At 37.5% G+C, this 72,089-nt stretch overlaps 1 protein-coding gene across 1 annotated transcript; it reads right to left on the bottom strand.

Annotated features, from left to right (window-relative positions):
- Positions 1–23,699: 23,699 nt before the first annotated feature.
- On the bottom strand, positions 23,700–64,149 carry tead1a (TEA domain family member 1a). The gene is made up of 12 exons (XM_041037732.1): positions 64,054–64,149; positions 49,703–50,221; positions 41,954–42,018; positions 40,727–40,789; positions 38,588–38,719; positions 38,317–38,366; positions 35,294–35,355; positions 33,908–34,035; positions 32,643–32,816; positions 29,135–29,275; positions 28,688–28,840; positions 23,700–28,518 (listed from the first exon to the last, which is right to left on the bottom strand). The coding sequence occupies exons 2-12, from the start codon at positions 49,905–49,907 to the stop codon at positions 28,405–28,407; spliced, it is 1,287 nt and encodes a 428-aa protein (XP_040893666.1). The 5' UTR covers positions 49,908–50,221; positions 64,054–64,149; the 3' UTR covers positions 23,700–28,404.
- Between the last annotated feature and the right edge of the window lie 7,940 nt (positions 64,150–72,089).

Genomic DNA, 72,089 nt, shown 5'->3' with positions numbered 1-72,089 from the left:
TTTTGGCCAAAAAAAGTCAAAAAATTTTTTGACCTCAAAATGTCATAAAAAACGTCATAGTATAGTAAGGCGTCAAAATCGGCCAAAAAAAGTAATAAAATTTTTTTGACCTCAAAATGTCATAAAAAACGTCATAGTATAGTATGCCGTTTTTTTCGGCCAAAAAAAGTCAACATTTTTTTTTTACCTCAAAATGTCATAAAAAACGTCATAGTATAGTAAGGCGTCAAAATCGGACAAAAAAAGTCAAATTTTTTTTGACCTCAAAATGTCATAAAAAACGTCATAGTATAGTAAGGCGTCAAAATCGGACAAAAAAAGTCAAAAATTTTTTTGACCTCAAAATGTCATAAAAAACGTCATAGTATAGTAAGGCGTCAAAATCGGACAAAAAAAGTCAAAAAATTTTTTGACCTCAAAATGTCATAAAAAACCTCATAGTATAGTAAGGCGTCAAAATCGGACAAAAAAAGTCAAAAATTTTTTTGACCTTAAAATGTCATAAAAAACGTCATAGTATAGTAAGGCGTCAAAATCGGCCAAAAAAAGTCAAAAATTTTTTTGACCTCAAAATGTCATAAAAAACGTCATAGTATAGTAAGGCGTTTTTTTCGTACAAAAAAAGTCAAAAAAATTTTTGACCTCAAAATGTCATAAAAAACGTCATAGTATAGTATGCCGTTTTTTTCGGCCAAAAAAAGTCAACATTTTTTTTTTACCTCAAAATGTCATAAAAAACGTCATAGTATAGTAAGGCGTCAAAATCGGACAAAAAAAGTCAAATTTTTTTTGACCTCAAAATGTCATAAAAAACGTCATAGTATAGTAAGGCGTCAAAATCGGACAAAAAAAGTCAAAAATTTTTTTGACCTCAAAATGTCATAAAAAACGTCATAGTATAGTAAGGCGTCAAAATCGGACAAAAAAAGTCAAAAAATTTTTTGACCTCAAAATGTCATAAAAAACCTCATAGTATAGTAAGGCGTCAAAATCGGACAAAAAAAGTCAAAAATTTTTTTGACCTTAAAATGTCATAAAAAACGTCATAGTATAGTAAGGCGTCAAAATCGGCCAAAAAAAGTCAAAAATTTTTTTGACCTCAAAATGTCATAAAAAACGTCATAGTATAGTAAGGCGTTTTTTTCGTACAAAAAAAGTCAAAAAAATTTTTGACCTCAAAATGTCATAAAAAACGTCATAGTATAGTAAGGCGTTTTTTTCGGACAAAAAAAGTCAAAATTTTTTTTGACCTCAAAATGTCATAAAAAACGTCATAGTATAGTAAGGCGTCAAAATCGGACAAAAAAAGTCAAAATTTTTTTTGACCTCAAAAAGTCATAAAAAACGTCATAGTATAGTATGCTTTTTTTTTTGGCCAAAAAAGGTTAAAATTTTTTTTGACCTCAAAATGTCATAAAAAACGTCATAGTATAGTAAGGCGTTTTTTTCGGACAAAAAAAGTCAAAAAATTTTTTGACCTCAAAATGTCATAAAAAACGTCATAGTATAGTAAGGCGTCAAAATCGGACAAAAAAAGTCAAAAATTTTTTTGACCTCAAAAAGTCATAAAAAACGTCATAGTATAGTAAGGCGTTTTTTTTGGCCAAAAAAAGTTAAAATTTTTTTTGACCTCAAAATGTCATAAAAAACGTCATAGTATAGTAAGGCGTCAAAATCGGACAAAAAAAGTCAAAATTTTTTTTGACCTCAAAATGTCATAAAAAACGTCATAGTATAGTATGCTTTTTGTTTGGCCAAAAAAAGTCAAAAAATTTTTTGACCTCAAAATGTCATAAAAAACGTCATAGTATAGTAAGGCGTTTTTTTCGGCCAAAAAAAGTCAACTTTTTTTTTTTACCTCAAAATGTCATAAAAAACGTCATAGTATAGTAAGGCGTCAAAATCGGACAAAAAAAGTCCAAATTTTTTTTGACCTCAAAATGTCATAAAAAACGTCATAGTATAGTAAGGCGTCAAAATCGGACAAAAAAAGTCCAAATTTTTTTTGACCTCAAAAAGTCATAAAAAACGTCATAGTATAGTATGCCGTTTTTTTCGGCCAAAAAAAGTCAAATTTTTTTTTGACCTCAAAATGTCATAAAAAACGTCATAGTATGGTAAGGCGTCAAAATCGGACAAAAAAAGTCAAAAAATTTTTTGACCTCAAAATGTCATAAAAAACGTCATAGTATAGTAAGGCGTCAAAATCGGCCAAAAAAAGTCAAAAATTTTTTTGACCTCAAAATGTCATAAAAAACGTCATAGTATAGTAAGGCGTTTTTTTTCGTACAAAAAAAGTCAAAAAATTTTTTGACCTCAAAATGTCATAAAAAACGTCATAGTATAGTAAGGCGTTTTTTTCGGACAAAAAAAGTCAAAATTTTTTTTGACCTCAAAATGTCATAAAAAACGTCATAGTATAGTATGCCGTTTTTTTCGGCCAAAAAAAGTCAAATTTTTTTTTGACCTCAAAATGTCATAAAAAACGTCATAGTATAGTAAGGCGTCAAAATCGGACAAAAAAAGTCAAAAATTTTTTTGACCTCAAAATGTCATAAAAAACGTCATAGTATAGTAAGGCGTTTTTTTTCGGACAAAAAAAGTCAAAATTTTTTTTGACCTCAAAATGTCATAAAAAACGTCATAGTATAGTAAGGCGTCAAAATCGGACAAAAAAAGTCAAAATTTTTTTTGACCTCAAAATGTCATAAAAAACGTCATAGTATAGTATGCTTTTTGTTTGGCCAAAAAAAGTCAAAAAATTTTTTGACCTCAAAATGTCATAAAAAACGTCATAGTATAGTAAGGCGTTTTTTTCGGCCAAAAAAAGTCAACATTTTTTTTTTACCTCAAAATGTCATAAAAAACGTCATAGTATAGTAAGGCGTCAAAATCGGACAAAAAAAGTCCAAATTTTTTTTGACCTCAAAATGTCATAAAAAACGTCATAGTATAGTAAGGCGTCAAAATCGGACAAAAAAAGTCAAAAATTTTTTTGACCTCAAAATGTCATAAAAAACGTCATAGTATAGTAAGGCGTCAAAATCGGACAAAAAAAGTCAAAAAATTTTTTGACCTCAAAATGTCATAAAAAACCTCATAGTATAGTAAGGCGTCAAAATCGGACAAAAAAAGTCAAAAATTTTTTTGACCTCAAAATGTCATAAAAAACGTCATAGTATAGTAAGGCGTTTTTTTCGGACAAAAAAAGTCAAAAAAATTTTTGACCTCAAAATGTCATAAAAAACGTCATAGTATAGTAAGGCGTCAAAATCGGACAAAAAAAGTTAAAATTTTTTTTGATCTCAAAATGTCATAAAAAACGTCATAGTATAGTATGCTTTTTTTTTGGCCAAAAAAAGTCAAAAATTTTTTTGACCTCAAAATGTCATAAAAAACGTCATAGTATAGTAAGGCGTTTTTTTCGGCCAAAAAAAGTCAACATTTTTTTTTTACCTCAAAATGTCATAAAAAACGTCATAGTATAGTAAGGCGTCAAAATTGGACCAAAAAAGTCAAAAAATTTTTTGACCTCAGAAAGTCATAAAAAACGTCATAGTATAGTATGCCGTTTTTTCGGCCAAAAAAAGTCTAATTTTTTTTTGACCTCAAAATGTCATAAAAAACGTCATAGTATAGTAAGGCGTCAAAATCGGCCAAAAAAAGTCACAATTTTTTTTGACCTCAAAAAGTCATAAAAAACGTCATAGTATAGTATGCCGTTTTTTTCGGCCAAAAAAAGTCAAATTTTTTTTTGACCTCAAAATGTCATAAAAAACGTCATAGTATAGTAAGGCGTCAAAATCGGACAAAAAAAGTCAAAATTTTTTTTGACCTCAAAATGTCATAAAAAACGTCATAGTATAGTAAGGCGTCAAAATCGGACAAAAAAAGTCAAAAATTTTTTTGACCTCAAAATGTCATAAAAAACGTCATAGTATAGTAAGGCGTCAAAATCGGACAAAAAAAGTCAAAAAATTTTTTGACCTCAAAATGTCATAAAAAACGTCATAGTATAGTAAGGCGTCAAAATCGGACAAAAAAAGTCAAAAATTTTTTTGACCTCAAAATGTCATAAAAAACGTCATAGTATAGTAAGGCGTTTTTTTTGGCCAAAAAAAGTCAAAAAATTTTTTGACCTCAAAATGTCATAAAAAACGTCATAGTATAGTAAGGCGTTTTTTTTGGCCAAAAAAAGTCAAAAAATTTTTTGACCTCAAAATGTCATAAAAAACGTCATAGTATAGTAAGGCGTCAAAATCGGCCAAAAAAAGTAATAAAATTTTTTTGACCTCAAAATGTCATAAAAAACGTCATAGTATAGTATGCCGTTTTTTTCGGCCAAAAAAAGTCAACATTTTTTTTTTACCTCAAAATGTCATAAAAAACGTCATAGTATAGTAAGGCGTCAAAATCGGACAAAAAAAGTCAAATTTTTTTTGACCTCAAAATGTCATAAAAAACGTCATAGTATAGTAAGGCGTCAAAATCGGACAAAAAAAGTCAAAAATTTTTTTGACCTCAAAATGTCATAAAAAACGTCATAGTATAGTAAGGCGTCAAAATCGGACAAAAAAAGTCAAAAAATTTTTTGACCTCAAAATGTCATAAAAAACCTCATAGTATAGTAAGGCGTCAAAATCGGACAAAAAAAGTCAAAAATTTTTTTGACCTCAAAATGTCATAAAAAACGTCATAGTATAGTAAGGCGTTTTTTTCGGACAAAAAAAGTCAAAAAAATTTTTGACCTCAAAATGTCATAAAAAACGTCATAGTATAGTAAGGCGTCAAAATCGGACAAAAAAAGTTAAAATTTTTTTTGATCTCAAAATGTCATAAAAAACGTCATAGTATAGTATGCTTTTTTTTTGGCCAAAAAAAGTCAAAAATTTTTTTGACCTCAAAATGTCATAAAAAACGTCATAGTATAGTAAGGCGTTTTTTTCGGCCAAAAAAAGTCAACATTTTTTTTTTACCTCAAAATGTCATAAAAAACGTCATAGTATAGTAAGGCGTCAAAATTGGACCAAAAAAGTCAAAAAAATTTTTGACCTCAGAAAGTCATAAAAAACGTCATAGTATAGTATGCCGTTTTTTCGGCCAAAAAAAGTCTAATTTTTTTTTGACCTCAAAATGTCATAAAAAACGTCATAGTATAGTAAGGCGTCAAAATCGGACAAAAAAAGTCACAATTTTTTTTGACCTCAAAAAGTCATAAAAAACGTCATAGTATAGTATGCCGTTTTTTTCGGCCAAAAAAAGTCAAATTTTTTTTTGACCTCAAAATGTCATAAAAAACGTCATAGTATGGTAAGGCGTCAAAATCGGACAAAAAAAGTTAAAATTTTTTTTGATCTCAAAATGTCATAAAAAACGTCATAGTATAGTATGCTTTTTTTTTGGCCAAAAAAAGTCAAAAATTTTTTTGACCTCAAAATGTCATAAAAAACGTCATAGTATAGTAAGGCGTTTTTTTCGGCCAAAAAAAGTCAACATTTTTTTTTTACCTCAAAATGTCATAAAAAACGTCATATTATAGTAAGGCGTCAAAATTGGACCAAAAAAGTCAAAAAATTTTTTGACCTCAGAAAGTCATAAAAAACGTCATAGTATAGTATGCCGTTTTTTCGGCCAAAAAAAGTCTAATTTTTTTTTGACCTCAAAATGTCATAAAAAACGTCATAGTATAGTAAGGCGTCAAAATCGGACAAAAAAAGTCAAAAATTTTTTTGACCTCAAAATGTCATAAAAAACGTCATAGTATAGTAAGGCGTCAAAATCGGACAAAAAAAGTCAAAAAATTTTTTGACCTCAAAATGTCATAAAAAACGTCATAGTATAGTAAGGCGTCAAAATCGGACAAAAAAAGTCAAAAATTTTTTTGACCTCAAAATGTCATAAAAAACGTCATAGTATAGTAAGGCGTTTTTTTTGGCCAAAAAAAGTCAAAAATTTTTTTGACCTCAAAATGTCATAAAAAACGTCATAGTATAGTATGCCGTTTTTTTTTGGCCAAAAAAAGTCAAAAAATTTTTTGACCTCAAAATGTCATAAAAAACGTCATAGTATAGTAAGGCGTCAAAATCGGACAAAAAAAGTAATAAAATTTTTTTGACCTCAAAATGTCATAAAAAACGTCATAGTATAGTATGCCGTTTTTTTCGGCCAAAAAAAGTCAAAATTTTTTTGGACCTCAAAATGTCATAAAAAACGTCATAGTATAGTAAGGCGTCAAAATCAGCCAAAAAAAGTCACAATTTTTTTTTACCTCAAAAAGTCATAAAAAACGTCATAGTATAGTATGCCGTTTTTTTCGGCCAAAAAAAGTCAAATTTTTTTTTGACCTCAAAATGTCATAAAAAACGTCATAGTATAGTAAGGCATCAAAATCGGACAAAAAAAGTCCAAATTTTTTTTTTACCTCAAAATGTCATAAAAAACGTCATAGTATAGTAAGGCGTCAAAATCGGACAAAAAAAGTCAAAATTTTTTTTGACCTCAAAAAGTCATAAAAAACGTCATAGTATAGTATGCCGTTTTTTTCGGCCAAAAAAAGTCAAATTTTTTTTTTACCTCAAAATGTCATAAAAAACGTCATAGTATGGTAAGGCGTCAAAATCGGACAAAAAAAGTCAAAAATTTTTTTGACCTCAAAATGTCATAAAAAACGTCATAGTATAGTAAGGCGTCAAAATCGGCCAAAAAAAGTCAAAAAATTTTTTGACCTCAAAATGTCATAAAAAACGTCATAGTATAGTAAGGCGTTTTTTTCGTACAAAAAAAGTCAAAAAATTTTTTGACCTCAAAATGTCATAAAAAACGTCATAGTATAGTAAGGCGTTTTTTTTCGGACAAAAAAAGTCAAAATTTTTTTTAACCTCAAAATGTCATAAAAAACGTCATAGTATAGTAAGGCGTTTTTTTCGGCCAAAAAAAGTCAAATTTTTTTTTGACCTCAAAATGTCATAAAACACGTCATAGTATAGTAAGGCGTCAAAATCGGACAAAAAAAGTCAAAATTTTTTTTGACCTCAAAAAGTCATAAAAAACGTCATAGTATAGTATGCTTTTTTTTTTGGCCAAAAAAAGTTAAAATTTTTTTTGACCTCAAAATGTCATAAAAAACGTCATAGTATAGTATGCCGTTTTTTTCGGCCAAAAAAAGTCAAATTTTTTTTTGACCTCAAAATGTCATAAAAAACGTCATAGTATAGTAAGGCGTCAAAATCGGACAAAAAAAGTCAACATTTTTTTTTTACCTCAAAATGTCATAAAAAACGTCATAGTATAGTAAGGCGTCAAAATCGGACAAAAAAAGTCAAAATTTTTTTTGACCTCAAAATGTCATAAAAAACGTCATAGTATAGTAAGGCGTCAAAATCGGACAAAAAAAGTCAAAATTTTTTTTTGACTTCAAAATGTCATAAAAAACGTCATAGTATAGTAAGGCGTCAAAATCGGACAAAAAAAGTCAAAATTTTTTTTGACCTCAAAATGTCATAAAAAACGTCATAGTATAGTAAGGCGTCAAAATCGGACAAAAAAAGTCAAATTTTTTTTTGACCTCAAAATGTCATAAAAAACGTCATAGTATAGTAAGGCGTCAAAATCGGACAAAAAAAGTCAAAAATTTTTTTGACCTCAAAATGTCATAACAAACGTCATAGTATAGTAAGGCGTCAAAATCGGCCAAAAAAAGTCACAATTTTTTTTGACCTCAAAAAGTCATAAAAAACGTCATAGTATAGTATGCCGTTTTTTTCGGCCAAAAAAAGTCTAAATTTTTTTTGACCTCAAAATGTCATAAAAAACGTCATAGTATAGTAAGGCGTCAAAATCGGACAAAAAAAGTCAAAAATTTATTTTGACCTCAAAATGTCATAAAAAACGTCATAGTATGGTAAGGCGTCAAAATCGGACAAAAAAAGTCAAAAATTTTTTTGACCTCAAAATGTCATAAAAAACGTCATAGTATAGTAAGGCGTTTTTTTCGGACAAAAAAAGTCAAAATTTTTTTTGACCTCAAAATGTCATAAAAAACGTCATAGTATAGTAAGGCGTCAAAATCGGACAAAAAAAGTCAAAATTTTTTTTGACCTCAAAATGTCATAAAAAACGTCATAGTATAGTATGCTTTTTGTTTGGCCAAAAAAAGTCAAAAAATTTTTTTACCTCAAAATGTCATAAAAAACGTCATAGTATAGTAAGGCGTCAAAATCGGACAAAAAAAGTCCAAATTTTTTTTGACCTCAAAATGTCATAAAAAACGTCATAGTATAGTAAGGCGTCAAAATCGGACAAAAAAAGTCAAAAATTTTTTTGACCTCAAAATGTCATAAAAAACGTCATAGTATAGTAAGGCGTCAAAATCGGACAAAAAAAGTCAAAAAATTTTTTGACCTCAAAATGTCATAAAAAACCTCATAGTATAGTAAGGCGTCAAAATCGGACAAAAAAAGTCAAAAATTTTTTTGACCTCAAAATGTCATAAAAAACGTCATAGTATAGTAAGGCGTTTTTTTCGGACAAAAAAAGTCAAAAAAATTTTTGACCTCAAAATGTCATAAAAAACGTCATAGTATAGTAAGGCGTCAAAATCGGACAAAAAAAGTTAAAATTTTTTTTGATCTCAAAATGTCATAAAAAACGTCATAGTATAGTATGCTTTTTTTTTGGCCAAAAAAAGTCAAAAATTTTTTTGACCTCAAAATGTCATAAAAAACGTCATAGTATAGTAAGGCGTTTTTTTCGGCCAAAAAAAGTCAACATTTTTTTTTTACCTCAAAATGTCATAAAAAACGTCATAGTATAGTAAGGCGTCAAAATTGGACCAAAAAAGTCAAAAAATTTTTTGACCTCAGAAAGTCATAAAAAACGTCATAGTATAGTATGCCGTTTTTTCGGCCAAAAAAAGTCTAATTTTTTTTTGACCTCAAAATGTCATAAAAAACGTCATAGTATAGTAAGGCGTCAAAATCGGCCAAAAAAAGTCACAATTTTTTTTGACCTCAAAAAGTCATAAAAAACGTCATAGTATAGTATGCCGTTTTTTTCGGCCAAAAAAAGTCAAATTTTTTTTTGACCTCAAAATGTCATAAAAAACGTCATAGTATAGTAAGGCGTCAAAATCGGACAAAAAAAGTCAAAATTTTTTTTGACCTCAAAATGTCATAAAAAACGTCATAGTATAGTAAGGCGTCAAAATCGGACAAAAAAAGTCAAAAATTTTTTTGACCTCAAAATGTCATAAAAAACGTCATAGTATAGTAAGGCGTCAAAATCGGACAAAAAAAGTCAAAAAATTTTTTGACCTCAAAATGTCATAAAAAACGTCATAGTATAGTAAGGCGTCAAAATCGGACAAAAAAAGTCAAAAATTTTTTTGACCTCAAAATGTCATAAAAAACGTCATAGTATAGTAAGGCGTTTTTTTTGGCCAAAAAAAGTCAAAAAATTTTTTGACCTCAAAATGTCATAAAAAACGTCATAGTATAGTAAGGCGTTTTTTTTGGCCAAAAAAAGTCAAAAAATTTTTTGACCTCAAAATGTCATAAAAAACGTCATAGTATAGTAAGGCGTCAAAATCGGCCAAAAAAAGTAATAAAATTTTTTTGACCTCAAAATGTCATAAAAAACGTCATAGTATAGTATGCCGTTTTTTTCGGCCAAAAAAAGTCAACATTTTTTTTTTACCTCAAAATGTCATAAAAAACGTCATAGTATAGTAAGGCGTCAAAATCGGACAAAAAAAGTCAAATTTTTTTTGACCTCAAAATGTCATAAAAAACGTCATAGTATAGTAAGGCGTCAAAATCGGACAAAAAAAGTCAAAAATTTTTTTGACCTCAAAATGTCATAAAAAACGTCATAGTATAGTAAGGCGTCAAAATCGGACAAAAAAAGTCAAAAAATTTTTTGACCTCAAAATGTCATAAAAAACCTCATAGTATAGTAAGGCGTCAAAATCGGACAAAAAAAGTCAAAAATTTTTTTGACCTCAAAATGTCATAAAAAACGTCATAGTATAGTAAGGCGTTTTTTTCGGACAAAAAAAGTCAAAAAAATTTTTGACCTCAAAATGTCATAAAAAACGTCATAGTATAGTAAGGCGTCAAAATCGGACAAAAAAAGTTAAAATTTTTTTTGATCTCAAAATGTCATAAAAAACGTCATAGTATAGTATGCTTTTTTTTTGGCCAAAAAAAGTCAAAAATTTTTTTGACCTCAAAATGTCATAAAAAACGTCATAGTATAGTAAGGCGTTTTTTTCGGCCAAAAAAAGTCAACATTTTTTTTTTACCTCAAAATGTCATAAAAAACGTCATAGTATAGTAAGGCGTCAAAATTGGACCAAAAAAGTCAAAAAAATTTTTGACCTCAGAAAGTCATAAAAAACGTCATAGTATAGTATGCCGTTTTTTCGGCCAAAAAAAGTCTAATTTTTTTTTGACCTCAAAATGTCATAAAAAACGTCATAGTATAGTAAGGCGTCAAAATCGGACAAAAAAAGTCACAATTTTTTTTGACCTCAAAAAGTCATAAAAAACGTCATAGTATAGTATGCCGTTTTTTTCGGCCAAAAAAAGTCAAATTTTTTTTTGACCTCAAAATGTCATAAAAAACGTCATAGTATGGTAAGGCGTCAAAATCGGACAAAAAAAGTTAAAATTTTTTTTGATCTCAAAATGTCATAAAAAACGTCATAGTATAGTATGCTTTTTTTTTGGCCAAAAAAAGTCAAAAATTTTTTTGACCTCAAAATGTCATAAAAAACGTCATAGTATAGTAAGGCGTTTTTTTCGGCCAAAAAAAGTCAACATTTTTTTTTTACCTCAAAATGTCATAAAAAACGTCATATTATAGTAAGGCGTCAAAATTGGACCAAAAAAGTCAAAAAATTTTTTGACCTCAGAAAGTCATAAAAAACGTCATAGTATAGTATGCCGTTTTTTCGGCCAAAAAAAGTCTAATTTTTTTTTGACCTCAAAATGTCATAAAAAACGTCATAGTATAGTAAGGCGTCAAAATCGGACAAAAAAAGTCAAAAATTTTTTTGACCTCAAAATGTCATAAAAAACGTCATAGTATAGTAAGGCGTCAAAATCGGACAAAAAAAGTCAAAAAATTTTTTGACCTCAAAATGTCATAAAAAACGTCATAGTATAGTAAGGCGTCAAAATCGGACAAAAAAAGTCAAAAATTTTTTTGACCTCAAAATGTCATAAAAAACGTCATAGTATAGTAAGGCGTTTTTTTTGGCCAAAAAAAGTCAAAAATTTTTTTGACCTCAAAATGTCATAAAAAACGTCATAGTATAGTATGCCGTTTTTTTTGGCCAAAAAAAGTCAAAAAATTTTTTGACCTCAAAATGTCATAAAAAACGTCATAGTATAGTAAGGCGTCAAAATCGGACAAAAAAAGTAATAAAATTTTTTTGACCTCAAAATGTCATAAAAAACGTCATAGTATAGTATGCCGTTTTTTTCGGCCAAAAAAAGTCAAAATTTTTTTGGACCTCAAAATGTCATAAAAAACGTCATAGTATAGTAAGGCGTCAAAATCAGCCAAAAAAAGTCACAATTTTTTTTTACCTCAAAAAGTCATAAAAAACGTCATAGTATAGTATGCCGTTTTTTTCGGCCAAAAAAAGTCAAATTTTTTTTTGACCTCAAAATGTCATAAAAAACGTCATAGTATAGTAAGGCATCAAAATCGGACAAAAAAAGTCCAAATTTTTTTTTTACCTCAAAATGTCATAAAAAACGTCATAGTATAGTAAGGCGTCAAAATCGGACAAAAAAAGTCAAAATTTTTTTTGACCTCAAAAAGTCATAAAAAACGTCATAGTATAGTATGCCGTTTTTTTCGGCCAAAAAAAGTCAAATTTTTTTTTTACCTCAAAATGTCATAAAAAACGTCATAGTATGGTAAGGCGTCAAAATCGGACAAAAAAAGTCAAAAATTTTTTTGACCTCAAAATGTCATAAAAAACGTCATAGTATAGTAAGGCGTCAAAATCGGCCAAAAAAAGTCAAAAAATTTTTTGACCTCAAAATGTCATAAAAAACGTCATAGTATAGTAAGGCGTTTTTTTCGTACAAAAAAAGTCAAAAAATTTTTTGACCTCAAAATGTCATAAAAAACGTCATAGTATAGTAAGGCGTTTTTTTCGGACAAAAAAAGTCAAAATTTTTTTTAACCTCAAAATGTCATAAAAAACGTCATAGTATAGTAAGGCGTTTTTTTCGGCCAAAAAAAGTCAAATTTTTTTTTGACCTCAAAATGTCATAAAACACGTCATAGTATAGTAAGGCGTCAAAATCGGACAAAAAAAGTCAAAATTTTTTTTGACCTCAAAAAGTCATAAAAAACGTCATAGTATAGTATGCTTTTTTTTTTGGCCAAAAAAAGTTAAAATTTTTTTTGACCTCAAAATGTCATAAAAAACGTCATAGTATAGTATGCCGTTTTTTTCGGCCAAAAAAAGTCAAATTTTTTTTTGACCTCAAAATGTCATAAAAAACGTCATAGTATAGTAAGGCGTCAAAATCGGACAAAAAAAGTCAACATTTTTTTTTTACCTCAAAATGTCATAAAAAACGTCATAGTATAGTAAGGCGTCAAAATCGGACAAAAAAAGTCAAAATTTTTTTTGACCTCAAAATGTCATAAAAAACGTCATAGTATAGTAAGGCGTCAAAATCGGACAAAAAAAGTCAAAATTTTTTTTTGACTTCAAAATGTCATAAAAAACGTCATAGTATAGTAAGGCGTCAAAATCGGACAAAAAAAGTCAAAATTTTTTTTGACCTCAAAATGTCATAAAAAACGTCATAGTATAGTAAGGCGTCAAAATCGGACAAAAAAAGTCAAATTTTTTTTTGACCTCAAAATGTCATAAAAAACGTCATAGTATAGTAAGGCGTCAAAATCGGACAAAAAAAGTCAAAAATTTTTTTGACCTCAAAATGTCATAACAAACGTCATAGTATAGTAAGGCGTCAAAATCGGCCAAAAAAAGTCACAATTTTTTTTGACCTCAAAAAGTCATAAAAAACGTCATAGTATAGTATGCCGTTTTTTTCGGCCAAAAAAAGTCTAAATTTTTTTTGACCTCAAAATGTCATAAAAAACGTCATAGTATAGTAAGGCGTCAAAATCGGACAAAAAAAGTCAAAAATTTATTTTGACCTCAAAATGTCATAAAAAACGTCATAGTATAGTAAGGCGTTTTTTTTGGCCAAAAAAAGTCAAAAATTTTTTTGACCTCAAAATGTCATAAAAAACGTCATAGTATAGTAAGGCGTCAAAATCGGACAAAAAAAGTCAAAATTTTTTTTGACCTCAAAATGTCATAAAAAACGTCATAGTATAGTATGCTTTTTGTTTGGCCAAAAAAAGTCAAAAAATTTTTTGACCTCAAAATGTCATAAAAAACGTCATAGTATAGTAAGGCGTTTTTTTCGGCCAAAAAAAGTCAACATTTTTTTTTTACCTCAAAATGTCATAAAAAACGTCATAGTATAGTAAGGCGTCAAAATCGGACAAAAAAAGTCCAAATTTTTTTTGACCTCAAAATGTCATAAAAAACGTCATAGTATAGTAAGGCGTCAAAATCGGACAAAAAAAGTCAAAAATTTTTTTGACCTCAAAATGTCATAAAAAACGTCATAGTATAGTAAGGCGTCAAAATCGGACAAAAAAAGTCAAAAAATTTTTTGACCTCAAAATGTCATAAAAAACCTCATAGTATAGTAAGGCGTCAAAATCGGACAAAAAAAGTCAAAAATTTTTTTGACCTCAAAATGTCATAAAAAACGTCATAGTATAGTAAGGCGTTTTTTTCGGACAAAAAAAGTCAAAAAAATTTTTGACCTCAAAATGTCATAAAAAACGTCATAGTATAGTAAGGCGTCAAAATCGGACAAAAAAAGTTAAAATTTTTTTTGATCTCAAAATGTCATAAAAAACGTCATAGTATAGTATGCTTTTTTTTTGGCCAAAAAAAGTCAAAAATTTTTTTGACCTCAAAATGTCATAAAAAACGTTATAGTATAGTAAGGCGTTTTTTTCGGCCAAAAAAAGTCAACATTTTTTTTTTACCTCAAAATGTCATAAAAAACGTCATAGTATAGTAAGGCGTCAAAATTGGACCAAAAAAGTCAAAAAATTTTTTGACCTCAGAAAGTCATAAAAAACGTCATAGTATAGTATGCCGTTTTTTTCGGCCAAAAAAAGTCTAATTTTTTTTTGACCTCAAAATGTCATAAAAAACGTCATAGTATAGTAAGGCGTCAAAATCGGCCAAAAAAAGTCACAATTTTTTTTGACCTCAAAAAGTCATAAAAAACGTCATAGTATAGTATGCCGTTTTTTTCGGCCAAAAAAAGTCAAATTTTTTTTTGACCTCAAAATGTCATAAAAAACGTCATAGTATAGTAAGGCGTCAAAATCGGACAAAAAAAGTCAAAATTTTTTTTGACCTCAAAATGTCATAAAAAACGTCATAGTATAGTAAGGCGTCAAAATCGGACAAAAAAAGTCAAAAATTTTTTTGACCTCAAAATGTCATAAAAAACGTCATAGTATAGTAAGGCGTCAAAATCGGACAAAAAAAGTCAAAAAATTTTTTGACCTCAAAATGTCATAAAAAACGTCATAGTATAGTAAGGCGTCAAAATCGGACAAAAAAAGTCAAAAATTTTTTTGACCTCAAAATGTCATAAAAAACGTCATAGTATAGTAAGGCGTTTTTTTTGGCCAAAAAAAGTCAAAAATTTTTTTGACCTCAAAATGTCATAAAAAACGTCATAGTATAGTAAGGCGTTTTTTTTTGGCCAAAAAAAGTCAAAAAATTTTTTGACCTCAAAATGTCATAAAAAACGTCATAGTATAGTAAGGCGTCAAAATCGGCCAAAAAAAGTAATAAAATTTTTTTGACCTCAAAATGTCATAAAAAACGTCATAGTATAGTAAGGCGTTTTTTTCGGACAAAAAAAGTCAAAATTTTTTTGGACCTCAAAATGTCATAAAAAACGTCATAGTATAGTATGCCGTTTTTTTCGGCCAAAAAAAGTCAAATTTTTTTTTGACCTCAAAATGTCATAAAAAACGTCATAGTATAGTAAGGCGTCAAAATCGGACAAAAAAAGTCAAAAAATTTTTTGACCTCAAAATGTCATAAAAAACGTCATAGTATAGTAAGGCGTTTTTTTCGGACAAAAAAAGTCAAAATTTTTTTTGACCTCAAAATGTCATAAAAAACGTCATAGTATAGTATGCTTTTTTTTTGGCCAAAAAAAGTCAAAAAATTTTTTGACCTCAAAATGTCATAAAAAACGTCATAGTATAGTAAGGCGTTTTTTTCGGCCAAAAAAAGTCAACATTTTTTTTTTACCTCAAAATGTCATAAAAAACGTCATAGTATAGTAAGGCGTCAAAATCGGACAAAAAAAGTCAAATTTTTTTTGACCTCAAAATGTCATAAAAAACGTCATAGTATAGTAAGGCGTCAAAATCGGACAAAAAAAGTCAAAAATTTTTTTGACCTCAAAATGTCATAAAAAACGTCATAGTATAGTAAGGCGTTTTTTTCGGCCAAAAAAAGTCAACATTTTTTTTTTACCTCAAAATGTCATAAAAAACGTCATAGTATAGTAAGGCGTCAAAATCGGACAAAAAAAGTCAAATTTTTTTTGACCTCAAAATGTCATAAAAAACGTCATAGTATAGTAAGGCGTCAAAATCGGACAAAAAAAGTCAAAAATTTTTTTGACCTCAAAATGTCATAAAAAACGTCATAGTATAGTAAGGCGTCAAAATCGGACAAAAAAAGTCAAAAAATTTTTTGACCTCAAAATGTCATAAAAAACCTCATAGTATAGTAAGGCGTCAAAATCGGACAAAAAAAGTCAAAAATTTTTTTGACCTCAAAATGTCATAAAAAACGTCATAGTATAGTAAGGCGTTTTTTTCGGACAAAAAAAGTCAAAAAAATTTTTGACCTCAAAATGTCATAAAAAACGTCATAGTATAGTAAGGCGTCAAAATCGGACAAAAAAAGTTAAAATTTTTTTTGATCTCAAAATGTCATAAAAAACGTCATAGTATAGTATGCTTTTTTTTTGGCCAAAAAAAAGTCAAAAATTTTTTTGACCTCAAAATGTCATAAAAAACGTCATAGTATAGTAAGGCGTTTTTTTCGGCCAAAAAAAGTCAACATTTTTTTTTTACCTCAAAATGTCATAAAAAACGTCATAGTATAGTAAGGCGTCAAAATTGGACCAAAAAAGTCAAAAAAATTTTTGACCTCAGAAAGTCATAAAAAACGTCATAGTATAGTATGCCGTTTTTTCGGCCAAAAAAAGTCTAATTTTTTTTTGACCTCAAAATGTCATAAAAAACGTCATAGTATAGTAAGGCGTCAAAATCGGACAAAAAAAGTCACAATTTTTTTTGACCTCAAAAAGTCATAAAAAACGTCATAGTATAGTATGCCGTTTTTTTCGGCCAAAAAAAGTCAAATTTTTTTTTGACCTCAAAATGTCATAAAAAACGTCATAGTATAGTAAGGCGTCAAAATCGGACAAAAAAAGTCAAAATTTTTTTTGACCTCAAAATGTCATAAAAAACGTCATAGTATAGTAAGGCGTCAAAATCGGACAAAAAAAGTCAAAAAAATTTTTGACCTCAAAATGTCATAAAAAACGTCATAGTATAGTAAGGCGTTTTTTTTTGGCCAAAAAAAGTCAAAAATTTTTTTGACCTCAAAATGTCATAAAAAACGTCATAGTATAGTAAGGCGTTTTTTTTTGGCCAAAAAAAGTCAAAAAATTTTTTGACCTCAAAATGTCATAAAAAATGTCATAGTATAGTAAGGCGTCAAAATCGGACAAAAAAAGTAATAAAATTTTTTTGACCTCAAAATGTCATAAAAAACGTCATAGTATAGTATGCCGTTTTTTTTCGGCCAAAAAAAGTCAAATTTTTTTTTGACCTCAAAATGTCATAAAAAACGTCATAGTATAGTAAGGCGTCAAAATCGGACAAAAAAAGTCAAAAATTTTTTTGACCTCAAAATGTCATAAAAAACGTCATAGTATAGTATGCCGTTTTTTTCGGCCAAAAAAAGTCAAATTTTTTTTTTGACCTCAAAATGTCATAAAAAACGTCATAGTATAGTAAGGCGTCAAAATCGGACAAAAAAAGTCAAAAAATTTTTTGACCTCAAAATGTCATAAAAAACGTCATAGTATAGTAAGGCGTTTTTTTCGGACAAAAAAAGTCAAAATTTTTTTTGACCTCAAAATGTCATAAAAAACGTCATAGTATAGTATGCTTTTTTTTTGGCCAAAAAAAGTCAAAAAATTTTTTGACCTCAAAATGTCATAAAAAACGTCATAGTATAGTAAGGCGTTTTTTTTCGGCCAAAAAAAGTCAACATTTTTTTTTTACCTCAAAATGTCATAAAAAACGTCATAGTATAGTAAGGCGTCAAAATCGGACAAAAAAAGTCAAATTTTTTTTGACCTCAAAATGTCATAAAAAACGTCATAGTATAGTAAGGCGTCAAAATCGGACAAAAAAAGTCAAAAATTTTTTTGACCTCAAAATGTCATAAAAAACGTCATAGTATAGTAAGGCGTTTTTTTCGGCCAAAAAAAGTCAACATTTTTTTTTTACCTCAAAATGTCATAAAAAACATCATAGTATAGTAAGGCGTCAAAATCGGACAAAAAAAGTCAAATTTTTTTTGACCTCAAAATGTCATAAAAAACGTCATAGTATAGTAAGGCGTCAAAATCGGACAAAAAAAGTCAAAAATTTTTTTGACCTCAAAATGTCATAAAAAACGTCATAGTATAGTAAGGCGTCAAAATCGGACAAAAAAAGTCAAAAAATTTTTTGACCTCAAAATGTCATAAAAAACCTCATAGTATAGTAAGGCGTCAAAATCGGACAAAAAAAGTCAAAAATTTTTTTGACCTCAAAATGTCATAAAAAACGTCATAGTATAGTAAGGCGTTTTTTTCGGACAAAAAAAGTCAAAAAAATTTTTGACCTCAAAATGTCATAAAAAACGTCATAGTATAGTAAGGCGTCAAAATCGGACAAAAAAAGTTAAAATTTTTTTTGATCTCAAAATGTCATAAAAAACGTCATAGTATAGTATGCTTTTTTTTTGGCCAAAAAAAGTCAAAAATTTTTTTGACCTCAAAATGTCATAAAAAACGTCATAGTATAGTAAGGCGTTTTTTTCGGCCAAAAAAAGTCAACATTTTTTTTTTACCTCAAAATGTCATAAAAAACGTCATAGTATAGTAAGGCGTCAAAATTGGACCAAAAAAGTCAAAAAAATTTTTGACCTCAGAAAGTCATAAAAAACGTCATAGTATAGTATGCCGTTTTTTTCGGCCAAAAAAAGTCTAATTTTTTTTTGACCTCAAAATGTCATAAAAAACGTCATAGTATAGTAAGGCGTCAAAATCGGACAAAAAAAGTCACAATTTTTTTTGACCTCAAAAAGTCATAAAAAACGTCATAGTATAGTATGCCGTTTTTTTTCGGCCAAAAAAAGTCAAATTTTTTTTTGACCTCAAAATGTCATAAAAAACGTCATAGTATAGTAAGGCGTCAAAATCGGACAAAAAAAGTCAAAATTTTTTTTGACCTCAAAATGTCATAAAAAACGTCATAGTATAGTAAGGCGTCAAAATCGGACAAAAAAAAGTCAAAAAAATTTTTGACCTCAAAATGTCATAAAAAACGTCATAGTATAGTAAGGCGTTTTTTTTGGCCAAAAAAAGTCAAAAATTTTTTTGACCTCAAAATGTCATAAAAAACGTCATAGTATAGTAAGGCGTTTTTTTTGGCCAAAAAAAGTCAAAAAATTTTTTGACCTCAAAATGTCATAAAAAATGTCATAGTATAGTAAGGCGTCAAAATCGGACAAAAAAAGTAATAAAATTTTTTTGACCTCAAAATGTCATAAAAAACGTCATAGTATAGTATGCCGTTTTTTTCGGCCAAAAAAAGTCAAATTTTTTTTTGACCTCAAAATGTCATAAAAAACGTCATAGTATAGTAAGGCGTCAAAATCGGACAAAAAAAGTCAAAAATTTTTTTGACCTCAAAATGTCATAAAAAACGTCATAGTATAGTAAGGCGTTTTTTTTGGCCAAAAAAAGTCAAAAAATTTTTTGACCTCAAAATGTCATAAAAAACGTCATAGTATAGTATGCCGTTTTTTTCGGCCAAAAAAAGTCAAATTTTTTTTTGACCTCAAAATGTCATAAAAAACGTCATAGTATAGTAAGGCATCAAATCGGACAAAAAAAGTCAAAAATTTTTTTTTACCTCAAAATGTCATAAAAAACATCATAGTATAGTAAGGCGTCAAAATCGGACAAAAAAAGTCAAAAAAATTTTTGACCTCAAAATGTCATAAAAAACGTCATAGTATAGTAAGGCGTTTTTTTCGGCCAAAAAAAGTCAACTTTTTTTTTTTACCTCAAAATGTCATAAAAAACGTCATAGTATAGTATAAGGCGTCAAAATCGGACAAAAAAAGTCCAAATTTTTTTGACCTCAAAATGTCATAAAAAACATCATAGTATAGTAAGGCGTCAAAATCGGACAAAAAAAGTCAAAAATTTTTTTGACCTCAAAATGTCATAAAAAACGTCATAGTATAGTAAGGCGTCAAAATCGGACAAAAAAAGTCAAAAAATTTTTTGACCTCAAAATGTCATAAAAAACCTCATAGTATAGTAAGGCGTCAAAATCGGACAAAAAAAGTCAAAAATTTTTTTGACCTCAAAATGTCATAAAAAACGTCATAGTATAGTAAGGCGTTTTTTTCGGACAAAAAAAGTCAAAAAAATTTTTGACCTCAAAATGTCATAAAAAACGTCATAGTATAGTAAGGCATCAAAATCGGACAAAAAAAGTCAAAAATTTTTTTTTACCTCAAAATGTCATAAAAAACATCATAGTATAGTAAGGCGTCAAAATCGGACAAAAAAAGTCAAAAAAATTTTTGACCTCAAAATGTCATAAAAAACGTCATAGTATAGTATGCCGTTTTTTTCGGCCAAAAAAAGTCAAATTTTTTTTTGACCTCAAAATGTCATAAAAAACGTCATAGTATAGTAAGGCGTCAAAATCGGACAAAAAAAGTCAAATTTTTTTTTGACCTCAAAATGTCATAAAAAACGTCATAGTATAGTAAGGCGTCAAAATCGGACAAAAAAAGTCAAAAATTTTTTTGACCTCAAAATGTCATAAAAAACGTCATAGTATAGTAAGGCGTCAAAATCGGACAAAAAAAGTCAAAAAATTTTTTGACCTCAAAATGTCATAAAAAACCTCATAGTATAGTAAGGCGTCAAAATCGGACAAAAAAAGTCAAAAATTTTTTTGACCTCAAAATGTCATAAAAAACGTCATAGTATAGTATGCTTTTTTTTTGGCCAAAAAAAGTCAAAAATTTTTTTGACCTCAAAATGTCATAAAAAACGTCATAGTATAGTAAGGCGTCAAAATCGGACAAAAAAAGTCAAAAAAATTTTTGACCTCAAAATGTCATAAAAAACGTCATAGTATAGTAAGGCGTTTTTTTTTGGCCAAAAAAAGTCAAAAATTTTTTTGACCTCAAAATGTCATAAAAAACGTCATAGTATAGTAAGGCGTTTTTTTTGGCCAAAAAAAGTCAAAAATTTTTTGACCTCAAAATGTCATAAAAAACGTCATAGTATAGTAAGGCGTCAAAATCGGACAAAAAAAGTAATAAAATTTTTTTGACCTCAAAATGTCATAAAAAACGTCATAGTATAGTAAGGCGTTTTTTTCGGACAAAAAAAGTCAAAAAAATTTTTGGACCTCAAAATGTCATAAAAAACGTCATAGTATAGTAAGGCGTCAAAATCGGACAAAAAAAGTCAAAATTTTTTTTGACCTCAAAATGTCATAAAAAACGTCATAGTATAGTAAGGCGTCAAAATCGGACAAAAAAAGTCAAAATTTTTTTTGACCTCAAAATGTCATAAAAAACGTCATAGTATAGTAAGGCGTAAAAATCGACCAAAAAAGGTCAAAAAATTTTTTTGACCTCAAAATGTCATAAAAAACGTCATACCATAGTAAGGCGTCAAAATCGGACAAAAAAAGTCAAATTTTTTTTTGACCTCAAAATGTCATAAAAAACGTCATAGTATAGTAAGGCGTCAAAATCGGACAAAAAAAGTCAAAAAAATTTTTTGACCTCAAAATGTCATAAAAAACATGCTAGTATAGTAAGGTGTTTTTTTCAGCCAAAAAAAGTCAAAAATTTTTTTGACCTCAAAATGTCATAAAAAACATCATAGTATAGTAAGGCGTCAAAATCGGACAAAAAAAGTCAAAATGTTTTTTGACCTCAAAATGTCATAAAAAACGTCATAGTATAGTAAGGCGTCAAAATCGGACAAAAAAAGTCAAAATTTTTTTTGACCTCAAAATGTCATAAAAAACGTCATAGTATAGTAAGGCGTCAAAATCGGACAAAAAAAGTCAAAAAATTTTTTTGACCTCAAAATGTCATAAAAAACGTCATAGTATAGTAAGGCGTCAAAATCGGACAAAAAAAGTCAAAAAATTTTTTGACCTCAAAATGTCATAAAAAACGTCATAGTATAGTAAGGCGTCAAAATCGGACAAAAAAAGTCAAAATTTTTTTGACCTCAAAATGTCATAAAAAACGTCATAGTATAGTAAGGCGTCAAAATCGGAAAAAAAAAGTCAAAAAATTTTTTTGACCTCAAAATGTCATAAAAAATGTCATAGTATAGTAAGGCGTCAAAATCGGACAAAAAAAGTCAAAAAAAATTTTGACCTCAAAATGTCATAAAATACGTCATAGTATATAAGGCGTTTTTTTTTGGCCAAAAAAAGTCAAAAATTTTTTTGACCTCAAAATGTCATAAAAAACGTCATAGTATAGTAAGGCGTCAAAATCGGACAAAAAAAGTTAAAATTTTTTTTGATCTCAAAATGTCATAAAAAAACGTCATAGTATAGTAAGGCGTCAAAATCGGCCAAAAAAAGTCAAAAAATTTTTTGACCTCAAAATGTCATAAAAAACGTCATAGTATAGTAAGGCATCAAAATTGCAGGAATACTAGGCTACAATTTAATTTCGTCTCATTTTTCTGTTTAAAAAGTCCAACATTGCATGGACAGAGCAGCTCCATCAGTAAGCGGCTACCTAAATCTTCTCTATTTGAAACAGTCATGTTTAAAACACAGCAGCAACATTATGTTGTATGTATCTGTTGTATGGTGTGTGTCGCGGTCACACAGGGTAGAGCTAGTCGGGTCGGACTTGGGGACTGTCCTTTGGTGGATGTAGCTGCGTGTAGCTGCCGCTTAGCTTGTTAGCCCAGCTGATTAGCTGATTAGCCTTAGGCTAGCTTGGTTGCTTCGAGCTAAGTGGGCGGGTTCTTGGCCAGCTGACCGTGGCTGACCCGTAAAGTAACCGCCACTCCGCCAAATATGGAAAGTACACTCCCCCTAACATCCAAGATGGCGCAGCTCAAATGCCCATGGTTTGGTCACAAAAGCGACTCCCCAAAACCAATGGGTGACATCACGGGTGCCATTTCCATGGTTTATACAGCAAGTGTACAGGTCGCTGTGTTCAAAGACTATAATTTAAATCGGCACTACGCGACTAAACATGCAGAAAAATAGAACTTGTCTGATGAAGAGCGGGTCAAGGAGTCGGATGCTTTGCTGGCTAAACTGCAAAACCCACAAAGATTTTTTGTGAAACTTCACACATCCAGGGACGCAGCTGCCAGGGCAAGTTATGTCATATCGCACATGCAAAGTGGATAACGCACCCAGTGATGTTCAGCTTGGTCTCAATGACCTGCAGTCTGACGCACTTCTGGCAGAGCACTTCAGGTCCGTCTCACTGCTTGAATTTTACTCTTCCGTCAAAGAGGAGAACTTTCACCACGAGGAGGCATGCACAGAAGATTCTAGTCCTCTTTGGATCCACCTATATATGTGAACAGACATTCTCAGTGCAGAAGTTCAACAAATCCAAACACAGATCCTCTATCACTGATTCACCTTCTCAGCTTCCTTCTCAGCTATCCTTCCAATATCCAACTCAGACCTTCAGCTAGATTTCAGTGCACTTGTTAAAGCCCAAAACAGACTTGATTTTTCTCACTGAATGAGAAAAGTAAACTGAAAGACATCAAAAGCATTGCTTTTTGTATTAAGTGCTTACATTTGTAAAACAACTATTCAGTATTTCTGAGTAATGTTTAAAATAAAATGAAATACTGATGTAATTATTGTTTTCCTGTTTATGACTTATATTTTTGACTTACTCCACTATTTATCTTTATTGTAATAAAATATCCTTAGTCTTTTGATTACCAGTAGCATAATCAAAATTATATAATTTACTGCTCTTTACAGTTGGAGGAAATTAATATTGAACATACTTAAGTTCAGGTTATTGTTGGTTCGGCCCTCTAGCACAGCTCAGGTTTCTCATGCGGCCCTTTGGAAAAAATAATTGCCCACCCCTGATGTAATGTATGTAGTTATATAATAAAAATAAAAAGTGAAAATGTGAATTCAGATTTAAGACTCCACACATCATCGTTCACTGTGAACCAATGAGTAAAGACAAAACCCCTGAGCACAGTTTGGAACTGACCATTTATTTAAACTGAATAGCATATGCGTACAAAGTCTCTACAAAGCTAGAAAATATCTAACATACTTTTAGCCATGGGGGGGGGGGGGGGGGGGGGGGGGGGGGTTTACAAAGCAAAGATCAGACCCTGTGCAGTACCAATAGACACACATTACTAACTTTTGGATATTTCCTAAATGTTCTCTCTTCTTCGCAAAATAGGATAAACATTAGAATATCAAAGATATACACAACATCTGTAATAAACGTTATTGTCACCTTTATACAAAGCACCTTATCAAGAACCCTCAGTGCACACACAGGTGTGTTGCACATGCACCGGAGTGAGAAGAGTCAAGGCCATTTTGGAATTGATTACAGACAGGATTTCTGTGCCACGTGAGGTTCAGAAAAGAAGATAAATATCCAACATACACGAACAAGACAACATTAACAACACAGACAACGATGATTGAGAAACTCAGCAGTTCACGGCAGTTTGAAACCTTTTGAACAACTTTTAGGCGTAATGTTTTTTTAATGTATACACTGCCCTTTGTGGGACTTTGTTTAGTGTGAGCACATTCTCTAGTTGGTTATAATGAGCAGACGTTTAACAGACATTCAGGGTATTTGTTATTCATCACAGTTTCCAGTGGCCTTCTCATGCAGGGCTTCTTCAGTCTGCCAAACTAGATGATAAAAGGTGTCCATATTCAGTAAGATTAAAAACATCTTAAAAGACATTTAAACCTAATTTCCATTCATTTTTGTTTATTTCAGTGTTTTGTTTTTTCACTCACATCTGTACAGTTTTACAGTGCAGCCCATGAGCTACAGATGTTTCTAAGCTGATAGTCCTGTTCCTTAAAAGTCTCTTTTTTTTGGCAGAAGCTTGTAAGTTACTCTAGCTCGTAATAAATCACTTTTCCTCTGTATTTTGTGTCGCATGGTGACCGTCTTTGGTAAGCAGGTGGTAGATAATGTCCAGACAGAGGGTTAGTATTGCGGAATCAGCCCCTCTGAGGCTGCGTGTTATATTATCACGTACATGTGACGTGTCGGTACTCTGGTGCGAAGGCCGACTGGTCCGCCTGCAAACAGCAAACTACTGTGGTGTGAGACTAAACTCTGGTAAAAGCTGAAGGCAGGGGAACCTGAAAGGGCCTCTCCTGTCAAAATGATTCACCAGTGTGCTGAGCTGACGGTGTTTTGCGGGACAGGTGGCTGTAACCCGCGGGAGACACCCACAGGAGTCTTTAGACAGAGTCAAAATATAGCGGGTTTGGACGAAGACAAATCAAAATACTGTTAGGCACAAAGGTAGAAAGTCCTCTGAGTCAGACCTGAGTCATTACTCATTAAGACCAAATCCAGCTCTGACTTTTCAGGTCTGGTAAAAATGGTAAAAGTTGCCCTAAACACCATGTTCCTGCATCTGTTGGACACCACGCGGCGTCCCAGCTGCTCCCATCGGAAACATAACCCTGTGAGTCATGACAGTTTGCTGATGAACTTCAAGTATTCCTCTGGAGGTATTCATTCCTGTAACGTTCACCTCTGGGCCTCCTTTATTAACATACAAGTGATTTTATCTTCAGTTTTAATGTTTGCGGGTACAGATTTCCAAATGAGATGTTATCATTCACAGATGTCATGAGTTACAAGTTTGTCGGGAATGTGAACCAGCGAGCAGCGAGCTGTGGGATCTGGACTCTGGCTAACTGTGCTGAGTAAGTTATCCAGACAGTTTTACGTGTTGGAACAGTCCCCTGTTTGTGAATGAACCAGGTGCTGACAGACACTATTGAGGACGTGGGATGATAACTGTAAGACAGTGTAGTTTATGACTGAGGCTGGAATTAGTTTTATTGTAATAGTTAAGAATGGTTTAGTTAATTTAGTAACAGTCTAAAGCTCACTCAGTCTTTGTGTTACACACAAAAATGTAAAAATAAGTTATATTTTTATTATTTTATGCTGGACTATTTGTTGGTAATTTTAATTACACTACTGTTATGTGATTATTAGGAGTTGTTTCATTATGATAAACTGTTTGTGGCACTATTTGCTTAGCTGGTTGCCATTAAACATATTTAACAGAGCCCTGATCACACCTCAAAGTGTCTAACCAGAGAAGAAAAGATGAGGGAAACACATTTTGCTTTTATCCGTACACCTTTTCCACCTCAGCCATATATAAAAAGTTTTTTGCAGTATTTTGAGTATTTTTCCCCTGAGGTTTTTGGAGATCCCACTCAAGGTTTTTTTAATGCACAAATTGAAAATATGCCTAAAAACGGTTGGACGGAAAACACGCTTATTCACTGCACACTTAATTTTTTTAATGGATTTAACACTTGAGATTTGATTTGGCTGATTAGATGATTAATTTAATAATGGCCAAGATCTTTGTCAATTATTTTGTTAGTAGGAATGCAAAGATACATATAGAAAAGTCCAAACGTTTGAATTTTCTGAAGCAGGCACCACCATGTGCAGGCTTTTTCGACATGAATGTGTCACACGCACACGAATATAAACATGCACAATACATGTGGGCCAAATGCCATCAGAGACAAAGAGAACAAGAATGTGTTTCAGGACGTCATGTGGGAAACGAAAACAGCTCAGATTCTTTAGGATGGTTCACTGCTGACTGTCTACAACTCACAACAAACAGCCATTAAACATGGAATCTGTATAAGACACTGATTACTGAAGCATGTGATACCCAGACATGTTTTCTCTATAGTCACTAAGATATCTTTTACCCACCATCTACAACACCAAATTATCAGGGATCTCATGAAACGGAATAAAAATGTCTACTTCTGTTTCCAACCAAAGGCACTTCATGCTGCTGAGCATGACACGGACAAACCACCAGTCGACACCTGCTACAGTACACTTCATCAACAGTTTTTGGTTTCTGTTTCATAAATTATAATATTGTGTAACTGGAAGAAACCAGCGCTCCACTGATTAAAGGGAACTGTGTCTTCAACCGTTTTAATGTCCTCAGAAGTCAAGAGTCGAGCACTGAACACGCTGTCCTGACCTGGAAAACTCTCACACTGGAAAAACAGGAGCCTGGTCAGGACAATCTTCAATTTAAATACGGACGCACTAACATTTCATGCTTGAACGCTTGTGTCAGTATGGACATGTTAAAGCTCAAGTTAGCTGGTGTAAGAATACTGAACTAAGCTAAGCTTAATTTGCAGATCATAGGTTTCTTTCACCTGTTTATTTTAACCACATGAAACTTTTCCTTACGTTGAACACCACGAGTGACGCTGTTGTATAGCTCGTAAGATTCACAGTGCTTTCCCACAAAGTATTCAAAGGAATAATCCTCAAGATTTTCATAAACTCAGAACCAGTCTTTGGCTCAAACAGCCTCACAGGAAACAAATCCAGCGTAATCTTATCTCATTCGTAGCCTCGTTGTTTATTGTTTACTCTCTTAGAGCTGTATCAGAGCTGTATTACGACACTGCTACTGCTAAAACAACATTGCTGCTGCTGCTTAAAGCATCCAACTGACGAAACACTGAGCGACTTTTACTGTGAAGTATTCACAGGAAACATCAAGTATTTTTCACCAAATCAAGTAGGACTGAAATCTTAAGGATTATAACTTCAACAAGGTCTTGACTTATTATTTTTTTTTTTTAGATGAAGAGTCACCTGTTGCACAAAAGGTACCTGAATTGTTCAATTTCACTTATAATTTCTTATTGACATAAATTTTAGATAGTGTTCCTGGAATTAAAATATAGTCTATATGCTACTATCAATAAACAATTTCCCAAAGTTTAGAAGCTATTCTTTTTCTTTTTTTTTTTCTTTTTAAAGAAAACATACAAAAGGTAAAAATTTGATTTCTTTTCTTTGGGACAAACCTCTTTTTTTTGTGCAAGAATACAGCTCGCACAATTTGCAGTGGCAAATCTGTACAAATCCACCTCTATACTGTACTTATATGATAACGCAGTAGTGTTATTTCCTTCTCTGGTTATTGATGATACACAGGGTCTGACCTTCAGTGTCCGTCAATATCTTGGCAGATAACACACACACTTATTTCACAAGGAGAGAAAATGAGATTTTTTTCTCTCTCTCTCTCCCTGGGCTGAGTTTCCCAAACACACATGACCGATGTACTACTTTCATTTCCATCATCAAAACAGCAAAATACAAATTTGCTGGGAGAAAGTGGGTAATGAACCAATTAGCAGGAGACATGACATCTCCTGGTGATATCTGAGTCAGGATGTCCTTGGGAAAACCACCCAGGTCGATTTTAATGTGTTTCTATGGCTGCACTGCCACTGTGCTTTTTACAGCTAATGAGCGTCTAATATTCAGGTTGGAGTTAATGTTTCATGTTGAAATGCTCCTGTTGGGGAGGATCCTGCAGCACACTGTGTCATATTCGATGTTAATTAAAAATCACCCCTCACTTGTTGTTGTAATGTTTTGTCATGAGCGGCAGTGAAAATGCAGCCACGTTATTTCTTCATCGAGCTGAAGATGTTGGTTTGATAGACACTTCTGTAGAATTCAGTTTTTAGACATTTTACCTCCAGTGTCACCGTTTATCACCAAACAAAGGCCATACGTGTGTGTCTGTGTATGTATTTATATATTTATATATATATGTGTGTGTGTTTATATGCTGTAAGTGTGTGTGTGTGTGTGTGTTATTCCTTGACAAGTCGATAGATGTGGTGCTGTGCTCCGTGCTCATTGTTGGACACTTCGAACACACACGCCATACACAGCAAGGTCTCCTGAGTGTCTCTGTTGCTCACCACCTGGACACACACACACACACGGAGGAAAGAAAGGACAAAAAAGTCAGGTGTTGTATGTGCAGCTAGAAATAAGAAATTCTCTAACAGACACAGACACAGACACAGACACAGACACAGACACACACACACACACACACACACAAACTAACACACTGACTGACGCCCTCACCAGCAGAATAGTGAAGTTCTCCAGCACACTGTTCATCATGTATTTCTCAGGCAGGTGTTTGAGCTTGTGGATGAAGTTGATCATGTATTCACACATCGGAGAGCGGCTGATTCTGTAGACGAAACGCCCGTTTTCGAACCTTGCGTACTCCGTCTGAGAGACGGGGGGAGAGACACAGGACAGGAAGGGTCAAATTAAACGTGGCAAGTGAACATTAAAGGGGGAACTCCACCAATTTTTACATATCAACACCACTTTATCAGTCATGAACTCAGTCACAAAGCCTGCATAACAAAGCAGGAGAACCTACTTTACAATTTACAAGGGGGGGGGGGGGTTCCCTAACAAAGATGTGATTGATGTTTAATCCCCTATTATTTGATTTCAGTGATAGAGTACCGCACAACAGAAATTAACGTCCATGAAAACGTGTAAAACTGTTCTCACCTCCACCTTCTCAACCACCTGCTTGCCAAAAGAGCAGACCTTGGTGGAGCAGGTGATGGTCATGTTCTCTGAGCTCTCGTACTGGCTGGTCACACCGTAGAAGGCCGCGGGGTCATCCTGCACATTATAATTCAGGTCCGCCTGGAAAAACAGCAGAGACACAATGATTTGCACCATAACCAGCTATATGGACGACTGTTAGTAAATTGGATTGTTTGATTAATAAATTACACAGAAACAACACAAGAATGAGCACCATCTGCTCTGTTACCAGTGCCCTCTGCTGGTAACTCAGTCACATTACACATGTCCATACAGCACAGCCTGCAGTATCAGGTTGAGGCTGACTGAATCCCTGAATTACACAACTAAAACTTAAAAGCTCATATTCAAAAAATAAGCTGCACAGTAGCTTGAGCAGCTTAATTTTCATTAGATAAAGAGACACAATACACTATAATATTTCCTTTAATCTGTTTGAAACTAACTCGTACAGTTCCAATCACCTTTTTCTCATCAAACGTGACAAAAATACATGACTATCGCCACTCACACATTCTTAAATCCAACCCAGTATAATGGAGGGGAAATGAGGAACATTTTATAAGGGTTGATTATTAAGTTTGTTTGTTCTGTTTGTTTGGAGATGAGTTATCCAGCTGTTGTTACATATGCATGTAGCTCAGCTCTTTGAATGAAGATGCAGAAAGTTTGAAGTTAATATTTTTTGTGGTATTTCTGTTTCGGGTAATTGAAAATTGCAAGTCAGCGTTCGTGCTGAGAGGTCCTTGGCCTGATTTTTTTTAATTACTATTTACACTTTTCTCCTTTTGGTTTCCTCTTAAGTAGCTTTGAGGTTGTTAAAATGATCTTATTCCATTCTGTCTGACATTATCATGCACATTCTGTATCAACTCATTCACACTGACTGCATGTTTTTTTGTGCATCGCACACTTTCTGTGAGTTTTTGGCCGCACAGCATGAGTTTGAAATGAATGGGTTAAATGCAGATGACTGATTGTTAAAGGATTAAAAGCAACTGTTCAGTGCTGTTTACACCACAGACACAATGATTTTCCCTCCATTATATTGTGAAGGAAACGGAAACGTCAGAGAGAGACACCTCAGAACCTGGACAAATAAAAGATCTGCCTGGCTAGATTCCGCTGGAAGAGCGTTGTTGTAATTTACATGAAGAATGTTTGCTCATGATTCAACCATAAAAATATATGTCTGCTTTCTAACAGAAGATACTACAGGAAAAGACAATACTCCTGTGTAAGTCTGTGCCGTTGAAGTTGGAAAATGTTTAATCAGAACAGTGAGAACATGCTGCACCTGGATTACAGGCTGAGAGCAGTGGAGAAGGGTTTGTACTATTCGTAATGAGTTCTCTATGGAGCACTGTGTGTCTCAGGGCTGAGAACACACACACACACACACACACACACACACACACACACACACACACACACACACACACACACACACACACACACACACACCATATGCTAAGTCACCCACATGCGCATTCATCGTCACACACACACACACACACACACACACACACACACACACACACACACACACACACACACACACACACACACATCAAACTGTGCTCTATTAAAGCAGCAGATTATCAGAAACACGCACCACTGTAGTAGATCAGAGAGCTTTTTAATTAAATTCAGGGGGGAAGCTCTCTACGTGACACACACACTGTTTGTTTTCATGCTGGGAACACACCTCATCATTTCTACATTTACTACACTGAACCTACTTCACAGGCCCGCAGGTCTCTGTCCTCCCATGTATGATCCTACTGTCCACTGTGAAGGTTCTGTCTTTTTTAGGTTTAATCAAAACACAAGTGTAAGTGTTTGTCTCCTGTAACATAAGCTGCAACTGTTAGCATGTTTGGCTAACTACCTTACTAGTCAGTTTAAACTAGGGTTACTCCCAATGCCGAGGAGCATTTGATAGTTTATAGTTCCCCAACCTTTTTCCCTCTGACAGTTATTCAAGTCTGCTATTACTAGTTTCACTGATTCACATATCACACCAAACCAAACCAGCTGAATGAGCTGATTTGTTTGTTTACCCAGTTAATCCAATATAAATACCAAAATACTCACATTTTCTACCAAAAACATGTTAAAGCCACATCGTGCCACATTTCAGAACAAGTCAGTATGAAACATTAAAAAATTCACCCAGAGATGGTATTTCAACCAACTCATGGAGCTAATGTCAGCTTAAAGTGCTGCTTAGCTACAGCTGATAAAATCTGCCGGCGACAGTTTCAGTCGGAAAATAGATGGTTACCGGCTAGATATGAGAAGCCTGCATTTGTCTTCCTCAGTCTGAAATCAGCTAGAATTACCACCTCGTGGTTGTATGTCTCCACCAACCAGTCAAGTGGCAGTTTACATCTATGTCTGTCCAGACTGACTGATGTGGTGAAGACTTTAATAACATTTTTATAAAATTTAACAAAAGACGTCAAGTGTTTTTGGAGAACATGATGTCACTGTGAAGTTGACCTTTGACCTTTTGGATGTAAAATGTCCTCATTTTATCCTATTAGACATCTGAGTGAAATCTTGTTAAAATCAGCATGTCTGTTCTTGAGTTATGGCCAGAAATGTGTTTTGTTAGGTCACAGTGACCTTTGACCTCCGAACGCCAAATTCTAATCAGTTCATCCTTAGGTCCAAATAAACATTTGTGCAAGATGTAATGAAATCCCCTCCCCCCCAGGCACTCCTGGAGCATCACACTCACAAGAATGGGACGGACAGACAACCTAAAAACATTTTCACTGGTGCAGACGCATAAAAATTACTGTGAATCCCAAGTGTAAAATCTTCCACTGTTAGCAGTGTAAACTGCATCTGCCCGGATACCTGACACTCTGGGATCTTAACCGTCTTGTTGAATCATACAACTTCTACACCACTCTGATGGATGATGGAAGAAATTACTAAACGTGTGATGTGTTCTGTTGCCGGGATTTTTGAAAGTCCTTTGGTGAACTGCAGCACTAAGAGTAAAGTGAAATACACACACACACACACACGCACACACACACCACACACCCAGGTGGAGGCAGAGCAACCCGTGAGTCAGGAGGTGAGCAGGTGTTCAAACAAAGCGACTGCTTTCATCAACCCACCACCTCCATATCCCAGGTGGAAAGACAGAACGAACACACATATATACACACACACACACACACACACACACACACACACACCTGTAAGTACAGACAAAGACATGGCACTGGATGGAAAAATACAGGAAAACCTAGCAAGGCACATGCTAACCCTGCTCACTCATAACAAATATGATATTCACAAACAAAATTCAGGAAAAAAATTGGCTAACAGAAACTTTCAGACACCATCTGAAGCCTTGAATTATTTCAGATGGATGTGAAGCTGCCATAGACAAAATAAAATGTATCACAAAAACAGCAAAGTGGGCAAATGTCTGCCTGCTCACCCAGAACTTGATAAGGTAGAAAGCGTTTTGAGGGCCCTTGCCGAACAGCTCCTTGAGGCCGCCCTTCTTCTCGGGGAACTTGTCGTAGATCTGCCTGATGTCCACACACTCCAGCAGTGGGTCGCTGTAGCTCAGACTGCTCTGGCTGATGTGCACAAACAGGTGCTTGTTGTACTGAGGGAAAAGAAAAAGCTGAATCAAACAAGGACAGAGGCAAAAAAAAAAAAAAAATTGCAGGCAAATGGAAAGCAATTAAAGCAATTAAACTCACACTGGGTGAAACAACAGCAAAAGAAAGACTGATGGAAACAACACAGTATTTTCTCTGTATTGGTTTTCATTTGGACATTTAGCTTAATTCCAGGGCACTTTCCAGGATTAGTATTCCGACATTATCTAATTATAATATATACCTTATTTGGGTATTAAGTAATAAGAAATGAAAATTTCATAGTTTTGTTATTTTAGTTTTCACCATCTAGATCAGTTTCAGTAACATTTTACTAATCTCCTCTATTAAGTTCTTGAGACACGAAGCAGGCACAAAAATCAACAAAAAAGCTCTTTTTCCTGCTGTATAGTTTAAAAAACCAGAACCCTCAGAGAGCCTCAGTAACAAACAACATCAAACAATGTAGTTTTACTTAATTCTTCTCATGTAAAAAAAAACAACAACATAGGTTTGTGATTAAACTTTGTATAAATTTATGTTCACCACCAATAAAAAACTGTTTAGACCCATGAAGGCTACACACATATAGAAACCTATTCAATGTTCCTCACACAGTGCAACTGCAGCTGACTTTGTTTTTTTTTGTCTACCAATAAAGATAAATGGAAAATTTTCATCACAATGGTATCAATGGCACTTCCTGGTCCACTTCGCTTACAGTAACATAAATTATGCAGTAAATTTGAGACACTTGACAACAGTGTCTATTTCAATGTCACTGAACAACAGTTTGAGGTTTTTTTTTTTTTTTTTTTTTTACTGTCCAAATAGAAAGCAACAAGATGAATGCCAGCTGTCTGTGAACCCAAGGCAGAAAAATGACAGTGAATCTACAGTGTGGCAGGTTGACAGATAGACTGAGCAGGCAGAGAGATAGAGCTTTACAAAGGTTATTCATACTAGGAGACACACAAAGGGCTTTAATGCTGTTCTCTGCTGTGGGGTTATCTCTCATCTTGGTTTATTTGACAATAGGGAGTGCTTATTGTAGTCTGTTGCTGTGAGAGTGTGTGTGTGTGTGTGTGTTACTCACTGCCTCCTGGTCCCTCTGTGTCTCCAGGAAAGATGAAAACTCCACCAGTCGTAGTTTGGTGGTGCCGATGGAGCGACCCTGCCATGCTGGCTCTCTGTGCGTTTGAGCTGTGGTGGGAGGCTCGTAGCCTAGATAACACACACACACACACCACGCACACACACACACACACACACGTTCTGTTTAACCTCACTTCACCACTGCCATCATGTGCAATCATGCTATTTATCAGGGTTAGCAGCGGTGCTAGCATTATTCTTTGCTGTAAATGTGTAAAATTTATGCCATTACTGGAGTCTCGTGGACAAAGCCTGACTGAGGTGAGGGTGCAGCACTGAAAAGCAGTTAATAAAAGTAGATGTAAAGTGGTGACAATGATGAGGACACAGTGAAATCCATTGGGGCCTGACTCAAAACTCATAGGCTCCATTTACAAAAGTCTCCTCTTGTCATTTAGCCTCATGCAACTGTGACTGACAGCTGCCATCATCCGCTCTGAGAAACATTTCCTACCCTGCAGCGACCTCGAAGAGTTGTCATCAAGGAAAGTTCAACAATGGAGTTAAGCTGCTTTCTTAAATTCCCGAAAAACAGCTTTTGTAAGCACATATTCCCACAAGAATCGGCTACCTAGTTTGGACTAGCTTGCTAACGTCAGTGCTGATTCCCACTAGACATTACTTTTTGTTCATGTTGTTTCAGAACTTGCTGAGTCATTTCCAGCTCCTGCACTCTGAGTGTTTTATTTGTCTTGTGTTACAGAAAGGCAGAGATCTAGCGAACATTAGCGGTCTCTTTTTCATGGGACCAGATGTGGTGATGGCAAACGGCCAGGCTATCAAACGTCACACCAGCAGGTAGTCTGTGACCTCGACAGTCCCCATGTTAGTTCAAAACACGACACAGAGAAACGTGAGGGCAGCAGTCGAATCACTGAGAAGGCTCAGCAACAGCTAACAACAGTGCCCCCCACTGACTGTCTTTGTGGCTGTTGGAACAAAAGTGATATTATTAAATATTTTTACTATATTTTTTACCAATGTAACATGGTTAAAAAAAAAATTGAAATTTCTTCCTTTTGGTTATTACAGGTATAATACTTCTTGGTAAAAATTCATTTTGATTTCAGTTCAACTTTACTGTTTTAGAGTAGATACAGCATAAAGTCAGACGTTACTCATTCAGGTCATGTAAGGAAAGTCAGAAAGGCAGCTCTTTTTCTCTTTTTGACCTCTTCACAAGACAAACATCAAGGTACACAGGAGACGTGGGTGCCCAGACAGAGTCAAAAACCACCCTGTAGAGAGCCAGCGGCCTAAATGGCAAGAGAGAGGGCCGCCTGTCCACCTTACAGAAAGGAGGTAATTGTACCGTGGTCCCTCTCACCTGAGATTGTGGTGGTCCCTGCTGTCTGCACATTGTAGGCTTGCTGAGAGAACGGCTTGATACTGAAAGGAAAAAAAAGACACAGACAGACAGGCAGGAGAGCATTGAAAAGGCTGAAAGAGGAACAGACACAGTCGAGCTGATCACATTGTACCTATGTTATACAGAAAGGAATTCTGCCCTGTGTCTTGTATGAACAGTAACAGGAGCACAGAGGTCAAGAGCATCTCTGAGTTCAGTAAAAGCCATACCAGCCCCATTTACTGCCATTATCATCATCATCACATGGTCGTGTAACAGCAGCTGGCAATGAAACGAGCAGGGTTTGAACCTGTAGCACAATGATCCCCTCCAGCCACTATCTATGTGAACAGAAGCTAAAGTGAGACGTGGAAACAGCAGTGGAGCAGGTTTCAGAATCCAGGTCCACCACGTTTGAAACTCTGCATATGGTTTTTACACAGACGATAAAATCACTTACTATTTGCCACAATGAGGAAAGACAGATTCCAGACATCAGTCATGTGTAGGGGTGGTTAATCGGTCCAATTTCCTGATTCGATTCCGATTATTGAGGTCTCGCTTCGATTACCAATCGATTACTGAGTTTCCACTTGACAATAGTAACCCAAAATACACCATAAACGTACTGCACCATTTAAAAAATGCTGCTGAATTACTCAACTTCTCTTTTATTGAGAAATATCTCAAAGCACCTCCAGTCAGGGAGAACAATCATGCAAACTCCGCGCAGAAGAGCTCAGACCGGGTTTCGAACCTGGAGCAACCGCTCACCAATGGCCGCACGTCATTGTTGTGTACCGTTGTGTACCGTTTCGTAACGTTACAACAAAAAAAGTCAGCTTTCATGCATTCCCCGTTAAATTCCCCCGTCATTTTAAGCAGACTGATTTTCATGTGACTGTTAGTGAAGGCATGAGCAACTCAGCAATGAATTAAAGATCTATCTTGCTTCTTAAAAAAACATTCTCAGTATCATTGTCATCATCACATTAGCTTCTAGTTTTCTGAACCAATACATTACAACACAAACCAAAAGAAATACTCAAACAACTATTCGGTAGGCCCGCCTCTGACAATCTCACACTACAAACTTGACAGTTGACTAAACGTAGTGTCCGATAGGTTATGCTTTCTCTACGCCAAACCGAATCGTTTCTTTTGGTCGACAAAAGTTTGCGCTTTTTTCAGGGTGCCGTGTTTTTTTGTTTTGTTCGTATGCACCTCAACTAAAAAGCGTCAAACGTTGAAAAAAAAACAACTGATAATTCTAAAACATCTACAGGACAACTGACCTAAATGTTAGCTACATAGCTACTGCTATGTAAATAAAATAATCTCACCATTAATGTAACTCGATCGCTGTTGTCTCTCGCGCTCGCTGTCTTCCGCTGTTGCTGTTAGATCACCGGAAGTTTTGACCGGAAGTACTGGCCCACACGCTCAAGTTCTAACGTCGGCGGTCGCCATATTGTGCAAGGAGCGACACGCCTCTCGCTAGCATAGTACGCTCGCTCGCTGCCTCTGTTACAGGGTGTTTTGTTATGACTGTTAGTCACCAGCTCCGCCTTGCGGTTAAATCTTGTATGACAGTCCCTGCTGCGTATTACAAAAAAAATCGATCTTTGGAACTTTAATAATCGACTCATAATCGTCCATAATATAATTAATCAATAATCAATTTTTTTCACCACCTCTAGTCATGTGAGTCACCAAGAAATTCTCACCAGTGGTTTCTCAAGTGTTAACTGACACGTGAGATGACACATTTGATGTTTTTTTTTTTTTATATATTTTTGTGATATTCCCATCTGCTACAAAGAACTAAATCCATGTCCACATACTTCAAAGACCATAATGGAAACAAGAGCCACCTGCTCCATCTTTTAATATTCAGATCTCATACACAACAGGTAGATAAAATACTTCACTGCTCTTTTAGTTTTGGAAACTCTTCTTACAGTAACAAAGGTCAGGGATTAAAAAGTCTTTACTGATAGTGGATACAGATGTGATCCCAAAAATTGTCACCTGTTGATAGAAAATGATGCTGAGAAAAATTCTGATCTCAGAGACTGTGACATGATTGTTGGTTTGAGTGTTTCTGAAACCGCTGATCTCCTGAGATTTTCAAACACAACAGTCTCTAGAGTTTAACTAAGAATGGATCCAAAAACAAAAACCAAGGTGAGAGAGGTCAAAGGTCAGAGGTCAGACTGGTTGGAGCTGACAGAAAGGCTACGCTAACTCAGATAACCACTCTGTACAACTGTGGGGAACAGAAAAGCATCTCAGGGTGATGTCCAACCTTGAGGTGGATGGACTACTACACCAGAGACCACGTCTAATGGCTACTTCCAGCAGGATAATGCTCCATGTCACAAAGCTAAAGTCGTCTCAAACTGGTTTCATGAACATGACAGGGAGTTCAGTGAACTTCAGTGGCCTCCCCAGTCTCCAGACCTGAATCCAGTGGGACACCATGTGAATTCCGAAGACTTGTAAACAGACTATGATGTGTCTTTCCCTTTAAGGTTTCAAGGACCATCAAATCTTTACATACGTAAAAGCAATTTTATGAATGAAGATGAACCTGGAACCATTCTTCGTCAGTGGGCAAAGACACTGGCTCAGTCTTTGTCCTTCCAACTTGGTAGAAAGAAAATGGTTGTGTGTGTCTAATGCTCAGTTTTGCTGCAAGTGTTGCACATCTGCTGGGTTGGGTCATTATTATGCTGATAGCAGATGGTCTGGTCTTGGCCTTTAAATGCTATGTCTTTAATAGAACAGTTATTAACAGCAGCTGAAATGTCCCGTTTACATACACACACTAGGTATAAAACAAGAGAAATCAACAAATGATGAGCAGCCAGCTCAGTGGCTACCAGGAGCCGACCCTGAACGTAAATTAAATTTAGTTTACTGACACTGACCAGTCATATATTAACCAATAACAGCCATAATAAAGTCAGATATGGCTGTAGAAGGTGAGTGTGACTTACTCTTCTGTGGTGGAGCTGGACTGTCCCCCAGGAATCATCCCCTGCCACAGCTGGAAATAAGCACACACACACACACACATCAGTACACTGAAGTGAGGCTGCAGACCATGAATGCAATACAATGAGCACATGTGTTTGTGTGTGCACACCAGGACACAAACTGAGCATATGCAGTCTCCAGATTGTAGGAAAAAAATTGCCATATTATTATTCATGTCCTTGTGCTTCCTGTATTTATTTGAAGAGAATAAATATGGTGTGTTTGTGTAACCTGTGCGCTGCCGGGGAAGCCGGCCCGTACTATTCCAGGCAGTAGCTTGCTCTGTATGGCAGTGGCCGAGACGATCTGAGCCGAGGACATGGAGGAGATGCTCTGCAGAGCTTTCTCCTTGGCATTCTGGTCCTGCACGTCAACAAACACACACATATTGACACCGTCACCATTATGTTTCCGTCATGAATATCATCTTGGAATAACTAGCATTATAGTGAGTATTAGAATCTAAAATCCTACAGAAAATCAGGGGCTGGGGGGAAAACTTTTAACTGTTGTCATTCTCCTGTCATTAACTAAATGTCAGTATCTAATCGGTTGTGATCAGACTGGTTTCTCTTGCCACATTACTAACATACAGCAATTTGAATTAACTGTCCAACATAGATAGTTTGTATGTTTTAATAGAGCATAAGAATTCAAACTTGCTTGACAGACTATGAAACACTGATTTAAAAAGCTGGAGGGAATTTCAGTAAATAGTGTACAGCAACTTAGAGGAATGAAAAGTTCAACAGCTTACAGCAGTTTCAGTGCTTTTGTAGATGCTCTCGACAGATCCCTAGGCAGACCGAGGGTCCAGCCCTGTCGCCTTTAGTATTTAACCTTTCAGATACTGAGGGATTCCTGCTGGAAGTGGTTCACCTGGCTCACATGAAATGAAAGAGCCTCACCTTGCTTTGCCTTTCTAGTTCTAGCCAAAATCCAACACAAATCATTGTCTGACCTTGTGTGTTCATGTTTAAATCCTCTGTTTAGCCTAGCTTAAAATGTCTCTCAGTGACATGAAGGAATATATCTTACTCTATATGTGTGTAGTCTGGCTGTAAAGGTTTGGCTTGTGGCTCAGAGGGGAGTCACAGCAACAACAGTGTGCAGCAAAGCTAAATACGCTTCAAATGACACGGTGATCTGGTCACTGATCACCGTTGCTGTTACCTCTGGGCAAACAGTTACATATAGCAGATCCACAGTGAGTCTGAACTTGTGGACTTATTTGTAACATCTGAACTCAAAGTAATATGAAGCAGAAAACAGCTGAATGAAATGGAATTACAGGCCATGTAATAGCTGGAGAAGCACTAATTGGCAGCTTCACTCAAGTTAATTGGCACTGAGAGGAATCTCTCCTCCTAGGGGAGGTAATAACATTATAGGAGGTACTGAGCTGAGAATCATGCTGGATTTTCATTTTATATACTGGGAACCATATGGGTTTGATAACATTGTTCACCTGACCTCCTTTCTTTGAAAGACCAACCCATGAGTTTTGGTTTTAATGGGAAATCCAACAGCAGGGAAAGATTTTACATCACTTTCAAATGAACAGAGACATTGATGTGCTATAAGCAGATCCATGGTATACAGTACTGAGACAATACATTAATAATCTTTTTTTAAATATACATATATATATAATTGATTAATAGTGTAGGTCGGTGGCTCAACGACATGTCCAGTATTATTTTATGTTTTTCTTTTTGTCAACAAATCCTATTAAAAAAACAAAAACAATGAGTTAGTCCCTCTTCTAACACTTTTCAGCTACACCATCATGTCAGTGGAACTCAGCCTCTAGCCCAGTGCTTCCTACTGAAGACATAAGTTTTTAAAATCAGGTCATAAGTATATAGATTTACTTAAAAAAAGGCTCTGTAATTTCCTAAACCAGCTGGGCTCTGTAGTTTCTAACAAATGTAACTCAAATGGAAATAGTGCATTGGTTGGGGACTGTTTTCAGATGCCAATTAATACACACTTTGTGCTCTAGTGAATATTCGCAGCAGCAGAACGATGTATGTGGCATGAAAATAATAATAATAACGTTCTTGATTTTCATGGTGCTAAACGCTGCGCTATTTTTACACTGCCTTTCCCAGAGACCGCTTGTTTTTCAGTGTGTTTAATAATGTCTTTTCCATTGGGTTTTCTGTTAAAGGAGTGTCTGTAGGTGGAGCTTTTTCTGTCTGTTCATTCATGGGGGTAATTAGTGCTAATCCTCACTGATTAGATGTGTTTATTCCTAAAACACTGGAAATGTAAAACACGCCACTTCCCGGCCACCAGAGGTTTTTTCACAGTAATAAAGCAAAAAACAAAAAACAGCAACCATCCATGGATTACTACAACCCATACCTTTAGCTTGGACTGAAACTCCCTGGATTTTCTTCTGGCTAAGACCTGGATATGACTGGATACCTGGAGGAGAGGAGAGGAGAGGAGAGGAGAGGAGAAGAGAGGAGAGGAGAGGAGAGGAGAGGGTAAAAGAAAGGGGAGTTGGAGGGTAGAAAAGAGAGGAGGAAGGACCAAACAGTGAGTTGCCATGGTTATGAAAGGACTGTTGCCACACTGGAAGGGTACACACACACACAAACACACACACTACTCCCCTGACAACAGTGAATAGACATGTCTTTTGAGAGATCGAAAAGACACCTGGGAACACAGGCCAAGAACTGAGATACTAAGATTACACCACATACAGATCGTGTCACTTTGTGCACTGTCCAAACATCTATGCCACTATGTATTTCAGAGGGTAAACTATTTTAACCATTAAAGAGCAGGGAATCCTACTTACATTTCTAAATTACATCTGTTATATATCAGTTATATATATCACATGACCTCCACACCAGCCTACATGGATGGAACATAGGAATGAACTTTGGAAATCGGTCTAAAGCTAAAGCTAAATTAGCCACAACTCTGAGCAGTCTGAAGAGTCTGTCAGCGACATCAGTGTCAGTCAGTAAATCTCTACATGGACGGCAATATACATGTACACACTGAATCCAAACATGAACTGTAGCATGTTTGTGATTTGACTCAGCTAAGTGCTTCAGGTTTCACCTCTTCCAGTATCTTTGCCTCGGTCTCTCCGTCCCCTTCAAGTCTCATACACGCTCAAATATTATTAAACAACTCGCCCAAATCAATTTGTACCTGCCTATTTAAAGAAAAAGTGGCTCAGTGGGGTGGAAAACCACCAAATCTAGAAACACTGGTGGCGATCCCTAATGGCAACAAGAGGTTACTGAAGATTTCATAAACGGAGAAAAAAATAAAATAAAATAAAAACCTTAGAGATTAGATAGCCAAGGTTTGTGTTGTCCCTTTAGTAGGTTTACTTTTCTCCCCGTGTAAAAAGCAGAAATATTAAATATTAATAAAATATTAACAGATGCAGCAATACACGCTTTTTTTTTTCTCTGACCACTGACCATCACCGTTCAGCTTTTCAACCATTCTTTTCATCAGTGCAGTTAGCACCATTTTCCCTCATTACGTCTGTGTAACGTGATATGCTGTGATACATACTGCAGACAGTATGATTGGGTTAATGCACACTGCCATTATTACCTGTTTCCTTGTCCGCGTCTTGCCCGTTCGGAGCTTGATGTATCTGGCTATCAGCTCATTTCGGCCTGCAGGTAAAAGACACAGAACATACTGATGAAACATTATGCAGGCTGTTTTCTCTCTCTCAACACACACACACACACACACACACACACACACACACACACACACACACACACACACACACACACTAGTAAAACTCTCTCTGAACTATATTTCTTTCTCACAGACAATCACAAGCACAAATCATATGACCCTGACAAACAACTTAGTGCCTGATTCAGTGCTGTTGACCCAGCGACCTTGTGACGTGCACTTTCACATAGTAGCGCTGTAATCACCGATACCCCTGTTGAGCCCTCTACACATACTCACACTAGCACACAAAAAACACACACACACACACACACACACACACACACACACACACACACAAAATCACACACGCCATGGCCCTGAATACACATGACCCAACAATACAGGCATTCATGCAGACCGGCCGGCCCCTGATTAAAGGAACCAGCAGGCCAGCTGTACCCATGCTTACGTGTGTGCACATATGCGCACATGCACGCACACACACACACACACACACACTTGCAATGCTGAATAATTCAACCCATTCAATAGGGAGCACAGCAGACTCAGCGTGACCTGGCTAGTATAGATTAGTGGGGGAGAGGGAGAGAAAAAAAGAAGCAAAAAAAAAACAGTGTTTCATCCAGAAAACCTGTTACAGAGATGTGTGTACGTACATTTGTGTGTGTGTATCCAACACAGTATAAAACACAGATTAGTTAACAGATTATCAGAGCTGAATTTCAGAGGCCTCTTCAGTCTGACCAGGTTATGACCCCAGAGTCTTAAAAATTCAAAGACAGCAGTTGGTTTTAAATATTTTGTGAAATTAAGTAATTGGACCGTTATTTTATTTGCTAACAAGCAAATTAGTGGCTCCGTGGTTTGCTTTGGTTTGTCTCCTGGCCTGGTTTCTGTTCCGACCAAGTGGAAAACCAAAGTCAGGCCAGCTGGCCAACTGATGGTCAAGATCAGCACAAAGCCAAACCTCTACACACTACCCAAATGGCTCACAACAATAGCCCTAACTAACTAGCAGATGGTGTGTGTGTGTGTGTGTGTGTGTGTGTGTGTGTGTGTGTGTGTGCATGTGTGTGTGTGTTCTGACCAGTCCCACTCTTACTGAGATAGGGAGCTTAGACTGATAAAATCTACAGCTCCCCATGCAGGTGTTTTCCTTCTAGCAGTCAAAAGCTGCGACTGACGACAGCACACACGCAAACACACACACACTCATGCATGCATATACATGCATGAGTGCCAACACACACAACCACACACACACACACACACACAGAGTGGGTCCTGGCTGCGGAGGCTGACATCTGACTCCAGAGGGGCCAGCTGGTCTTTCTAGGAGGCTTAACAGTGAATTATCATCCTTCACTAACCCTGCGGCACACATCCCTCACTCTCACCCTCCCTCTTTCTCAAAAACTCTCCAGCACACATACACACACACACAGACACACACAAACCCTTCCCTCCCTCCTTCTCCCTCCCTCTCTTTGCCCTTCCATCCATCCTCTGTTCTGGCTGTTCCCTTTTTTTCCCTCCTCTGTCCCTCTTGTAGTGAATGGGTTTCCCTTCTGCTCCCTCCCTCCCTCTCCCTCCCTCCCTCCCTCTCTCTCCCTCCCTCTCTCTCTCTCCTTGCCCAGTGAAAGACTTCAAGGCCAAAGTCAGATGGTCATTAACTGTGACGAACAGAAGTACCCCTCGCTCTCCCCCCTCTATCTGTAGGCTGTAGCCACTCTGTGTGTGCAAGCAGATACTGAGGGAGACAACACACTCGAACTACACATATAAATTACATGTTGGCTTTTCAGTGATTTTGGACCATTCAGTAAAACTCTGAGAACGTGTAAGAGGATCCACAAAACGCAAGAATAAAGTGCCGCACTTGTGACATTATGATAACCCAAGAAGTGATTCAGTCTACGGTGAATGTGAACATGAAGTTCAAATGAGGTGACAATATGCAGAAATTCTATGGGTTAGGGTTAGGGCTAGGATAAACACCAAATATCGTCTAATTTGTCATCGACACTCAGCTAGCAGAGTGATTAAGAGCTAGAATAGCTTGAAAAAACCCTTTTCAGAGTAAGGTCAAAGCCTCGCTGACTGTGCTCGCTAACAAGGCTGCAGAGGAGTGGGGGGCATTGTTGTATAACCTGGAAAGACCTCAGAGACCACAGGGGCCGAACTCTGGCCCAGAGCCTGGATTCGGTATCGCTGAGTACCAATATTTTCTTTTTTTCTGTTTTCTCAGTTTGTTTGTTGCTCTTTTCTTTGTCTTTTCAGAAGCACTTACTGAGATCGCCACTGCTCCCGCTAACCACACAGTTAATCATTCGTTTATTAGAAACAAGCTGCCGGTTTGTTTAAAGACTAACTAAACCCTGGGAATATTCTGCTGCTGAGTGAAACAGGTGGTGACATCACCTTACATCTTACTGCAGGACTCTTGTAATTACACTGCTTTAGTTTTAGCTAGGTGTACCTAATAAACGGACCACTGAGTGTATAAACTGTGAGGTCTAGTGCCTGACAAAATAAAGGCTTTTGAAATAACTTCTCTCTTTGCTTTGCCTGCAAGTGACTGATTCTGTGACTAGTACTTTGATCCTCAAAAGCCCCTTAAGGTTAGGAGAAACTGATTGTATATGAAACTGATGCAACACTCGTCCTCGTCCTCAGCCCTGTTTCTAGCAGGAACAGAAAACAGCTGTTTCGATGCCCGGCTGCTCTGGTCCACGTGCTGAAGTGTCCTTGGGCAAGACATTGAACCCTGACTTGCCTCACTTGTAACTTTGGATAAAAGTGTCTGTAAAATGAATAAATGTACATACAAGCAGTTTGTTTAATTTAGTCTCTTCTGTAACACTGTTAGCATTAGACTGCAAACAAACAGAGCTCTGACGAAGGATGTGATACAGCACCTCCACTGAAACGGAATGTAGGCGTGTTCTATACAATACGACAACACTGAATGAAATACTTTAATGAGACGCGTACTGAAGGCGTTTGAGAAATATTTGTAGTCTGTGTCAATGCCGCAGCCCACACTTCCTCCATGACCATTCACGGTATGTTGTAGACTTCTGTGACACGTCTGTTTTCAACATGTCCCTGATCCACAGCTTAAGAATCACTGAAGGTTCAATACCAATTAAATGACTTTGGTATCTGTCCAGTAGATCCATATGATGTGTGTGTGTACGGGGACAAAGCCACTGCCCATTACATTGCACCTCTGATGTACCTTTGCCAAGGATAATAGCGCTATTATTCACCTTTTCATTCTCTCTCCCTTTTATACTCATCCATTTACGATTTTCTATGCTTCTCTCCTGCTAAGTTCATCCCAGCACTTTTGCACATTTTCCTTCTTCTTTTCTATTTCAGTCCATTTCCCTGTAAACAGTGGGGGGTATTTTTAGACCCACACAGGTCCCCTACCCATCAGATATTACCTTTCTTTTCTGTAGGACTACTCACCTGCCACTCATTTTACCTTAATGTAAGGCTCAAGGAAACCACAAAACCACCATTAATGACACCAGGGTTTTGGTTTGAAGAGCAAGAAAAATAATCCCAAGTTTTTAAAGCAACCCCAAGGTTGTGTGCATACAGCATGTTGCTTTTGCATAAGCAGAAAAACATCATTGTCCTTTTGATGTGAAAAAAAAAAAAAATAAAGGCCCCCATGTTTCTCAAAAGTCAAATGAAACAGCATGCATGAATACAAATGTGAGCCTGTCCTACTCTGTGCGCATCATGAGCCAAAAATAAGAGCAAACTAGATGCTGTTTCATAATTCTGGTTTGCACAGATGTGCTAGTAACGATTAAAACCCCTTGGTCTCTATGCTGCTCATCCCTTCTCGCCATTTCGCCTTTCCTGCTCTGCCTCTGAAAACAGACACCGTCTAACCTAATTAGGTCACCATGATAAACATGTCAACAACCTGGACACAGAGTCAACAAGGTAAACAAACAGCACTGAACATGCCACTGAGGCAGAGGACAGGATGGGTCTGATTGATTGGCCAGTGATCAATAACACATAGGACGTGCAACTTCTGCATGACAGCATTTCAGGTGGTGTGGTGTTTAATATATGTATATTTCTAACAGTTTGTAGGCACGCATGCCAGTTTATCCTGGTTTGGGCCCCTTCATTCCAATTGAGAAAGAAATGCTACAGGATATGCTGCTATTTCAGACAATAGTTCAAGTGCTTCAACTCTCACACAGTTTTTGGAAGGCACATCCTTTCTTATTTCAACATGCCCACATGTAGAAGGGTAGCTCCTGTGAGCTGCGTTAACTGATTTTTTTTTTCTTTTTCTGTCTAATTATCATCTCATTAACTTGTTATGGCTGATGTAAGTTTTTTTTTTCTGTGAAAACAGCTTCCTGCTGCTGCTGCTGCTGGAAACGAGGCTGAGAGACAGAGCTTTGAGAGTGAACTGAAACACTGAAGTTGTGGGCCATAAAATCAAAACAATGAGCAAAGAAATGCTAAAACGTTCCCTAAGGCTGAGGGGATTTGTAAAGTTGGGTGGTAATTCTCTGTGGATTTGTCCCTTGTGGATTGTTTTTATGTAAAAAATATTCTTAAGTACAGCATGGTGTTTCCAAGTTTGCTGTGGAGGAGCTTTACTGTCCAACACAGAGCCCTGACCTCAACACCTTGTAAGACAGACTGCAAGCCAGATCACCCAGCATCAGCAGGCTTACTGCTGCTACTGCATCTGAATGGGAGATGTTCAGCAATAACATATGGTTGAACTCTTCAGGTGTCCACAGACTTTTATACATGTATTGTGTGTATATAAATCTATCAAGGTTCTGAGGCAAAATTTCATCAAGTGCATATGGAAAAAAGTATGTACTATCTGGGATTTAATTTAATACACAGAAGCCTAAAACCCAAGTAGTATAAAGAAATCACTAGAGTGCACTCTGCATACAGAGAGTGGGAGAAAAAAAAGAGAGAAAAAGAGAAAAAAACGACAGTGAAAGAGAGAGGGAGGGAGGCGCAGCTGGTGGCAGCCAGAGGACCATCTGTTCATCACTCTATTAGTTCTCACACACACACACACACACACACACACTCTCCCTCTCAGTGTCACATACACACACACATACGTGCACCTATAGCATGCCTCTATTTGCTCTTACAGTTTATTTTTCTTTCCTGTGCCTCTGACACTCCATGCCCTGTGAGATGGCCCTCACACACCGCCGTCTACGCAGCAATTCTCAAGTCTGACACACCACAGTGAACATTTCAACAGCTCGGCCAATCACTGGATGTGTTTATAGCACTGTGCAAAGATGTTACACTCTACCACAACACACTGTGTGGATTAGTGACAAGCAATCAAAATTATTCACACTCTTTATATATGGTTCATCACTTTATAAATACACAAACAAGTGTCCTATAAAAACATTTATAAAACTTGACTGTACCCGACTGCACCGATGCACATTTTTTCACTTCCAATCTGATCCCAATACCTGAATTTGGATATCTCCCGATACCGATACTATTCCGATATGAGAACTGTTTGCTTTTGATATTATTATTATCATTATTGTTGGTTTTATATGATGCTGTAATAAATCTTCTCTACAGGCACGTATGATATGTACGAATGTAGGCGTGTATGTCCCAAAAGGCAACTTGAGGTAAGTAGCCTATAAGAAAAAACGGAAATCCTGTTAACAGTCAATATTTATTAAATTCAAGAGATACCTATAAAGGGTAACCTTCTCTTTGACTACCCCTCTCCAAATAAAATAGAAATAAAAAGGGCTACTTGATCTGATCAGCACAAATTAAGTACACTGGCTCTTGTAGCAGCAACAAATCAAGGTTTTTCAAATCTCAAATATCCCGAGGGGAGGAAGCTCACTCACGGTTCATTATCTTCCTGCTGTACCTAGAATGGACATAAGTCTGTGAATAATATATTGTTGGTGTGTGAATTAGCTGGATGACTTACCTGTTATGGTGTCCCGCTTTGGTTTATCGTTTGTGTGTAAAAGTTAATAGCGCGATGCTAATGCGCTAGCCCGTCAATGGGATTTTCCATGTTATGTTAGCATCGAGCTAATCGTTACTTATCACCACTTGTAGGTCGCGACGGAGCTTCCGCCCCTCGGTACAACGGCTTTGCAAACGTTGCACGTTGCCGTCTTTCTTTGGGGTGTTTCTAGTGCAAAATATTTCCACACAGCGGACATGTGCTGAAAAGTTGGTTAGCCACGGCGCTGCGCAATGCTCGCCTGCTAGCTGGCTGCAAACTGTGAAATGGATTTCCTGAACGGCGGCGCGTGTCATTACTCAGCGTCACATTGAGACACGCCTCCGTTCCGGAAATCCATTCCACATTTTGCAGCCAGTTAGCAGAGCAGCCGGCAGGGAATCACCGGCATAGACTGTATAAAACATGGACGTAGCGCCCGTGACGTCACCCATTGGTTTGGGGGAATCGTTTTTGTGACCAAACCATGGGCATTTGAGCTGCGCCATCTTGGATTGTAGTGGGAGTGTACTTTCCATATTTGGCGGAGGAGCGGTTACTCATACGGGTCAGCCGGCCGAGAAACCGCCCACTTAGCTCGGAGCAATATTTAATATTTACCGGCTTTCACGGCTGCTTTCATCCACTATCCACTTACAGTTACAGCAGCACACAAACAACAGTAGCTGCTTACTGACAGAGCTGCTCTGTCCATGCAATGTCGGACTTTTTAAACAGAAAAATGAGACGAATTAAAATTGTAGCCTAGTATTCCCACAATAAACGGACTCTGAGAGGACGGAACACATCGCAACAGCGTTCCTAACATTAGCTGCTCCGGTCCTCAATCTGTATCAGCAGCGACCATAAAATATGCTAATACATGCTAATTAGTGCAGACGTCCAGGTAAAATAGTGAGAAGTTTACTTACCGAAAAAACTGCAACACAGACTCCTTCGACGGTCAGTTAGTACAGTCTACACTACAACAAGCCATATTGTCACAAAAACCTATCCGAACATTAGCAAACAAACACGGACACTGCAGCCCCTGTCAACCGCTGGAGATAGCCGGAGGCCTCTGGATGTAGCCGCCTAGCCCAGCCGATGCTTTAGAAAAGAGCTAACTGCCAGTGCCTGTCTATGGAGCTGTCACTCAACGTAACCACGTCCTAATTTATGTAAGAATTTTAAGCCTAAATAACACTAAAACGGTTGAGGTACAAAAAAATCCCCCTGGAGAGACCTCAAGATGACAGTTCACAGACACTTCCCATCCAATCAGACTGACAATGACAAACAATGGGATAAACTGTCCAAAATCAGGTGTGCAAAGCTTGTAGAGATTCACCTAAGAAGACTTGAAGCTGTAATTGCTGCCAAAGAGGCTTAGTACTGAATTATTTGTCAGAATATATTTGTAAATTAGATATTTTTGATAAAGTTGCAAATATTTCAAAAAACATGTTTCCACTTAGTCATGATCAATTATTGAGTGTAGACTGCTGGTCAAGATTAACAGTGTTACCCATTTACTATTAACTCTTTCTAGTTTATTTTACATTTTATTAAGTTCCTTCTTCAGTGACTTACAGCAGTTTACACCCAGCTTCATCCTATTTCCAGTCACTCACCGTACATCTTTCCCTCATCAGACAGGATAATCTTCCTCCTTCCACAGGGTGGGTAAATGGCCAGGGCCTCCTGGAAGCTCTGCTCGATGTCGGGGCTCCATACACCCTCGGGGTCCCCGTCCATGGTCTTGTCCCCTCCTGAGTCACTCAGTCTGTCCATATCCTCCCCAGGACTCTCACTGCCGCTCCAGCTACTGCGCTCCATACTGGCAGCTAACGTTAACTAGTCGACGTGTACTCAGCACTAATGCTAATGGTTTGGTCCTAATGTAGGTGACGTGATAGAAAAAAAAACAATTGGCAAACTGACGTTAACGTTAATACTAAGGGCAATAATTACCTCCCAGTGAGGACAGCCAGCTGTGGGCAACAAGAAACTGAATGCTAATGTTAATGATAATTTTAGCGTCACCAACAGTGATCCCAAATACTAACTACCAATAATAATACTGAGAGTTGCTGAAGCCTGTAGGAAACTCAGCAAGCTGGTCCGATATCCAGCGTCAGACAGCAGGAAACCTAAAATAGAAAAGAAAGAAAAATTGTACTGTTTTAAAATCTTAACTTTTGTCATGCATGCAAACAACGTCACACAGTTTTATTGAAATTTTAAAAAACGCTGCCCTATCAATCGTGCTAACCAAAGCACGATTGATTAGCCTCCACAACACGACAACAAAATTACACAAAGACAACAGTTTTACTTTCCAGGAACACAAGTAAAAGCACAGTTTTCAAATGGGAGTCAGACATAGTTGATGGTACAGTGGTACAGATGGTTTTACAAAGAAGAACACATTTCCACAATGTCATGACAGCTTATATACAGACAGTGTATATAAGCTGTATATCACTGTTTAGAAATAAACTGCTGGAAACCCATGGAATTACTGTTTACAGGTGAATTTGCAAGCAACAACCACACACCACTTTTGATATACAACTCTGACAGCTAACATGATTCATATTATAGTTTGAAACACCAGCTAGAAGCAGTGTTAATAAGATAACACCTTTATTAGTCCCACAAAGGGGAAATTGCATTGCAAAGAGACAGATTCACCCAGAATTTACAAAAAAATCAAAAATATAAAGACAGGGCTTTAACAAAACAAGGCTATACACAAAGTTAGCTCCACAGGCAGAGAGTAATGACTTGTGTGTGTCCAAAAACATCAACTGACACACAATGTTAGCATTCAAAAAAAATCTAATGTGCTCTGTGCCTGCTTCACAAGTTAAGAGCACTGACACACTCATTCTGGTTATTATTTTCGTAATATTAGCATGTATCTTTCATCATGGAAAGAGACTGTATGGCTGTTTATAATGTTCTGGAAAATTATTGGCATAATAATGTGACACATTTTCAGTCTGCTCCTCCATCAGCTGTCAGTCATTCCCAGACTGAAACTCTAAATGCATGTCAAACGCAGAGTCTTGGCAACGTTCATTAAACGGCCAAATGACAAAAATTCATTCAGTACTCGGGTGAGTTTGTAACAGAGTATGAGGTTGTATATGCCTCCATTTATAAGGCTGGTGTTTAGTAACATATGAAAGCCCAGTAGGCAGCAGAAGACGAGAGACAGCTCACCGCTGTTCAGGAGAGTTTGGATTCAGTTTTTAAATTTAGATTTCCAACATGCATTCTACAGACATGATCGCCACCACCAGAATTTCATTTCAGAAAACAAGGCAGATATAATGGAAATGGGCCATTCTCCTCTCTCTGCTACCCATTTTATGATTCATGCAGACACTAAGTCTTTATTTTTACCAAAAAAAAACAAAAAAACTTTCTAGTGCAGCTTTAAGTTCTGATCAACATGTCGTAAGCCTGTGTCCCAGCTGCTAGAAGGAAATTATTGCTTCTTTTCATGTAGGAAATTGCCTATTTTGTTAAACTGTTGTGGAAGCCTAACATCAAATCCACATGCATGTAAGTGGAGCAAGTGAATGAGACAGACAGACAGACAGACAGACTACTACTACACAGCCACTAACAGATTTAAAAAAGAAAAAAAGGAAAAACTGAGGGTGCTTGCCAGCTGCCTACAATTCTTCTAAAGTCCCCCACGGTAAACAGCAGGGTTGGCGCAGTACAGACCACACTCACACACCAACATATGCACACACACACAGACACGCACACAGAAACACACACTCACAATTACAGTGCCAGCTCCTTGGGCGAACACATGTCATTTTGTCTGGTCTTCCACTGTTCACACTTCCTATGTACTGTCCCTTGCCACAGCCTGCATAAGCCTGCAATGTGAAGTGTATGTTAGTGTGTGTATACTGTGTGCTTGTGTGTCGACCCAGCTAATTTTAACACAATTACACTTGACAGCACACACATGCACACATGCAAATGAAGCATACAGAGGAGCAGGCAAGATTTTGGACATGTTTTAACCCCGTCCACACACTTGAGCTCAGCTCACGGATCTTTAACACCTGGGGCAAAACACGGCAAGGCCGCAGGAAAACATCTGTTGGCTTGGACTGGCAGGCATGTGTAATGAATGAGATCTGCTGGTTTTACTAGAGTTTGTCCTCTGGTTTTCTCCTCATGCTTATTCTATTCACCCTCATTTCCGTTTCCTCTCCAACTCACCACCCTAGCTCTCTTCCCCGCTTCCCTCCTGCCCTCCCCCAGCAGTTTTCCATTCAGACAAGGATTCATTCATCCAGTGGGCTGTATGGTTGAGCACCAGCGGCAAGATTTGTTTCCTCTACACCAAGTGTGAGTGCGTTTGTGAATATGCAACTGTGTGTAACAAAGTGAGGCACTCTGCAACAGAGGCTGTTATGCTGCATCGTTGATTCAAAGAGAAGTTTTAATGACAGCAATAAAGGTGTGAAACACCCACAGAGACATTTTCAAAACCACTTCTGCAGTGTAACCCCGAGTATGTTCTGGATAACAACATTACACAAAAATTATGGCTAAAGATGTCAAATTATTCTGTCATATGAATAGGGGTCACCCATAATGACAAACTTAAACAGATCTATCATCATCAACTTTGCAATTCCCCACAGCTCTTATAAGCCTTTTAGTGTCTTATAGCTCACTGTTTTGGTTTTCTGGCCTACAAATGTAGTTCTCATTAACGTTCTTTCCAGCCACAGCAAGCAGCTATTTTCAGTGAGAGAGCCCTGATAAATCCATGGTAAACTACTTGCCAAGCACCAGCAGGTGCAGATAGTGGAGCATTTAGCAACTAAAGAGCTAGATATTATCCTCAGGAGTTGGTGGAGACCAAACCAGAGCTAAAACCTGGGTGAGTATTTTCATTCATCAGGTGCTTTAAGGAATCTTTGGCAAGTTCCTCTGTTAAATTTGGGTCCTATGTGTCATGTTACTGACAAAGAAGATTCAGCAGAGACTTTGTGAGCACAAGGGTTTTGATCTACTCCCCTCTTGAGATTGTTATGGTCTGTGAATCACTATAAATAATCAGTTTCAGCACAAAAACAGCACTACACATTCAAATCGTTTCAGGATTTCCTGAAGACAAAGGTCGCGAGTCAGAAGCTTTACTTCTGAATATTTTGCATTTTCCTGCAGAGCCATTCACAAAACATTTGACCTCTTTAAAGGCCTTTGCTGAAGCAATGACAATGAACCACCTACATTAAATTCAATGGGCTTTAAATTCCCAGTTACATTTTTGTCTCTACTGTATCTACAAAGCACAGAAGTGCTATTTTTTAATCTAGGTTCAATGGCCTTCAAACACCAAACTCAGCCTGAGTAGCTACTATTATGATACTGCTATGAAGCTTCAATACTGTAGGTCATAGTGTGTATAGCTGTGTGTCATTTAAAACAGAAAGCAAAATTGAACTTAACAACGAATTCAATGAATTCAGTTGCAACATTATATGATGGGAAGACAGGCCCTGGATTCTGATATGAGTTCACATAAACCCTGTAGAAATACACACAACTCTTCCTGTAAACTTAAATATATGATAAATTCAAAGGCTGGGTTGCAGCACACAAGTTACTTCTTACATAGAGATTGTCTAAATATTGTTATTAAATGTGCACACCAACCAACTTATATGGAAATGTCACCCAGCTAAGAGACAAAGATGACGTTAGCTCACTGATACATGAGCCATTTCCAAAGAATAAAAGGGAAAAACAGAACATAGCTCAAACTACAAAATGTTACGCCAAAACTTAGACCTATCCACTTTTGGCACACTCACTCTACTCATTTGTAGAATTAACTGTAAATGGATAAAACTGCCATTTTTGCCTCACCCTTACTTTAATTCTGACCAGTCTCCCTGTCCCTGCCACTGAGAGCCCACCGCCACAGCATGACGCTGCCACCACCATGCTTCATGGTAGCTGTGGGTTTACCGAGGTCATGAGCAGTGCCTGGTGTTCAACTGCAAAGGGTCAGAATACTTTTCTAAATTATTTGTTTTTAATTTTGCAAAAAAAAAATCTAAAAACCTGTTTTCACCTTGTCATTATAGATTGGTCGTCAAAAAATCTGTTTCATTTATTTAAAATTAAATCTACAAAACAACTGAGTGTACAAACCGTGAAGGGTGTGAATACTTTCTGATGCCACTGTACAAGAAGGCTTAGGAGACGCAAGCATGAGAGGGGCCCAGTAGCAGATGGACACTGGACAGATACATTAGATACACAACAATCAACTGACTACTGGGTGAATCCCCTGCACCGTGGGTACCCCTCCCCTGTGTGCGTCTCTGCCACCAGGCAGGCCCGGACCACTCCAGCCAGGACAGCAGGCTTCATGGTGTCAGTGCCAGCCCTCGGGAGAATACACACAGGGCATACAGCCACAATCCTGCAGCTGCCTTGGACTCTCATGTTCTCCCTCTGTGTTGCTTTTCTTCCTCTTTCACATCTTGTCTTACAGCACTTACTGGCTTCCACCAAATGCCAACTACATGTATGTGCCTGTGTACATGCAATGTGCATGGCTCCAAGCCTCTATCCTCTCAAAAGCAAGCCAGTGAGGTTGTTATGAAATGTTATACAACTGGTGTGTGAGCACCTGCATCACCAGAGGGACCTGGGTATGTATGTGCAAATACATGTGTGTTGGTGTCAGCAGGGAGTCCTGCTGGTATACAAGTTGAGTGTGTTATCGCAGGCTAGTCAGTTCCTTTGACTCATTCTTCTATTGGACCGTTCAACGGCATCTGTTTTAACCGCTTCCAGCTTGTGCGCAGACACACACATACACACACAGGTTTTGTACAAGAGGATTTTCTCATAATCCTCAAAGTAATTGTTCCACTTTATAATTTTTTGCCATATTTTATGGTCCTTTACGGCCCAAATAGAATTATTCTGCATCTGAGACGATGTTTCTCTATTTGTTCTCATTTTCATTTTTTTTTCTTTATTTTTTTGCATCAAGGACCAAAAGACACAATACTCATTTTTTACTCATGTGCAAATGTGACTAAGGCACCGGTTATGTGAACAGATCCAGGGGTTCAGGAGTGCCTCGTTCATCATCCCACTTTAACAGCCTCCACAGCGGACACATCATTTGCAAGGTAAGATCATTCAAGTACACCTCATGTTATTCAAACAGTCAGAATGTATTTAAGTATATGATTTCAGACACACCTGATGTACGGTCTGTCCCTGAAGTTCTCACCTGAAACTATTTCTCTTTTTTCTTTTTGCTGCTCTAATTTCTGTAGTATTATGGTGAATTGAAATTTTAATATGTGAATTTCACAGGTTTTTAATATTTCCAGCTTTTTCTGTGTTGCTGCTGCATATGTAATCGTGCTACAGCTTCAAAGCCTTATTGTATAGTAAATAAATGGGATTAATAATATGGTAGGAAAAGTCTGTGCAGTTGCTGAACAATTTTCATTTCAGTCACACAATGGTTGACGGTGGTTGCTGTTATCTCACATTCAAATCACAAACGTTCAAAAAATATGAATATATCATCTGTGACATAACCAGTGGGGTTAGATTAACTCTGGAGTGGGAGAAGCTCCAAATCAGATAAGACAGCATACTAATCCCTATTAGCTTATTGCAGGTGCATCCATATTAGTGTACAGTATATGCTGGCCAATGAGTAGCAAGAACTTGCTGTAGAGAAATACCAAACTATTTTAAGGTCATTTAGAAACAGTGTCTCCGTTGCATCATTTGTCCACCAGAGAGCACTGACAAGATTAGTGTGCATCTTGGTCCCAGTTAAAAAAAACAACAACAACAAATCTAATCTATCCGTATCAAAATTGTTGTTTATATGTAAATGAATGTCCAGTATCAGTTGGGTTATACTGTGCAGTTTTCCTCTTCCATGCATGGCTAGGTTTCTTTGTGTGTTATTGCCAATAACTGCGGATCAGCAAAACAGCCTGACACCAAAGGCAAGAACGTTTATCGTATCGCCCGTGTGCATCCTTGTGTGCGTGCATGACACAAGCAACAGGGGGACAAACAGGGTAAAAACAGCGCACCATAGTGCTAATTCAGGAATGGATTCAAAGAACACGGCCTGATCTAGAACCACTCAGACTGCGTCTACATCCAGTAAAAACAGATTACAGTTAGCACCCAGCATCTGAGACGCTGTTGATCACTTTTAGCTTTCTCACTCACATGTGATTGTATCTGTGATAAACACCAACCACTGCTAAGCACACACAAAAAAGAAAAACTCTCACATTTGCAACCAACCGTTCAGCTAGAGAGGAGGACTGTGGCAATTATCTGACATGTCACCACACGTACCAGCTTTAAAACTTCACGCAACATGTTTGGCACCAGAAAATCTCCTGGATCCAACAGTTCGCTGTGGTTTACACACACTAAAGTCAATAAGGTCATCCTTCAGCAGGGTCAGGAGGGGTGAGCTACACACGAGGTCACATGAGGATACGCGTCCTTGACTACCTCTGAATGTGGCTTGATAAATGCATCCTCAGTCCATTCCAGGTGAAATGACACTTTCATGATCCACTCACACAAGACAGCATTTGATAAGAGGTGTGTGCGGGGTCAGATATAAACAGAGAACAACAAGCAGAAAAAAAGGTATGCTTCCTCACAAGGCTACACAACCATATCAATATTTCCTGTAGTTGGACTCCAAAACTGTTTTTTTCAATTATGACTGAACTGATGGATGGTGGGTGTCACCTATACTGTGCACTGAAGGACAAACAAACTCCATGTGGCTTTAATTTTTATGGTCCACTTATTCAAAATTATGTTTGTCATGGATATTGAAACTGAAACAGGAGCTGCTTTTGCCCACTGGTTTCTAGTTTTTGTACCTAGTCTCCACAGCCCGGCACAGACCATTGATATGATCGCTCAAACTGCACAAATACCTTCCATGCAGCCCAAACTGATCTCCTGTGCCTCCATTTCTAATGCAGACTTTGTTCTGTACTCCATTACTCGTGATTCTTGTCTTGGCGCTGACGCACGTCTCTGCATTCACCCTTTATGGTTCGAATGATCACGATTTCAATTAATCCATTACCGATCAGTTCGTCTTGCACAATGCCAGGAAAAAAAATAATCACATTTCTGAAAGTCTGGAGTTGGTTTGATTAGTTCTGACCTGATTTCATGTTTAAAAAACAAAGACAGATATTCATTGGGCCGTATGAAAAAGCAGCATCAGTGAAAAGAAACCAGCAAAGCTCCTTTTATTCTTTCTCTGCGCTAATACACACTTGAGAAAGACAGAGAAAGTGAGGGAGAGACTTGCATTATGAGTGGTGAAGAGGCTGTGATTCACAGTGTGCACTCCTCATTATTTCACCATCTCTTCTCACAGAAGCATTACCATTTATGCACACACACAGTAATTGGACACAGATTGCACACTGATACAGTGAAGTGCTTATTTCCTCCTGGAAATGTGATGGTAAAAGGTTTAGCTAGCAGCTCCTCTCCTCGTTCTGTGTCCCTCTCTGTTATTCTTATTCTTCCACCAGTTTTTGCTGAGTCAGACAGAGCCATTATCTAGCCTCTTCCTAGTGTGTGTGTGTGTGTGTGTGGGGGGGGGGGGGGGGGCTGTTCGCTGTCACACACACACACACACACACACACACACACACACACACACACACACACACACACACACACCAGTAGAAAGAGAGGCCTGGGGAGGTTACAGCAATACCAACACCATTTAATAAGTGTGAACTCAGGAGCATTGTGCAGAGACATAAACCACGTGTGCATTGTGTGTGTGCGCGTGTGTGTGTGTGCAGGCGTGCATGTATGAGTCCTATTCCACACCTAGTAAAGGAACATTGTATGGCTACATGAATGTGAAAAGAGTACAGTGAACTCCATCTATCCACTCACCACTACAATTACATTCTCTACAGCTAAAACAGGCTCTGCTCTCATCTCCACTCCTGAAAACACACACACACACACACACACACACACACACACACACGCACACACACACACACAGAAAATGAATTAGCCCCTGAACTGTGTATTCCATCTGTGGATCTGTGGTCCATTAAAACTTGGGTACTGCTTTATTTAGACAGATGCAGGTTAGGAGGCAGAGAGTTTGGTGGCTGTGCATCCCGTAAACACACTGGTGTGTAGATAGACAAGGCTTTGTCTGCACAGCGTGATTATTTCCTGTGCCTCTCTCTCCAAAACATCATCATCGTCACAGATCAGGGCACGGCACAGTGCTACACAGAGGTCAAAGGAGAGCACTGTTTTTGTGCACGAAAACAAATAATGGAATAATAAAATCAGGTTTAAAAAAAGAGGCTCCACCCCAAAAAGATTTTCTTGTGTTCATCATTTCTTTCTTTCTTTTTTTTTTTTTTAAAGTCTGCGAAGATTGAAAGTTGAAAGTGACAGGAAAATCCACACGCCTGGAGCATTAAAGTATAATTCCAATTTATTACAATCCGGGTCTTCTTTTCCTAGTTTTGTCCATCACTTCTATCAGTTATGATAACACTGTACTGACCACATAATTGCTGAAATGTGGGAACACGGTGACATCCTATAATAACGTCTGACAGGGCAAGAAGCACAAGCACTCCCACAGTCAGATTATCTAAACCACTTTATTTGGAGGGAAAACTAAAAGTGAGAGCAACAGAAAGGAGTCCAGCTTTTTCAAACGACATGATAACTTACTTTATGGAAGTTTTCAGAATGTAGTGTATTCACAGCGAGATGGAAACAAAATTAAACATACTCCAAAAAGTTATGCATTACAAAATGCTTTGGAGTGTGCTGCTGAAGGACACTGTTCTCCATCACTGAGTAAAGCCACTGTTTTGACTTCAGAAAACAACTTGCTATCAAGGTTAGTTTATAATACAAATTGTGAGTGAGACCAACCACATGCTCACTTGTATCATCATCAGAGTGTGTGCAGAAATAAATTCAACAAGTCGATGTAGTCAATAGCATCTTGTCTACCATATAATAAATCCATTGAGGAGCGTAGTGATGAAAAAAAATCTTTGTGTATCTTAGCGTCATAATACTATATACCAGATTTAATGTTGATGGAGTCAGAATTCAAAAAGTGTCATATTGTTTGTCATATTACTGTTTTCCACACTGAGATGTACATCTGTGCCAAAGTCACACAGACTCACGGTTTTCAAAGTTCACGTTTCTTCATTATCATTTCAGAGCTGATAATCGATAAAATCTCACAATTGAGTCATGTTGTGACTCTTAACAGCAAAAGCTGTCAGGAGAAAAAACTAGAACATACACAATATAAAAACAAAGCTCATATGATATTTGAGTTACTTTAACTTCAGGTAAAAACAAAAATGAAGGTTTGTCGCCTTGAACTTTTGAGTTTTCTCAGTCTTTCACTTGTTACAGTGTGGAGTGCTATGAAACATTATCTGGTTTCACTTTAAATTTCTTAGCAAACATTACCCAGTCTAACGTGGGCCAACACCAAAACAACAAACCTGTCCTCTTTCCTGTTAGCTCCATGAACTAGTAAAAGCTCTTAAATTTTTTCATTCAGCTAAAAATCCTTTGGTTTCTACATGGCCATTTTGGAGTAAAGCATCACTCTGTACAGTGCGTTCAGAAACATTATGAGCGAGCTACAGAACAAACAACAGTGAGTAATCAGTGTCGGGCCAGCTGAAGACCAAAAAACTGAGGTCATGAGCATGACAGCAGGGAAACCTTTTTTTCCACTGTGAGTTTCAGAGAGCAAAGTCAGCTGTTGTCCTGTTCTACAGAGTGTTTATCATGTCAATTCCTCCAACCAGGAAAGTAAGCAGGAAGTAGTTGAAATCTAGACTTCCTGCTGAGATCAGGAAACGTAGGGTTGATTCTGACTTCCCATGAAGGGGTATGTTGGCCTCATCTACTTGTTTGCTCGGTGCTAAAACCCTGAAAGCCTGAGATCATGTCCATGCTAATGTAGAAACCCTGAAAAATGCTGTTAATGTGTTTTCTGGTTTGTAGAAGCTCTTATTAAAGATGTGTCACCCACACTGAAACGACTGACCAACAGAAAGACACCAAACTCTCCTCCTCTTCTTTTTAGCATACTGTTGCTTGGCAAAATGGTTTTACCACCATGATCAGGTAAGTGGTGAGGCTGAATGAATGGATTTCTTTGACAAACATCTGGCAGTATAACCTACACTGTCTTTTAGGGATAAAGCTCTGTTTCTTCCAACTCTCTCAGTATTTCTGCAGGTAGACGATCTGTGGAAGTACAAACACACAGGGCAAATTTTTCTGTTTTTATATGTCAAACAAAAATATGTGAATTTAATTTAACAGAATTTATTTTGAATATTGAAAAAAGACAAAATGTGGTGACCCCACACACACGTCATGATGTATCACAGATGCAGTACACTGCAGAATCACCTGTATGGTAATAACATTCTTATCATCTGCAAAATGACTGAATCACACTGTGAGTCATGTGATTTCCAGCCAGATATAAATAAGACAGTGATGTGTATTTGCATCAGTGTGGACATGAGAGAGACACAGACAGACAGAGACAGGGAGCCCAGGCAGTCAAACAAGCCAGCACAGGCTCCACAGGCCTCCTGCAGCCAGAAAGCAGCCTCGCTTGCCCCCTCCACCCCCCAAGTTCCCCCTGCACAACAACGCCCCCCCCACTACCCCACCCCACCCAAGAGGATGCCTATTGTTCCCCCATCACCTAAACAAAGCCTACCCCACCCCACCTCCACCCCAAAACCTACCCCCCCCCCTCCACCCCCACTGCCCCCTGCCCTCCCAAAACCCACCCACTCACCCCCCACACTCACTCAGCATTGTTGCTCTAATAAACCGGCTCCGCTTCCTAAATTTCATTACATTCGAGCTTCGGCTCTGCTTCTTTTACACCCTGAGTTTTCAAACCTATTTTAAAAAAAAAACAAAAACACAATGATCAAATTTATCCTAATTCCTCCTGCTACATGTGAAATTCCTGACGCTTCTGGCGAATCCAACATGTAGCAAATCACCACATTTGTGAGTGAAAATTTAACAAACTGCGAAATCTGTAACGATCAGAAATGTGTAAATAAAATGAAAATCAAAGCAGGATCGCAGGGACGGTGTAGGAGCTGGTTTCAAATTAAAATGAAAAGGGAACTGCGTTAAAAAAAAATTGAATGTTCTCCATAATACCAACCACAAAACACAGACAGAAGAATCTCTTAATTTTCTATATTCACTGCTGTGTCACCTGTTGATTCATCTAAACTCTGCACTCACAATTCTTCCAAGTACAACTCTCAACTAATTTAGCTAAAAAAAAACACTATATCTTGAATAAAAAATGAAAATAAACTGGGCCTACATCTGGATGTCACAAGACATCATTTCATGCTGGAAAGATTACTCCTCCTAATCCCACTCCCATAAAAATCTGTGTGCCGGATTTTGTCCTCCTGTCTAGAAATGAGACGACAGATGAAACGATGAGGAGGAAGGCAGCGAGCAGCCAGCCGCTCCAAACTCCACCATATTGTAACAGCATTGGTGAAGTACATGAACACACACAAACACGCACACGTACACAGCGGTTGTGACTAAAGCACACAGAGGCCATATGGTGCGTCCTCATCTACCGACGCCTGTTGCTGCCGCAACAATGGGCCTGACTGGCCCGGACAGCAAGAGGCAAAGAGACACACACACACACAAACACACACACACACACACCAAATGGTCGTTAGTCAGTCAGTCTGTGTTGCTTAGGCCAGAACAAACGCCTGGATTTGCATTCTGCACCTCCCTTCATCTCCTCCTCCTCTCTCTCTCTCTCTCTCTCAAGCACACACACACACACACACACACTTCCCCAGTCTCTACAGGTGCACAAAACACTCAAAACAGATGTCAACGGACTGAAGAGGGAGAGACATGGGCGGGAGGGGGCCATGGGAGGCTGTTTGCCCAGGGTGACTGACAAAGCTTTGTACGCTCACCCGCCTAGACACAGCAAAGACAATGACACACACACACACACACAAATGCCTCTCCTTCCTCTGTTACACTTTCAGGAGCGCCTGATTTATCAGACACTTTAAAGGAGCAAAAAGAGAGATTAAAGAAGAGGTTTTAACGTTACAAACTAATCTGTGTCGAATGCTCATTTTCAGGAGAAACGACAGCATCACAGACACTGTTGTTGATGCAGCTGCCACAGATGGACCACAACTTACTGCACATGCATTTACCTTTAAAAGTCAGACATGAAATCAAACACTATGTTCGTTACAAAAATCAATCTTATTTTTGTTTATGTTTTGTGTGTTAACTGTCATCTCTACCCCACACACTGATTGACTGCACTGTAACTGTGATAAAGTAACTACAGGCGGCTGTGATGGTTATCATTAATCATTTCCATCATTTCTCAGACAAAAAAACACCTAAAATTCTGTAGTTTGTTAGAACAAAACAAGATCTGAGACACGTTTCACTATTTTCTGACGTTTCAAAAAAAAAAAAAAAGATCAATTCATTGAGAAGATAACCTGCAGATTCAATCACTGATGAAAACAACTGTTCGTTTCAGTCTCCACACGTTTAAATTTTACCTGAGTCGTAAAACAACCTATGATTCTAATTATTATATACTGGGAGTACATCTCAGCTCATTAACAAAACATTTATCTCCATTTAACAATTTAATTAAGCCACATCAACAATAAGAAAGAAGCCAAAAGTCTTACTCTGTGAGTTGAAATCCTTTTATCTCTAACACACCCCTCCCCTCCTCTGACAGATGGATTACTGTTTCAGAATTAATGCATCTACTATGTTTATTCCTGAAGGCTGTAATTTTCTCCGATAATTACATTGTGGTTTGGCCTGCATTACCGCATATCTCTTGTTATAAAGGACAAGAGCAGCCCTTTAATCAATATTCAAAAGGAAATACACACCAGGACTCTGAGCCCATATGTGGGATGTTAGTGGATGGTTTCTCAGAAAGTCACCACCAACTAACACAGACACTTCAGATCTACATGATGTGAGCTGATGTGAAATGAAACGTTAAACTGATTAGAAGCTTTAGAAAAAAATAAAATGAGAAATTTAAATATTTTTTGGAATTCAGTTAAATAACCATTCATCACACCAACCCCCATTTAGGCGCATTAAAAATTTGTTTTGAGACTTTAACGTTATTCAGTTTTTCTTTAAGGTGGAAAGGAAGAATAAATAACGTTGACACATCCACCAGCTGCCTGTGCGACCGTGGTCTTATTGAGCATATAATCTGCTCTGTCCACTGGGTAAACACTTACTGTGTGCATGTTATCAGCCTATGGCCTGCTCCTGTGACTGGGGCCTGCCAGTGTAGGAAAAGAGAAAACCCCGCCGATGCAACAAGTCCCCCATTCACTCCCAGCTTTGTTAAGCTGCCTCTCAGCGCTGCAGCGTAATTGTTTTCATCCTTTTCGCGTTACATTCACATCAATTCACATCAGGCCAACTCTGATGGGGAAATGTCTCACATCGTGTTGGTTATTTTAGCACACGAGAGAAAGAAGTGATAGAAAACAAGGTTTGTTGTTGGTGTCGGGAGAAAGGGGAATAAAACTGTAGTGAAAGCGACATCCCCGGCTTTGAAGCTCACACGGCAAAGCATTAATGAGCTTGTTAGACTTGTTTAACATCTAAACGGGGTGTTTGCGTGTCGATTTCATTCGCGATGTCGCCGAAATTGTGTTAATTTGAGCTTCAATGAGCACTTCAGGGTTTTAAAAACAAGCGAAACGTCCGGGGGCTTTCAGCCGCGGAGGTTACAGGCTGAAGAGGGGACTCCTCCTTGGGAACTTACCTCGATTTATACGCTTCCTTATGGATTAATCCCCACACTTTTCCACGGATCGAAGTCGCTACAGCATCGGGAAGCCTTCCGCCAACTCCAGTGTCCTCTCGGTTTTGGTTTGATGAAGGATCGGGCGCGCTGAGTGCGTAAAATGCGCAGCGTCTCTCCAAGGATGCGAAATATGCGCGGAATGGGAGCAGGAATGAAATGAACGCAGTGGACTGAGTTGAACGGGGCGGGACTGAGAGGGACTGGCGTCACCCTGGATGGATGAAATAGAGTGAGTGAGAGATGGGAGGATGGGTGGAAAAAAAAAAGAAAGAGAAAGAGAGCAAGGGGGAAGGGGCTGGACTGTATGGGCTGCGTTTAACAACAAAAGAAAAGAGTGGAGCGCCCAAACTCTATTCAGTGGGGGGAGAGAATGGGTCGAGATAAAACACAGTCTGCTGTGCATGGAGGAGCAGCTGGCAACGAATCAAATAAAGTTTACACAATATATACAGTGACCAAAGCTTTTGTTTGACGTTATATTTAAAACTCTCAAAGCAAATACATTTTAAGACAAAGAAAAAAAAAGTGAAACCAAAAATTATTTATTTTAAATTATTAAAAAGTTATTTTTAACACTTAAGCAAAAAAAATATAATAATAATTAAAAAAAAAAAAAACATTCTTCCTCGTACCAATTGAAAGTTTAATTCATAAGCAATAAAACAAACTATAGCTCAGTTCAGTGCACTGACAGGTTTTGCTGCTACAGCTCTGGTCTGGTACGACCAGTAGCTTGTGGCGGCTTGTGTTAGCAAACTTAAACTAGACATTGTTTGTAACTGTCTGAGTCATTTAACAGACTGTTTTAACATTTACCATTATCCATTGTCACTTGTGGCTAACTTAAGATACATATGAAGTTGGACTAAGGCAAATTTAAGATGCATATTGTTGTGTAACTGACGCTATTGTGCTACTGTTACACTCGGCCATATTGACAGATTTTTATATATTTGTCAGAAAAAAGTACAGCTGTTACTACAAAGTACATATTATTCAAATGCTTGACATATTATTAATATGCAGCATTTCACATTTCAGTGACAAACGTTAATGTTAGCTAACGGTCCATGGAAGGAAGAAGTGAAAGTGACAGATTTATGAACTAAATTCATTCGCAGTGTCACTAAAAATGAGACCAACGTGTTAGCAGCCTGTCGTGTTTACAGGACAGGAGCAAGAATGAGAGCAGGATTAAAGCTGGTAAATCTTCTACATGTTTGTCTGAGGAATACCACAGCTTTTACGTTATCTGACATTTTAGCTCCTCATCTCAACCCAACAAATCTGTGTCCTAACTTTAAATGAACAGGCAGTGAGATTTAATTTATTTTGCTGACCCCCCCTCCCCCAACAACCCTGAAGGACCCCCCCCCCCCCCCAAGCCTGCTGAGGAACCCAGTTTTGGGACAGCCACTGCCCTAACCAGAAAAATCTTTGTCTGTCTCTCAGATCTCTGAATGCAGCAGACAGCCTCCTCTGCCTCATAAAGGAGTTGTTGTTTACTACTAACCTCTGCCTATCTCAGGTTTCATCCCCTCAGGCACTGCTGGACTGACATCTCTCTAGAGGGAGGGGCTGTGACATAAAACAAACACAGATATGCCCGGGTCGCAGCCGGGAACACCTACTGCAACCCGACACCGCGGCCGGGCCAGCCAGCCAGCCAGATAGCAGACTAGCATTCCACATGGCAGCGTGTCTGTGTTTTGTGTGTGTGTGTGTAAGTCAAATTCTCTCAGATGCGCACAAACATACCCGCACATGGCTGACTCATGTGTGGACTGCGCAGAACAGGTTTCTGTGACATCTTTGTGCGCCATGTGTATCTCATTCCCGGGCTCAGAGCCGTGCAAACACAGAACAGGCTAGTAAAACATTTAGCTCCGCGACCTTAGGGTCAACAGTCTGACCTCAAATCTGACCTCACCTGGTTCCTCGACGCTCTGTTAACACTGCCCGTGCCTGGGATCCTACATCTTCAGGAGGGGCCCCAAATGCTTGAATCTAAGGACAAAAATGCAATTGAAATTTTATTATTCTGAAGTATATCAAGTTGACATTAGCTCACTGAGACTTGTATATGCACAATGTTGGCTCATGTGACATAAAAAGATCAAAATCACTTAGCTTAGATCTTGTGCGACTGTCACTCCCTAGCGTCTGTTTGATGTGCTAAAAATAATATTGCGGAGAGGCAAATGTGTCCAGCAAGCTCTACTTTGGGCAACGCTGCTTTAACTGGAACCTTCTAATCTGTGCATCCATCTCAATCTGTGTATAATTTAATATTTTGGTCTCTTCTGTGCCTGAAATGACAGAGGGGGAAAATAAAGATGGAGTGCAGCGCGTCTGCGTTCACAGATGCAAAATGTCAGTAGGATCCCTCTTGTGGTCTGAGGAGCAATCTAAACAATAAGGGTGTGGACTCTCCACATGGGTTTGACCAGAGTTTAGGGCAACGTTCATGTAGAGGCTGAAATGAACAGGATACTGAATTCCAACAATATTCATGGAAGCAGGACATTAGATCGCATGGACCGCAAACGCCTGCAGAGAGTGGTGAAGACTGCGTCTAAGATCACCAGGACTCCTCTGCCCTCTCTGCAGAGCATCTACCAGCGCAGAGTCCACAGGAGAGCTGCCTCCATCATCAAGGACCCCACCCACCCACAACAAGGTCTGTTCACTCTCCTCCCTTCAGGCCGGAGGTACAGGAGTGTGAAGTGCAGGACCACCAGACTTAAAAACTCCTTCTTCCCGTCTGCCATCAGACTCCTCAACAGCTGACAGGAGTCTGTAACAACAGGCTGCAACTTTTGCACATACTGACTGTTATTATTTATTACTGTTCTGCACCTTAATAACTGCACACATACTGCACTGTTCACATAACAGTTCTTTTGCACAGTCTTCACTCTCAGCTGAATTTGCACAACAGCTGATTTGTATATATCAGTACAGTTTATATTTTGTGTAACTTTTTTTTTCACTTATGCTCTTATTAATATTTTGTAAATACTATTATCTATTTTATTTACTTACAACGTTTTGTATGGCATTCTGGGTGAAGAGCAAAGTAAGAATTTCATTGTACAGGGAAACCTGTTTCCTTACTGTGCAAATGACAATAAACCCTTTGAATCTTGAATCTTGAATCTTCATGCTTACTCACCGAGCAGGTCCTTGAAAGCTCGAATGTTTCCATGCAGTCACAGTGTCAGCCTGACGAGGCTGACAAGCATCATAAGTCTGAATGAAAGGCTACAGCAGCACAGGGTCAGATAAACAGAGAGAATATGTGTGCGTTTTGTTGTGCAGTTAATTAATTGAAATAAATGGTCACTTATTGTTTATGAAGAAGAAAATACATGCAACACATGACTTTATATGTTTTGTTGAGGAACAAAGACATCTTTTCAGATTATTCTGTGAAAATGTGTTCACGTTAAAGTCTCCCCTCACAGTGTGGGCAAACAGTTACACAAACAACTTTACTTACGTTGAGTTATTGGTCTCTGTAACTGTTCATCCTGCATGTGCCGGCCATGAACAGATCTCGTCCTAAAGCGATTCGAACATAGAAGAAGAGAGACAAAATCCTCAGGTCTCATTCTTTAAAAAAAAAAAAAATCCAGTCCAAAGTTCAGTCCGATTTTATATGAGGTGGACAAATCAAGTGGGGATCCTCCAAAGTTACAGTCGTTTTAGTATCCACATCCCCGTCTCTTACACTGGAATCACTTTAGAGAGGCATCTCTTTGTGGCCACTACAGACGAGAGGAGCAATTGCAGCAACCAATAACTATTTCTATGTACGTACGGGACTGAACTAGTAATGCTTTAAAACACTTTAGAAAATGTGAACCTATCTTTTGATATCATTATTTCCCCACTCACCGCTGTTCTTCAGCAGTGCCATCACTTCCTCTCATGCACCAAGTACCAAATATCACACAAGTGCTACAGATCCACCCATTACAGTCCTGTCGCATTTGAACAGAACCATTACAGAATATTACGGTAATGGAGTCCTGTGTTTGATTCCAAAAAAAAAAACTATTCCAGCACAGATGAAGCCAACAGTGTTAAATGTTACTGGGCTAAAAAGTTCCTGTCTCTTTAATAATAGGCAGAGAATCTGATTGACTTGTTCTCTGTCCAGATGTGGATCCTTCTATATAGTTTCTTATAGTGACGGGTGACTCGGGTGGTGTGTGTGCTGAAGGCACACAGTAAGGTGGGCTGTCATGGCTGACACCTTTCCTCAAAGTCTCCTGGACTCAGTAACTGTGCCTGATTTTAAAGAGAAAGGACTGAAATCCTTTGACTGTCTCAGAGTCCAGTCCCATGTCCAGGTCCCAGCATGGTGATGCAGAGCAGGAGAAAATAAGGAACCTCACGTTCAGGTGGAAAAATGTACACTGCAGAAAAGTGGACACGCTTGACCTTCTCCCACATGTGAGTGAGGGGGCAGGGGAGATTACTAATCCTCTTTGCATGTGTGTTGCATATCTGGAACTAGACCACGAATGTACTACATGCGTTCCCTGTTGTGTCCTGTGGGATTTATCGCTGGACAAGATGGTGCCGAGCATGTCGCCGCGCTCGCCATTCTGTGTTTGCGTTCTTTGCCCTAAAATCAGGTTTGATAAAACTGTTGTCTGTGGTTTTCAGGGCGAGCGCTAAAGCCAAAGACGAGACCGCACATTTTCTAAACATAAATGTGTCATTAATACAAGCAGACAAAAATGAAACTGAACTGAACTTGGGCCTTGATGTTTCCGTAATCCTGCAGAAACCCGCACTGAAAGGATCTGAAATAAAGAGAATGAGTAATTTAAGTAAAACCTGAGCACATAAATTAATCAAACTCTCACCTGATGGAATTTATTCTTTTATACACGATGAGCCTAGAGCATGAAAAAAATAAAAAGAAGCACAGCAGCATTCAGTCGTGCTATAGTCATGCACCCTCGCACTTCACTGAAACCTTGAGCTTTATGATTGTCACTCACCTCCATCCTTCCACAAATTAGTAACCGTATTTGGCAGAGTTTGTTGGTGTAGGTTTCAGTGTAACCTTCAGAAGAGTGTGTGTATGTTTTCTTTGTGCGAGCCTTCTTACACAAAGACCAGGGTGAGTACAGCCACAGCGTGGCCGCTCCTCAGCTCTATAGGATGTGAATTTTCATATGAAATGCTCCTGATTTTAAAATGTACTTAAAGTAGCAAAGCAAATGTGTTAATGTCTGAAAAACAGTTGATTTTATTTATTTATTTTGCTTATTTATTGTGTTTTGTTTAGTTATTTCATCAGTTGCAGCCTTGAAGCTGCCTGATTATCCGAGATGGCAAAGCAACATGCTTCAGTGAATGAGAACTGTTCTTCAAGGCAGTTTTATCTTGTTGGCCACGTTTCCCTTTTCCCTCCCTGCACAATAAATATCGCTGCCCTGAGAATCTTTGGCCTTAATGCTTCTTAAAAGCTCCCCTATTTCACCCTTTATTTCTCAGTCTTGCCCCCCTAATATCACTTTTGTCCTAGTTATTTATTTCTTGCAGTAAGGGAAGGAGTGGTGAGTTAACGTGTTGAGATGTAAACATGTTTTACCACAGTGATACGCCATCTCATCTCAACGAGAAAAATCAGCCTAATCAGGCCAACAGAAGTGATATAATGAAGACCTTTGAAATGATAAGCTGGTCCTGCTGATTGCCTCCTTGAGCCGCTCTTCAGTTTGCATGCCAAGCACACATCAGATACACAAAGATAATGCAATCCTATAGCGTACTATAGGACAAGAAACACTCTGATAATCACGTCTTTTGACTTATTCTGGGGTTTCAACCTGGAATGAACCAATATCAAACCAATAATTGGATTTATTAAACTTTTGTTTCTTTTTCCTTCAGTCTTGTAAGCTGCTATTGTTTGTATCTGTATGTTTTCCTGTTTTTTCCCCCAATAACCATATTCCATTTAATGTGTACAAAAATCACTAAGTTTTCCAGAGATGTTATGTTGAAAGTTGTGCAAGTCATTTTTTTTTTCTATAAAACTTTGAAGCTGCACAAATCAATGTTTTTGTATTAACAATTAGTCAAATGACTGTGTGAAAGGGGCTGTGATGAAGCCCTAGAGAAATATCATCAAACTCTGTCAGTGTCCACAGTTGTTCCCAAAAACAAAACAAAACAAAACAAAACAAAACAAAACAAAACAAAACAAAACAAAACAAAACAAAACAAAACAAAACAAAACGGATCTAATAAAATCACTGCATGCTACCTACACAGCACCAAACAGCAGACAGGAAAAGTCAGCGACAAGCTAATGAACATTCACCTGCTTAAGAGTAAGACGTTTTCCACAGAGACCAAAGCAGAGCTAGAAGGTGAGTCACTGTTCAACTTACATTCGTCATGTGGTCAGAAACACTTCTCCAAATGAATGCTAATGTTGCTCCGCGTCTGCTGGATGTGGAAATAGGCAGCTGTTTGTTAACATGTTAGCCAAAATCAGTGATCAGTGTTAACAGACACTGAAACATCTCCAGGGTAGTTTTCATCACACTAACCAGTTATAAGAAGGAATTATTCAGTGTGTGCAAATTTAGAATTAGATACAGTTTTAACAGTATATTCAGTACCAACATTATAAAGCATATTGTACTCACATCGTCCTATTTGTTGTGTTTTCTCCGCAGTGTTTACTTTCTGAGGGCCATGGCAACTCAGCCTTGTGGAAGCCTGCCAGGCACAATGCTCCACTTCTTTTTGTTTTTTTGTTTTTTTTTACTTTCACACAGTAAGTTCACAATGAAACCTCAGTTGTGTCTACTGTATAATAAATAAATAAAAAGCAGCAGATAGAGTGTGCCAGAGAACACTGGGCTTCAGGTAGGCCGAGCCTCCTCTCCCTTTGTGTTTTTAAATGCTCCCTTTTTTAGAAAAGGGGCCGCAGACGAGACTCCTTTTGAATTTTTGACATTTATTTGACACATGGATGGAGAGAGCTGCGCTGACATGAAAGGCAGCGGTTATAGGACTGAGGTTTAGGGGCTCCATTTCCATGATCGGCATTGATCAGGCTGCTCACAGACGGAGGGAGAATATGAATGAACGGCTCAAAAAGAGGTCACAACCACCTTTACTCCTCTGCTGCCGCTGGAGTACAGACTGCTGATCTAGAGTGTTTTACCTTTCAAGTCATTGTTTGCATGTTAGGTGTTCAGGGACTGCATGGACACGTTCCAGGGACAAACTATAAATCATACATAACATATGAGTGAAATCTGTCTCACACTCTTTAGTTTTTCTTAAGGTGTTTGGTATCCTGGTTATACCTATACCTAAATCTATCATACCACCCTAGTTCCAGTTTAATTTGTCCAATACTTTTGTTTATAAACAAATATTTGCAAAACTAGAAGTATTCCCATCTCAGCTGTGCTACAGCAGAAAATGATAATCTGTACACAGAGAGAAAAGCGATGGAGAGGTGAACGCAGCAGAGTCCAGGCAGCTTGAAATGAAACTGGGGTCACTCAGCACTTAAGAATGAAGAATTACCCCAGTGAGAGAGAGAGAGAGAGGGAGAGGGAGAGGCTGAAGTGCTGGGACCTGGATGTAGACAAGCAGAAAAACCTGGATTAAACTCAAAACCTGAATGTAGCGTCCATGTCCACGTACTCAATGAGTGTAAAAGTCACACTTTTACAGGTGCAATGTGGCCTTCAATGTTCCCAATGGCCCTTTTAACAATATAGACCTGCTAGTGTGACCCAGTTACATTAGATCCCAGTTTATATTTATATAAGTTTATCATGCAGAGCTTTTCTACCTACTCGTTCTTATCATGATGTCCAAGAGTGCTCACTGTGAGAGTACTTCACACCAGTGGTAGAGAGAGTACATACACACGATGAACACTTAATAGAATATACTATAAGAGTTTCATCTGATAATACCTCTTCCCTCTCTCTCTCTCT

The sequence above is a fragment of the Toxotes jaculatrix genome, chromosome 5 (assembly GCF_017976425.1).
Source record: "Toxotes jaculatrix isolate fToxJac2 chromosome 5, fToxJac2.pri, whole genome shotgun sequence".
Lineage (NCBI taxonomy): Eukaryota > Metazoa > Chordata > Actinopteri > Toxotidae > Toxotes > Toxotes jaculatrix.
This window is presented reverse-complemented; position numbering and strand designations above follow the sequence as displayed.

Bases quoted from the DNA above. Each gene is read 5' to 3' on its own strand.
- tead1a (XM_041037732.1), bottom strand. From the start codon at position 49,907: ATGGAGCGCAGTAGCTGGAGCGGCAGTGAGAGTCCTGGGGAGGATATG. The intron at 38,720-40,726 runs GTATGGGTTGTA...GTTGACGTGCAG, and splicing joins AGTTTCAGTCCAAGCTAAAG to GACCAGAATGCCAAGGAGAA. The intron at 35,356-38,316 runs GTAAGTCACACT...TTTTCCTTTCAG, and splicing joins TCCAGCTCCACCACAGAAGA to TATCAAGCCGTTCTCTCAGC.